The 72,089-nt window shown below is 41.7% G+C and overlaps 1 protein-coding gene across 2 annotated transcripts; it reads right to left on the reverse strand.

Moving 5' to 3' along the window:
- Window positions 1-9,104: 9,104 nt before the first annotated feature.
- GPBP1 (GC-rich promoter binding protein 1) lies at window positions 9,105-37,216 on the reverse strand. Of its 2 annotated transcripts, none has more exons than XM_075183289.1 (10): window positions 37,057-37,216; window positions 24,886-25,005; window positions 20,676-20,799; window positions 20,011-20,234; window positions 19,685-19,751; window positions 17,587-17,762; window positions 13,702-13,836; window positions 12,266-12,450; window positions 11,548-11,650; window positions 9,105-9,841 (listed from the first exon to the last, which is right to left on the reverse strand). In XM_075183289.1, exons 2-10 carry the CDS (start codon window positions 24,946-24,948, stop codon window positions 9,686-9,688), a joined length of 1,233 nt encoding a protein of 410 aa, XP_075039390.1. In that variant the 5' UTR covers window positions 24,949-25,005; window positions 37,057-37,216; the 3' UTR covers window positions 9,105-9,685. The 2 variants fall into 2 exon arrangements, with proteins under 2 accessions (XP_075039390.1, XP_075039381.1); XM_075183280.1 differs by lacking the exon at window positions 37,057-37,216 and adding an exon at window positions 36,686-36,876.
- Between the last annotated feature and the right edge of the window lie 34,873 nt (window positions 37,217-72,089).

The following is a 72,089-nucleotide window of genomic DNA, read 5'->3' on the forward strand; positions in this document are numbered from 1 at the left end:
TGCCCCATGCATGCCGATCAGCCTCCCCACATGCCCCATGCATGCCGATCAGCCTCCCCATGTGCCCCATGCATTCCTATCAGCCTCCCCACGTGCCCCATGCATGCCGATCAGCCTCCCCACATGCCGATCAGCCTCCCCACGTGCCCCATGCATGCCGATCAGCCTCCCCACGTGCCCCATGCATGCCGATCAGCCTCCCCATGTGCCCCATGCATTCCTATCAGCCTCCCCACGTGCCCCATGCATGCCGATCAGCCTCCCCACGTGCCCCATGCATGCCGATCAGCCTCCCCATGTGCCCCATGCGTGCCGATTAGCCTCCCCACGTGCCCCATGCATGCCGATCAGCCTCCCCACGTGCCCCATGCATGCCGATCAGCCTCCCCACGTGCCCCATGCATGCCGATCAGCCTCCCCACGTGCCCCATGCATGCCGATCAGCCTCCCCACGTGCCCCATGCATTCCGATCAGCCTCCCCACATGCCCCATGCATGTCGATCAGCCTCCCCACAGGCCATGAGATTTACCTGCATTCCTCATACATGCCACCAAACTTCCACACATGCCAATTAGATCTCCCCACATGCCCCATACATTCCATCAGCCTCTGACACGCTCCTTACTTACCTGTCACACCTCTCGCCTCTATGGCTGGGTAAAACTCTCAGCCAGCCAGGAGCCACAGTTTTAAACTCAAAGTATGCCAGTATTTTATTTTTTTTCAAGCAATAAAATGGGGCATCAATATTTTTTGCATTTTGTACATTGCAATCAATGTGTCGGTCATACCCGCTAACCCTCTATGAGCACGATGTACATTAAGACATAAGGCACAAATAGAGCGGTTACACACAGTATTTTTTTCTCTCCATTCCATTTAAGGCACTAAATAGCTCACATGGCTGTGGATATCTTTGATCAAATTCAGACTTTAACAAATAGATCTAAACCTTGAGCACCCTCTGCTGGTCAAACAAAAGAATAATCTAGAGAAGGTGTAGGCAACCTTTTTATTTATTTTTTATCAGTGTGTCGGCTAAAAACTAGTCAAGCCCAGGTGTGAAAGTTGTACATTTTATATAATGTATGACCTTTAATTATTTCTTATTTCATCATGCTAATAACAGGATAACATTAATAGTAATGAGACCCAGGGGTGCACGCAGGATTGTCAGGGGGGGGTTTCCGCCCCCCTGACAAAAAAAAAAACACGAGAGAGAGCAAGCGCATGCGCAGCAGCTCAGTTTCGGCAGCGCTATCCTATACAGCAGCCGCGGCACTGCCAAAGGAGCGTCGGCGGCGGTGCTGTATACAATACAGCACTGCCGCGGACGCTTCTTTGACAGCGCCGCGGCTGCTGTATAGGACAGTGCCGATATGGCGGGAACTGAGTTAGCGCAGGAAGGGGGGGTTTCTGGAGACTCAGAAACCCCCCCCTACATGCGCCACTGAGACCGCCAAATAAATATTCATATTATGCCATATAGTATTATTATTATTACCATTTATTTATATAGCGCCACTAGTTCCGCAGCGCTGTACAGAGAACTCACTCCCATCAGTCCGTGCCCCATTGGACTTACAGTCTAAATTCCCTAACACATACACACACAGACAGACAGACACAGACTATGGTCAATTTGTTAGCAGCCATTTAACCTACTAGTATGTTTTTGGAGTGTGGGAGGAAACCGGAGCACCCGGAGGAAACCCACGCAAACACAAGAAGCACATACAAACTCCTCACAAATAAGGCCATGGTCGGGAATTGAACTCATGACCCCAGTGCTGTGAGGCAGAAGTGCTAACCACTTAGCCACCGTGCTGCCCCCAATTTATATTGTGCCACATAGTTGTGCTCTCAGTTCAACTTCAAACGTATGTAGGCAGCTGTTACCTTATGTGCGACTCACCTCTGGAGTCACCACACACATCTTCAGTTCCGCTACGGAACCTGGAAGGATCAGCTCCATTTCTGCCATCTTCAGCTGCTTTAGTGAAGCAGCTCCAGCGAGCCAGATTACACTAATCCGTGTGCCAGGGGCTCCTGACCCCTGACCTAGAGAGTACCATGTAACGACACACAGCTTAAGTAGCACAAATTAATATGGCTGCTCATTAATACCTTACAAAACGAGAATTGTTATCTGCAAATTATCTTGCGTGCCATTCTCTGCATCATTAGCCAGGTAACTGGCATTGTTGGAGATTATTTTATAGTATAACGATGTTATGCTTATAAAAGTAAAGACAACATACCACATATTACACTATACTAGAACATGATCAGTGAAATATTACGTATTGTAAGAAAATACTCTAGGCCTCCTTTACAACACTAGATGCGTACCGCAAGTCACTTATATTTTGCATTGCTGCATCTATATGATCCACCAATCGTACTTCAAGGTGTATGAACACATACCTGTCTTTGGCCTAGATTTGCAGGGAGGTGTAAAACAGGAGTAGAAAAGTTTAAATACCCCGTCAAAGGCTGACATCCTACCGCTTTCACTCAGTGACACTGATCTGCGTTTCTCTTAAAATACTGCTCAGTTTAACCACATTTATGACCTAAATTGATCATCAGGGCTGTCTTTTAACTGGTGCGCTTCTTATTATTGTATCCCATTAAAAACTCAAGTCAAGACATGATTTCTGCAATCTCCGAGGTGGACAAACACGGGCAGCATGGTGGCTCAGTGGTGAGCGCTTCTGATTCACAGCACTGGGGTCATAAATTCGAGTTGCGAACATGGCCTTATGTGTGTGGAGTTTGTATGTTCTCCCCGTGTTACTCCAGTTTCCTCCCACAGTCCGTTATTGCCCAATTCCCTCCATCAGCCAGTGCAAACTTCTGCATCTTTGCAAATGTCATCTTGCCAGAAATCTGGGCACGTGATGACACCATAGAGGAGTTTTTAAATGAAACACAAATGTGAGCAACCAAACAGATGAAAACTAAAGGATTAGTCTATTTGTCCAAAGCAGACACCAGTCTAACCCAATTGAACGCATCATCAAACTGTAATTATATTTCAGATTCTACAAAAAAAAATAGAGAATATTGGTAAGAAAGAGAGAGAGGGGATTTAGGTTCAAAGGACAATTGTGAGGCTTGGCACTGCGGAATGGTATTATTCTATAATCAATACTGTGTAGACTCTATCCTCAGATTTAAACTTAATGCTAATGAGAATATAGATAGCTGTGTTATATAAAAAGAGCATTTTGTTATGTCTGTACCCTTTCTCCTTCAGTCTCAGTAGCTTGTCACTTCCCAGGTTATTGTGAAATACCCAACGGTATTGTCTATAGCAGAGGGTCTGCAGAAGACCCCCTTAACAAAGCCAACGATATCATCAGGGAAGGACCAACTTCAGACAGCTTCTCTTAAGTACAAGCTTCTCACAGCTTTATGCAGGCAACGTGCATCAAACACAGAAAAAATATAAATCTTTTACTGGTAATATTATACACTGATCAGCTACATCATCAAAATCACTGACAAGTGAAGTGAATAACATTGATTATCATGTTACAATGGCACCTGTCATGGTGGGATATATTAGGCAGCAAGCGAACAGTCAGTTCTTGAAGTTGATAGCAGAAAAATTGGGCAATGATCTGAGCGACTTTGACAAGGGCCAAATTGTGATATCTAGACAACTGGGTGGGAGAATCTCCAAAACGGCAGGTCTTCCCGGTCTGCAGTTGGTAATTGTACCAAAAGTGGTCCAAGGAAGGACAACCAGTGAACTGGCGACAGGGTCACCGGCGTCCATGGCTCATCGATGCACGTGGGAAGCAAAGGCCAGCCCATCTGCTCCAATCCCACAGAAGCGCTACTGTAGCTCAAATTGCTGAAAAAGTTAATTAAGGCCACGATAAAAAGGTGTCACAACACACAGTGCATTGCGGCTTGCTGCGCAGCCCGGTAAGTGTGCTCATACTGACTCTTGTCCACCACCAAAAGCACCAACAATGGTCACGTAAGCGCCAGGACTGGACCATGGAGCAATGAAAGAAGGGGTCTGGTCTGATGAATCCAGATATCTTTTACATCAATGGACGGCCAGGTGCATCGTTTACCCAGGGAAGAGATAGCACAGGATGCACTATGGAAGAAGGCAAATCGGCAGAGGGATGCTCTGGGCAATGTTCAGCTTGGAAACCTTAGGTCCTGACAGTCATGTGGGTGTTACTTTGAGACGTACCACCTACCTAAACATTTTTGCAGACCAAGTACACCCCTTCATGACAACTGTATTCCCCGATGGCAGTGGCCTCTATCAGCAGGATAATGTGCTCTGCCACACTACAAAACTTGTTCAGGAATGGTTTGAAGAACAAGACAGGGGAGTATATTTACTAAACTGCGGGTTTGAAAAAGTGGGGATGTTGCCTATAGCAGCCAGATTCTAGTTATCTACTTAGTACATTCTACAAAATGACAGCTGGAATCTGATTGGTTGCTATGGGCAACATCTCCACTTTTTCAAACCCGCAGAATTAGTAAATATACCTCAATAAAGTTCAAGGTATTGACGTCATATTTCCCAGATCTTAATCCGATCGAGCATCTGTGGGATGTGCTGGAAGAACAAGTCTGAACCATGGCCGCCCCACCTTGAAACTACAGGACTTAAAGGATCTGCTGCTAATGTTTTAGTGCCAGATACCACAGGACACCTTCAGAGGTCTTGTGGAGTCCATACTTCAATGGGTCAGAGCTGTTTTGGTGACACATGGGGGAACTACACAATATTAGGCAGGTGGTTTTAAGGTTTTGGCTGATCAATCAATAAAAATTATAATTAAAACCTGTTTGTCCCTTAGTGTTATTTGATTTATAGATTTTTAATATGAAAATTCTTAATGTTTCTCCTAAAATACAGCTTGATTAAACCTGATTTGTGTTAATCTTACTGTCTCAAGTTCATCAAAATCCAGATTAGGTTGAAAGATATTTCAAATGTCAAAACTATACATTGATTTTTTCCATCTAGATTGATTTATGAACACATTTGTGTTTGCCAGATTGCAAAAAATGAATTAACATTTAGAGGCCTCAATGATTCTATTTGCATGTGACTGCAGCCTACGGATTCCCTTGGGCCAGCGACATAGCCGAGGCGCTTCAGTGATTACTATACTTGAGTGATGTCACTGGTGTTGCAGTCTCATGAATACTAGTTGTAGAAGGAAGAAAACAAGACTATGAAAATTGTTAAAACCCTGAACTGAAGTGATGGCTCTTCATTCTAGTAGGTTTTGATTGGCCAATCTTAATTGTTAGCAGATATGCTTGAGCACTTTCTCGTACCCCTACATACCTTACGGAGACCCAGCAATCGCAGATCATCCATGCGACAAATACAGTGAACTTTCACTTCTATTATAGACAATTATGAAGCACTTATCAGGACTAACTGATTCCAATACATTTAGAATTGTGTATTGTGCATGAGGATTTAAATTTACAGGATGTTTCCATCATCCGCATACTGTCCTATTACAAACACATTTAATTAGAGCTTTTCTATAGATCATTTCATTAGCTCACCAATACCCTCAGCAATCAACACCGAAACCCACCCCACTACTGGGGTATTCTCAGTGCTCCAGCATACCTGCCCATTTTATACTTTGTCTGGGAACTGGATATGTCCTTACTAGCTGCTCTTAACCTGACAACCAGAGGACAACTATTCCTTGAGCGCAGATTATCTGCATCTAATCTCATTTGCTGGACGGACTATCTGTAAACCAAAGGCTTGTCATGACTGGGGCAAGAGAGCTGATGCTGATCTCCCAATTGTCCTGACCCTGGCAGGTCATCCAGATTCGGAGGCACAAAAAGGGGTGGGGCTTATTTTACCCCGATTTGGCAATTGTAAATGTTAGGAGGTATGCTTGTGTATGGTTATTGATTTGGTTTTCCTGTAGATGGTTAAAATTAAGTGTCTGAAATACATTTAAAAAGGCAGCAATTTAATATACAGAAGTAATCAGTTTTGTTATTACTGTCAGGTGTAGAATATGACGCAAATAAAGCATCCATTATGTCTTGATTAGCCAATGGTTTTCTTTTACCCATCCATTATGTTTAATAAAACATATACTCAAAGTAAGAATTGTTCAGAATGCATAGGTTGCCTACATACTGCTGAGGCAGTCATTTTTTAGGACTGAGCCAATCGATTCAATACGAACAGGTGGATGTGCTGCATTCTTATGAAATCTTGTTTTAAAATCACACAAATGGCTCCCTCCACGGTGTGTAGTCACTGAGTAAAACCTGCTCTTCACAATAACTTAAGTTTTAGTGCACAGATGCAGTATTAGGGCAAGGTGAAGCAACAACGGGTCATGTGACCAGCCTCGCTCTCCATTGAATACAATTTGTGATGTTTTTTTAAAAAAATTAAAAATATGGCTTTTGAGAAAATCAAAGATTTTGAAAATTATATATTTTCAATTTTTTGAAACATGAAGCTGTTATACATTATATGAAATTCTATAAAAAGGTTTAAAATGAGACCTCCCCAGGAAGAACAAGTCTGAGCCATGGAGGCCCTACCTTGCAACAACAAGACTTAAAAGATCTACTGCTAATGTCTTGGTGCCAGATACCACAGGACACCTTCAGATGTCTTGTGGAGTCCATACTTCAATGGGTCAGAGCTGTTTTGGTGACACAAAGGGGAACTACACAATATTAGGCAGGTAGTTTTAATGGTTTGGCTGATCAATCAATAAAAATTATAATTAAAACATGTTTGTCCCTTAGTGTTATTTGATTTATAGGTTTTAAATATTAAAATTCTTAATGTTTCTCCTATAATACTGCTTAATTAAACCTGACCTGTGTTAATCTTACCGTCTCAAGTTCATCAAAATCCACATTAGGTTGAAAGATATTTCAAATGTCAAAACTATGCATTGATTTTTTTTTCCATCTAGATTGGTTTATGAACACATTTGAAAAAGTGCAACATTAAAAGGTTTATAAATTCAAAACCAGTGCACATATCAATCTAAGATTTGGGGGGGGTTTTCTTTACACCCATGGCAGCATTTATTATACCAAGTTTAATTGAAATTAGAGAATGTAAGGTAGAATGTTTTCTAAAATTGTGTTTATTTGATGTGGAATGACCCTATCCAGGCATCTGCACCAACCCAGAATCTGTTTTTGAGGACTCTGTGACTGAATCACCTACAAGTAACCTATGGCATAAATTTATTTAACTGCAATAGCGCAGGACGCTTATTTATATAATTGCCAATGCACTTCTTTTTGATATTATGTATATTTTGATATATTAAATCTTTATTTCTGAGACCGGGGAAGAAAGTTTTTTTTTTTCTGTTTTAACTGTGCTAGAGGAAATGTATTATTTCTGATGTATATATATCGGATACAATAAGCCTTTGTTTAGAAAGACTTTTGTATATCTTGGTGTAAGGAAATGCCTTGTTTGGGGTTTGCAACTTTTCTTGGGGAACTCTTTTCTTTGGAGGAAATGTGTATTCTGCAACTGTTGGAACAAATCACCAATGCTAATCTCATGTTGATTAGACCTTTTGATGCAAGTGTCCAATACCCCTCAAGGGAAAGGAAGTAGTAATTAGACTTGCTGTCAGATGTCCACGGTGTCCAAAATAAGACGCAGGGAATCAAAGTTTTAGGATATCACAGATAAGCGTAAATATTGTTAGCTTTGCATTGCATGTAAATCCATGTTTGGGTAAACCAATTGCATCCTGATCCTAAAATAGCCTGTGAGACTGTATCTAAAACTGTATAAAAAGAGAGCTCTTGTAAATTGAAATGTATCATTCTGATGTTCCATCTGACCTGATCACTGATACCTTTAAATCAGTGGAACTGTCCTTGTCAGGACACTTGAGCAAAATAAACATCACTCTCTGCTTCAAGACACTGCTCCTCAATATTGCGGTAATTCTGTGATCTACAGATTAGACCCAAAATCTAATCCGTTTCCGACTGTCTGAGGTTTGGACCCAGCTCCCCAGTACCACCGCTCTGCCCGCTACCCAGCAGCTCTGGCCAGTGTGATAGACCAAGGGGAATCCATCCACAGCAAGCGGTCAGGGGTACCAGCCCAAGTGTACCAGCACGCAAGGACACTACCAGCGACAGTTACCCAGAAAGAACATGGTTCTGGATGCCATAAAGGAGTCCAGTGGTGGCAGCAGGCTCCTTCTACTGTGGCAGGAGGGTCAAATTCAGAATAACGAAAGGGAACGGTGGCAAAGTAAGCCCAGCCGGTTGCCAGCAACAACAGAAAGGGTGGCATAAACGGTCCATCCTGTCACAGACCTGCAACTGTTACACATCATAAATTTTATTAGGAGCATTCACCTAGTGGTTCTAAAACAGTACACTGACACTTTGGGTCCCAGCTTGAACAAGGTCAATCTGCAGTATCATAGGACAGCTGATATTCATCTTCTACCCTTGTCACCATTGCCACAGACCCAACTATTAGACTGGATCAAATTATAAATGAACCACTGCCAATTCGTAGTCTACAGTGGGATGGGTCATGAAGGGGGGGGTTGCAGCTTTTCAGACAAAAGGAGAGGAAAGATTTTGACACAGACAGTTAGTATAACAATACTCAACAGAAAACAAGTTGCCACAGCTGCCCAAAACTGCATATGGTTCCCAAGTGTCACGTGCTGCCTTCCCTTCCAGATTTTATTTTAATAGTGACTGATATCATACATTGGGAGGAATTCAGTTAGGAGCAATGAGCCGTAACTCATCCCCTCGACGATCTGATCTCATAATGGGATATCAGAGGCTTCTCTCAACTAATGTGGTGGCCCCTAGCAAGACAAAGGGCAACTTTATGGACCACTTAATATGATCCTGCCAATCAATGAACTCTCCATTGTAGAAGTGGCAGGTTCTATGAAGCAGATTCATGGTATGCCAGCGCACATGAAATATTTAAATCACATGATCTTTACAACAATAAACCCAGCTGACGATGTTGCTAATCTTTCCAATTATTTCCACTGTAAGGAATAATGTATTTGTTCAAGCATTGGTCAGGCTTCAGTGTTTATATCAAAATAAGTTTATTTTGAACAAAGTTTAGTCCATGTCACTTCACAAACGCTAGGTTCTTGCAGAAACCCAAATAAAACCTTGATAGTGAAACATTGAAAGGAAAAAATGATTTTAATCTGTGTAATTGCAAAAAAGTAGTTATGTTTCAAGGCCTCAAGAAACAGAATATTCTACCCAGTAAACATGCTACATCATTTGTATGAGACGGGAAAGAGGGGGAAAGGAATCATCATTAAAGTGCTTTTTTTGTTTTGAAGACAGTTTAACAGAAACCTTGGAGAAATATTACACAATTGTTTTATTAAAGAGAACCCTTTTTATACTGTCATATATGCCATTCAGCTACGAGGAAAGAATCTATGCCGAGCCAATCAAAATCAAAGTCTACAGTGTCCATTTACAAATAAGTAGAGTGAGAGAAACACAGCATAAGTTTTTCCATGTAGTGGCGCCCCCGACAGGATGAGCATTGAATTACAGTAAGTTTTCACAATTAACCTCCTTAAAAAAACAAAAAGAAAAAAGAACAAAAAAACCCAAAACAATGTCACGCAAACTTGTTAGTAAATTCCTCACAAATCGTCATCATCTGAAGTGTCACTGCTACTGGTTTCAGTGTCCTCAATGTCATCTGTGGATGTAAAAGTGCTGTATTTCCAAGGATCAAACTTTACATCAAAAAGACCATTTCTGAGAAACCCATTCTTCCTGAGACCATTCTTCTGCAGCTGTGAAAAGACAGAAGTTATAAATTAGTAATTAAATGTTCTAAGGCTGTGTATGAAGCTGTGCATTATATTTATATGCTGGTTTAACATTACTTGTGATGGGTCTCTAGATCTCTTCCTCCGTTCTAATCAAGAGTAGTTTGAATACAGTTCTAAACATAACACGCACACACTTGTATAATATTATATTGAAGGGTTTGCTGTGTAAGTTTCCCTAAACAAAGGGTCAGGTTTTTTAACCATTTTTTCCTCCATTTGATATTCATTTTTTTGGGTTACCCAAGAACCAGAGTGTGAATCAGCTTTGGGACCCATTGCTCAGTATAAATCTAACAATATATACTTCCTTTTATTGATTTCACTGCTGTCTACAAACGAGTTTCAGTCTATTGTATACGTCAATATTTAAAAGCAGCTGTATTAACTGAATTCCACAAGGTTTGGGACCCTCAGTATGCCTACCACAATACCCCCTCAGTATGCCTACCACCATACCCCCTCGGTATGCCTACCACCATACCCCCTCGGTATGCCTACCACCATACCCCACTTTCAGGGGCTCAGTAAATTTCTTACCTCACACCTTTTTACTCGATGCCGAATTGGGGCGGTGCAGATCTCGCCACTCTTCTGCCTGATTCTTACCTCTTCGCCCATCTCTCTCTTTTTACCCCCATTGCGTGGACCCCGCTTCCCCCTGTCTCTTTTTTCCTGAGAACTTTCCTTCCCCACCCCCCTTCTTTTCTCTTCCCATATAATGGAAAATACCAACAACTTGTATCTTTCTGAGGAATCCCTTAGGGAACCTATAGGGTACCTTGGTTCATTTACAATATCTACTAGCTGGAACGTGCAAGTTACAAATTTTGATTGCTATTTTTTTCGCTTCTACCTGTACTCTTATAGTTGTATACTTGATCAGTTGATACTCTGCACTTGGGGTTTACATACATACAGTAACAATGTATAATTAATCCCTTTGTTTTTTGTACCCTCATTTTTATTGTTATGGAAAATGTAAAAAAAAAAACAAAACAGCTGTGTTAGAAAACCACAGAAAGCAAGGAAACAGTGGCGGCGTGGGAAACACTTTACCTAGGAGAGGGCATCTTTATGTTTAAGCTGGATCCCACCGTGTTCTATAAACAAGGTTAACAAATCACCTGACAGAACCATTTGTCTACATGACTGTGCAGAACACTAGATAAACACACAGAAGGGAACTCAAGCAACGAATAAGTGGAATCTTTGTTTTTTTCTGCAACTGCTGGGATATATAGATATTCATTTAGCCATTTTGCAGAATGTATTAAGGTTTAAAAATAACTAATATTTAAAACAGATTTAGCTTACATGATCTTTAATACAGCGGTGAATTAAATCAGGTATCTAATGGTGATGCTCAAACTGTGGCCCCTAAGCGCCCACGGAAGCACTCATAATTCAACATCATCTCTGCATTATTTATTAATACACACACAGCACGCCTCCTATTCCAAGTAATGACAACGATCAGCAAGAACATCTCCCCAAGTTCACTGGAATATACAGCAAGAGCCTATTCACAAGATCACTGTATCTCGTCAAGGTCATTGTTTAAACAGTGAATGTCTATGTCCCTATTATAATCGACCATGGCTGTAGAGAACGGAGCCATTCTCGTATAAAACACACTAACTGCTGGGGATTTATACCATCTACATTACCTGCTCACTAATGGCTTGGAATTCCTTCATCTCAGCTTCTGTTAGTGGTGCATAGGTCTCGTCATTCTCACTGTCCTCTTGCCAACCCATTTCCTTTAGCAACCTGAAGTCACAAGATAGGTTTGTCAAATATCTCTTACATTATAGAGCACTGGTAAAAGTGCCCCTTCTGTTAGGAAAGTGTTACCATGTGGAAGATGTACAATTAAATGAAAAGCAACACACCTCTATATGGGTCTTATTTTATAAACTTATACTATACAACTAATCAAACATTTGCTTATATTTTCTTACCTGGACCATTTTTGTACTAAATCCAATTGGGGACCATTTATTTTTTAAATTAAGCCCCAAAGCATACAATTATTAGTCCCAAACTACAAAAAGTTTATACATTGGCACCGTTTACACCTATTTTGCATATAGGTCAGATGTCAGGAATCTTTAATAATTTACAATAAGATATTTCGTCAAACCACATTGTGTCACCATGAATATGTTCAGACCGTATAGGTCATGCCTATGCAATTGGAATCAGTGTTCAATACAGCTCTCTCCTTTTCGATTACCTGTGTAGTCATGTATCAGACACAAATGCACAAGGATGTCCTAGTTCTACATTTCAAACGCTCACATTTTGAGCCCCCAAGCCCTATTTTCTTACCAATATAACAGTAACCTGTATATGTAAAATCTATAGCCAACTCAGATCTCATACCTGTGCTCTGCTTCCAATGAGCTCGACAAAACATCCTCCTGAGGGAAGGTAGAAGACTCTGTGATATGTCTGGAAGTGAAAGAATTGCCATTCTCTTGTGGGATTTCACTCTGTTCAAAGTTCAAATTTATATCCCCTTCATGACAGGTGCTTATTATATTATGAAAACTGGAAGCATCGACCTCCTGCAATGACACAAATAATGATTTAGACCTTTATAGAACACCAAAACACATTTAAAAAACAGGGAAAACCACAAGAGACACCAAACCAAGGGGGTACATTGGCAAATTATAGTAGTGGTTTATAAAGCTTAGCCCACATCTGCAATAAGTGAGATCATGGACTCAGGGTCAACTATTTCAATAAAAGGAAACAAGTGATGAACAGTTTCTAAAATCAGAAATGTACACAGAAAGACTAGTTGAAAATGGAGACACAAATATATGTCTACCAGTGTTAATTGCACCATTATTTAATTGCTCAAGTACTGCATATCCTTTTATAAAGTCTATACTAGCAACTGCTTTTGTCGAAGATGATTAATAGATGCCAACCTGTCTGGGGTTTCCAGAGACCATCCCAAATATTAAGAATTTGTTCCTGGGACCACTTGTTCTTCAACATGTCCCTATCTACTATATAAATGCCTAGTGGCGTGTGTGGAAAAACAAAACCAAGCTGCAGCGCCACCTGCTGGGCAGAGTTATACACTGACCTATATATTTCTTGAAGGAGAAGTGACAGTTGGGAGTGGTTGGTGGTTGTCGGGGGTGTCAGTGAGGAGTTTTTAACACCTTAAGTAGCTTGATGAAGGATGTAGCGATGAAGATGAAGGATGAGGTGATGGAGAAAAATAACGAGGTGGTGACATGTGGACAAAACCACGTTAAAAAAAGGGCGCTTGCGTCTGGAAGTAACGCTCTTACCCTGAGGAGGCCTGGGCTAGGCCCAAATGCATGACAAGAACCTTTTTAACACCTTAAGTAGCTTGATTTGACTAGAATGCATGAGTATCATGCACAGGTTAACTTGTTTTCTATATTAAACAACTGCACAGTACAATTTCTTGCATTCTGTAGAACAGATGCAATTGTTAACACCTATTCTCAGTCGCTGGCCTTTAAAATGTAATCTTTATTGAAGAGGATTATTTGAAATACAAATGCGGTGTCCATGATGTGCTTAGTTATACCAGCTTAGCAATAATGGATCCCCGAGGATCTGTTTAACACATGGTCAACAACTATAGATCAGGTAACTTCTGCAGCATCAGCCATTGTATTTCATTTTTGTAATGTTTTATTATGTTTATGTATTACCTAATTATTCCTTACGGTTGAACAGCCAAGTGCTACTTACTTAAAATTGTGATGTCAGTCTATACATTGAGGTCATTTATTTATTTTACAAGATACACAAGAATTACACGCTACCTCTTCCACTGAAGTTTGAGATACATCTAGAAAATCAGAAGTTCCACAATTATTTGTCCCAAAGCCTTCATGAGAAGAATCCAGACAAAATGTTGTTCCCAGCGTGTTTACTTCCAATTGCAGATAACCGTGTTCCTGTGTGACAAAGGACAGTACACTGTGATTATGTCCTATGTTGATGTGGATCCATCACCTACACAGAGTTTGAGGCAGCCATTTTCATGCCTCAGTGATGTCAACGGTGCCTAAAGAACTAATATTCATTACAATGTAGCCTAAGGCCACAAAATGTCTTATGCACGTCGTGTAGTAAATACACAAGATGATTACTTTTCTAGGACCTATTTAGTTAACTTAACATTTGTAATGAAAAAAACAAAACAAAAACCTCTCAACTGTGAATATATCCTAACATGCAACAGAAGGCCCTAGTATTCTGGAGATACAGGTAAACCTTGTCACTGATGAGCAGTGTAAGACATTGTGTACGGGTGAAAGATGGAGAGAGATAGAAGAGGAGATAAAGATCTATCCCGCTATATTCCACAAAAATGAGAACATCGATTATCTAACCACGCCCATAAAACAGGAGTGATTATCCCTGTTTCCCCCCCCCCCCCCCAAATACAAAATGCACATTTAAAAGTTCTCTACACTGCAATAAAAAATACAAATAAAAAAAAAACCAGTATATAAACACCGATCAGCTACAACAGTAAAACCACTGACAAATGAATTGAAAAACATTGATAATCACGTTACAATGGCACCTGTCAAAGGATTGGATATATTAGGCACCATTCTGTGCTTGAAGGTGATGTGTTTGAAGCAGGAATAATGGCCAAGTGTAAGGATCTGAGTGACTGTGACAAGGGTCAAATTGTGATTGCTAGATGACTGGGTCAGAGCAATTCCAAAACAGGCAGGTCGTGTGGGGTGTTACTGATATGCAATGGTTAGTGCCTACCAAAAGTATTCCAAGGAAGGAAGGACAACTGGTGAACCGGCGACAGGGTCATAGGTGCCCAGGGCTCACTAATGCGCTTGAGAACCGAAGGTTTGCCCGTCTGGTCCAAATCCCCAAAAGAGGTACTGTAGCACAGACTGGCCAAATGTGCCCATCCACCACCAAAAAGAATCTACAATGGGCATGTGAGTCAGGACTGGACCATGGAGCAATGAAAGAAGGTGGCCTGGCCTGAGAAATCACATTTTCTTTTACTTCATGTGGACAGCTGGGTGTGTGCATCATTTACCTGGGGAAGAGATGCACTATGGGAAGACAAGTTAGCGAAGGCAGTGTGGTGCTCTGTACAAAGATCTGCTGGGAAACTGGCATTCATGTGGATGTTACACACCTTTATGGCAATGGTATTCCCTGATGGCAGTGGCCTCTTTCAGCAGGATAATGCACCTGCCACACTGCAAAAATGGTTCGGGAATGGTTTGAGGAACATGACAAGAAACTTCAAGGTGTTGACTTGGCCTCCAAATTCCCCAGATCTCAATCCAATCAAGTATTTGTGTGATGTGCTGTAAAAACACGTCAGAGTCATGGAGACCCCACCTTGCAAAAGACAGGACTTAACGGATCGTCTGCCAACGTCTTGGTGTCAAATACCACAGAACACCTTCAGAGGTGGTGTGGAGTCCATGCCTCAACGAGTCAGAGCTGTTTTGGCAGCACAAGGGGAACACACACACAATATTAGGCAGACCAGATGGGCTTACTTCACCACCCGGTGTGTAGGGATGGGGGTAGGAAAAACAGAGGGAAGACCGTTCTGTACAGTTTATCTTGGTTTTCATCTCACCATCAGCAATCGACTGTTACTGACCCCTCCTACTGACACTTGCCAACTGCGAATGCCAACTGTGTGCTAGTTGTAGGAGAATTCAGCTGCCACCACTAGACTCCTTTGCAAGCGCCCAAAACTGCTTCTAGGGTAGTGGGTATAGCTGCTATAATGCCTCTTTTACTGGGGACTGGCTGGTACATCCTGATCGCTTACTATGAATCAGGATTGCTGGGTAGAGGGTTAAAACAGAGACGCTGGGTTCAACACAGAACAGCCGGGGAATGGATTACAGTGTAAGCTTTTATCTTTTGGTCACAGGCAGACTCTTCAAGCAATGATGGTTTATTGCTCAGAGTCCGGACAAGGATTTTTACAGACCAGTTTGTGGTACTGGTGATCATCCAGAAGTCAGATGGAAAATGATACATTATATGGTCAAACAGTGGTCCTTTTAAGCCCATCCTGACACACGTTAGCAGGGGGTAAACACCATCCCCTGACCCTAGATGGCTCCGTAAAGTGAGATATTACATCAGATATTTTAATATCGGATGCAATATGTTTTCCGAACTTGGATTTAAATGCAATGTTAACAAAATTGACACCAATTGGATATATCCTAAACCTTGCTGGTTGCATTATTCAGACAGGTTCTGAGATACAGAAGGAAAAACTACACATGAAAGGAAGGTAACAACCTCCTACGATGCATTTAGGCTGAAGTGTTTGTCACTTCACATGAAAAAGATCTAATTAGCCTTAATGAGGATTTCCTCTTGAAGCTACACAACAAAATTTCCTTAAACAAATGCCTGGCATAATACATTAAAAAACAAATACATATCCTATAGCGAAATACAAATATGAAAAAATACCAGTACATTTGCAATGATAGAAATTGGCGCACTGCACTAATAATTTAAATATATTCTTACAATAACTTCTTTATAGGGGATCCAGTCACAAGGTGGTTATAATGTTGCAACTGATCTGTTTATATGCACATGAAAAAAACAACAACACTTCTTTGTATAGATTGCAAAAGAACAAGCCATTTGTATATCTACATGTTGTTAGACACCTCTGGCAGCCCTAATGAGATGACACAACAGATTTTATGTTGTACGTTTTCCAGTTCTGCATCATTCTCTAAATGTAGAAATGTTGTACATGGGTGGTGGTCCGGGAGAATGTGCAGGAGTCAGGTACCTGAACACCTATTACTATCATCTAACCAGAAAGCGTGGCATTTTGGACAGATACAAATATGTTTGAATACACAGTAGCCATCTGTCCACAGCCTCTCCAGCCAAGTTCAGAAGGATAGATGTATCTAGTCTCCCACCAAGCACCAACAATAGTAAATTGTATGCAATTTTGTGGCCCAATTAAATTGTTTGACATAATTAACCTAAAAATGCAATGTATGGGCCCAAAAAGATTCCACCAATCAACTGGAAAGTCATTGGACAATGATCTCACCCAACTGTGTATTCTTCCGTTATCCAGACGTGCCAACAGCGCCCTTCATTCAGCTGGCCGTGTACACAGGCCGTATGTACATGTATGGTCAAATTTGTCAGATCTGAGCCCCCACCCCCCACTCTGGGCATCTTAAGTTGTATTAAACAATTAAATTATGGTACACAGAGAAAGCACTCCAATTCCTCCTAATGGATGGCTGCCATATCAGTCTAAGCTTATTTAAACAATATAGAACTATGCATACCTTGTATGTCCCACTGTTTGGTTTATCATACAAATAGATTCAGGCACAAATGGAGCAGTCCTTGTTACAGCTCACCTTGCACAACAAAGTAAAGCAAATACACTGCTTATTGGAGGATGGAAATTAGCTGCAATACCGTAGTACCCCGTACTTGAGTCTACAACGTCTGTATAGGAAACATTCTAAATCGCTTAACAACTGATAAATGGTTTAAACAGAGCTTGATACATAATATATTCCTATGCACCTTCATATTCAAATAGTCTACACTACAGTTCTCAGAACAATAAATATGTAAATCATTAAAAAGAGAGACATCGTGGAAAAAATCTCTTACCAACTGATTCATGAAATTACCTTGGTAGGACTAGATTCTTTGGAGGTTAGACCCTTAGGGATCTCTGTCCCACTCTTCCCTGGAGAACAGCGGGTACTTGCTGCAATTGGATATCCACATAGCGAGAAATCATCTTTCATCCCTTTCCTAATGACCAGCATTCGAGAAGTTCTAGATTTAGTATTTAAAGGGTATTCTGTAGAATAAGAACAGACCAAAAAGGTTATATTAAAAGCAAACACTTAAGGGGGATATAAACTAAAATAAATTGTCTAAGCCTTTCTTAAAACGTTAGTTTCCATTATTCATACTGTGCAGTTTTCATTTCGAGACATTTAAACATCAGAATGATTGAATGCCTGCAAATGAATCCATCTTGTTCTAAAGGAGGACAGGCAAATGGGCAACAGAATGTATGCGATTACATTACAGCATTGCTTGCACATTCTTAGACTTGCTCCACATGCAGCAATCGTGCCACCTGCCCCGAGTAACAGGACCATACGAGATATGGCCTGTTGGCATCAAGTTGGGCCCCTTCTGGCATCACCGGGTCCCGTTAGGGCATTTGGAAGATAACTCGCATACACAGGCCAATAGCGGTCCCCCCTTCCAACCTCATTTACCAACATACCCAATAACAACCCTAGACGTTTCCATGATCTGCTGGATTTAGCCTGCAATTCCAAGCATTAGCCATCTCTATTTAAATAACTATTCACAACACATGTCAGCAGCACAAGATTGTGACCTTCAAGATTTTCCTTGTGTGGAAACCGAGAAAAGTCAGACTTGTGCTGTCCATTGTTTCCAAACCAGTTATTACTATACAGTAAAGAACAAGTCCGCACACACTGCAGAAACTTCACAGGCAAATCATTACAGAAGGTCGGGTTAAAGAGACACAGGACACTGCCATTGTAGCTTTCACAATGCAGTCATTTTAAAGTTAGTACAGCAGGTTCTAAGTGAACCACTGTATCGGCCTGGGCACGTAATATACAAAGAAATGTAATTATCACTGCTACTGCATAAAACAGTTGGGAAGGCACACAAGGCTGGAATCTAACGCACATATGTTTTAGATAGGGAGCATTTCGCACCCGGTACATTCATGCTAAAGAAATCCACAGAAATGGAACAAAACAGCCTCAAACACTGAAAACAGTCTTAGTCATGTGTCTATTTTGCATACAAATCTTTAGTAATGAGAATTATATCTACTACTATATTGAAAGCAGGCATTGTCTTCTCATTGAGGGTCCTCCTGCTTTTATTTGATACAAAAATATTCCATCTTTTTGTTCCACATAAAGGCTGAATGGACATAAATAGAGATACCAGTTCAGTCTTTTGCCGTTTAATGTTCCATTCTTATTAGCGAACTGCATGTTACTAGACTTGGTACAGGCAGCAAGCACCTGCTAGAATGTTACCCCAATATTCCATTATCAATTGAGAATGGGACCTTAGACCTCGCACGGGCATCTCTGCAATACCAGAAAATTTTAAATGTATTTTGGAGGCGAGAAGGACAGATGTTTTAGGACAATAACTTTCAAATATATTTAAGGCGGTACTAGAAGAGTTCAGGGAGATAGCCTGTGAAAAGAGGTTCATATACTTCTTTGTACGAAGTGCATAGTCTGTTCTATGGGATGCAATAGGTGCTCTTACACAAATGCACAAGCAAAAATTCAATAACATATTGCTAGAGTAGAGAACACATAAATGGGAAGGCTACAGAACTCTAGACCAGCAGTACAATGTAGTAAAATGTATAACATTACATAATCCATTAAAAAGGTTCATCTCCGGAGTTTAAAAAAAAAAAAACACACAGTAGGGGGGGTCAAAGCCAGGTGGTCCTTTTTTGTTACCTAATTTACAGTACATATTACAGGCACATTTTCTGTGGCTCTTCCACATTATAATTTAAAGGAACATAGCCATTCAAACAAAGCCAAACTGGCCAACTTGTAGATCCACTTTTAAGAATATACATTTCTCTTTGTATCAAATCCATGTGTGTATTATTTGTATATGGACCTAGAGTTCCCCTTTCCATCCAACATACACAGAGCTCATTGATCAGTCCATAAATAATCAAAGACTTACCCCATACTCCCGAAGGAGGAGACTTGTTTTGGTTCAATTCCTTTTCATGCTCAGGGTTTAAAGAGGGCTGCAAAATAGAATTTAACATGTCCATGAACTCCACAAACGACATTATACAATTACAAAAATGGCATGTCTGATACAAATGTAAGCAATAGACAAAGAATACAATCTAAAGGACTTCTTGTTCTACCAACATGTTTAATACATACTTGTGAGCATATGTACATGTAGCATGTTGTACTGGTCTTGTATGCTGCAACTAAATCAACAGGGAAGCTTGTGTAATAGTTGCCCACATACATGTATAGCAGCTGTATACTTACAAAGTCTTCAGCTTCAAACTGCTTGCGTCTATCACGGTCATCTCTCCGAGTCACATCATTCTCCGAGTAACTGCCCTCCCTATGACCGTGGCTTTTACCACCGTGGAACGTGCTACTGCGGGAACGGGAGCCTGTACCATTGAATGAACTGCTGACGTTTATATTCTCAGATCCGTTCCTGCCTTGTGAGCGCCAACCATTTTTCTCTTTTCTTCCAAAATTTCCTTTTCCGTAAAACAAGAAGATATTTGTCCATTAGATTGGCATCAGAGTGTAAAAATACTCCATCTTGTCTCTCTAGCAAAACTCGTCCTACTTGTTACCTGAAGAAAAGAGCCGACTGGCTTTGTGGCTCTCAGCATTTGAGGACTCAGTCCGTCCATAGAGCTCTCTGGATCGTATGCTCAAGCCAAATTCTGCACTCTCAACTTTAGCAAACACAGGGGTGGGGAGGGAGTCATGTCTGATTAATAGGGGGTCCACCAAGAGGGAAGTTACCATTTAAGTAACCTCAATGCCCCTAGATCAGCCAAAATTACTTTGAGATGAGCAATAACAATCCTACGTTGCAAATTGTACACGATTACTTCCACTCATTCAAATGGGCTTATATGAAGGACATTTTTTTGTTTTTTTTACTTAAAAAGGTAGACAAAGAAACGTACCACCACTGGAACGACCAAGAGCGGCATCAAATGCATCTGAAGAATTGTGACGTCTCCGGATCACGTGATAACGGCTGTCCGGACGCACCAAGCTTTCAGACTGCTTCTCAGGGTTCAAAGAGTTCTACAACGGGAAAACAGTCTTTTATATCATTTACATATAAACGTCTTTCAATTAGCATAAGGGAACTTCCAGCAATGCATCCCTCTTCCCCAAAATTTGACTTTTTGCAGTCATTGCCTAGCCAAGAGATTATTCTTTCAGAGTAGCGCATTTCAAGTTGAAGATTCAAACGGTGGGAGCCCTACCAGTATTCAAGAAGGATTTAAGTAAATATGTTTTAAAAAAATCAGGACAAAACAAAATCCAGTTACACCCTGCTGATCATCCAAATTAGTTCTGCTTTCAGTGAACACAAGAGTGCAGCAGTACAATGCTGTATAGGGTCAGAGACTCTGTTCCTGGACACAGAGAACTTGGATCACCTTCTAGAAGTAGGACAACCTTCTGGTCATCCAATCGTTCTCTGAGACAGTACATAGTGCTCCAATGTCACCACTATGGGGCTGCAGACATTGCCCCTTGGTGACGAGAGAGCACAGGGAGATCACACACACACTTCTTACATTTATGATTTATGGGCCATTATGAGACGTTATAGAATAAATGTAGGGGGTATAATTTAAGGATAATAGCATGGAATTATGCAAGTGAAATTATAGCCATTTTGTGTATTACACTGATTTTATGACTTTTTAAATGTAATATTAGTGAGTTTATTTTTTCTAAACAATGATTTTAGACCAACATTTGCAGGAGACTGCATGTGATAAAAAAAAGAATATATAGATACTTTTAAATTCTATAAGAAACTGCAATGACTGGAGTATGTAATACATATTTTATTGATGCATACACTAGACAAAAAAAAAAAGTGTGACTTTTTAAACAATGGGTGACTGAGCCAGCGTTCAGACTGGCATCAAAAGGGTTACAGGTGTTCCCAAGTAGAAGAATTCCCTGCCTCCCATAAATAATCTTTATCGCACTTCTCAGACCTGCGATTGCAGTGCTGGCTAAACCCTATACAGACACTGCATGGAAATAATCTGACAATTCTACAGATCCAAGCTTCCATGCACGTCTGGCTGGGATATGTAGAAGAGCATGTTTGGTGCTAGGTTCCATTACAATCTTCTAGGATTAGAATATTATTACAGCACTAAAGAGACAGAAGATCATTATAGGAAGGTGGGTCTGTAGACTAATAAAGTAGTTCCCACGCAGACAGCTGTGTGCAGCGTCTGACTTGAATTAGCAGGTTGGTAAGAACCATTCAAAGGGGGGGGGAGGAAAGTTTCAATCATTTTTTCCTATTTTTGAATAAAATAATGAAAATAAACAAATGGTCATTACTTAAAAAGTGCAACAAGCTCCACCTGTTGTAATCGTCTCTTACAGCGCATTGTACACAGGCTTATTACATCGCTGGTACTCCATAAGTTGCACTTTACTGGCAAAGGAGCTTATGGCTATATTAATAAGGTGCAGATTTTCCCTGCTCTGAGACTCTTAACATTTAGTGATTAACGTATAAAAAAGTAGAACTGAATAAATTCTCTATTGTATTTAGTATTATCCACTACTATGAAAGTAACATTTTACATTATACTAAAATTTGCTTTCATTCCTCATTATGTTGTCGCAAAGTCCACAATTCTCAAAAAATAAGTCTCCGTCTACAATAGGAAAAGGAGGACTCAGGAGAGGACTCAGGAGAGATACAGTAGTTACAGCTCACTCTCACCATGTGATGCATCTTGTGCGCACACCGTTATAGGACTAGGGTCAGACTGCACTGACCTCATTGCACAAACACCAAAATACAGCTCTATTCACTGTAGTGTCAATGAGACTGTTATCCACAGCTAGAGGAGGCTACTATTCTGTAGGGTGATCCAATATTAATGACAAAGCATCCTCTCAATTCAATAGGTTGGCCCTAGATGTCTCTAGTCCCATTAAATGCCTAGTGAGTATTACCATTTTACTTCCTAGATTAACAAAGTGGTTAAAAAGAAATAAAAATAAAAATAAATAAAATGGTTAAACTTGCTTTGATGAGTATGCATACAAGATAGCCAGTCATGGCCTCTGTATAGTATTTTGTCACTTCTAATTCTGCCTAGACCGTTGTGGTTTAATAAATGGAAAGAGCCCGACTATGAAAACAAAATGTCAAAAAAAATATAAAAAAGAAGACACATTACAATATTCGGCACCACTTTCTCCAATCCTTTAAAAAAAAAAAACACACAAAGCCACTACTTAACATTCTTAATTAATACTACCTCTGGCATATAGCAAGTGGACAGGGCCGTGTTCTCCACAGAACATTCTGCCAGCCGAGTGGGGGCAGTGTAATACTTTGCAATAATATTAAATGTTGGGGGGGTTTTGCCCACACCCGACAGGACTGGTCAGACTGGTGGTCAGTGGTCTAACACACACTGCTGGCTGTGGTGCTCACATAGTGCCTGTTCTAATAGGAGAAGCAATGGTTTATTCTATTATAATAGGACTCTGTTTAGCTCCAAGATTCAGGTGGCAAGTAAATACAGCCGGGTGGAGCACCCAGGAATTAGGTGCTGGGGAGAACACTGCAGGGTCATAGAGTTTACCTCAATCTGAGAGTCAGGTCTGATGATGGACAGTGTCCATCTAGAACGCTCCCGTAGTGTGCTATGGAATCGCTATAGACCGCTTGCACTGCCCATGTCGCTGCAGGGAAAACAAGTACAAGACGTGTGATCCAGCTCTCAGATTCTGGTAAACGGGGGTTCACTAGCAGGGACACCCATATTTGTAACAAATGGCAGGTAAGACCGATTAAGAAGTCCATGTCTACATTGAATATATATATCTAGTTCTATGTATTCTGAAGCTGAAATGAAATGAATGGAGTGTTTTTTATATCACTACTGTGCAGCAAGTTACCACTTTAGGGTGGAGCAGATCAAATGTACCAACTTGCATCTAGGTGCACAATTTGCATAGAACCACTGCCAACAATCAGCTTTTACTTTTTATCTATATAGCGCAAATAAGACGATGAAAACGTGTCCGGTTGATTGCTGTGGCTCCGTGCAAATGTTGCACCTAAATGAACCCGAGCTTGTTAGACAACCTGCGGGAGTAGGTTGGTTGATTTACACAGGGCCAGCAATGTCACAGCAGCTTAAGTGGGTCAGCTTGTAACCTAGACCAAATCCCATCCTTCAGATGTGGGAGGGGCAACAGTTTGTAATTGAACGGAAAGGAAGAACTTTCCCTTTAACAGAGCAGCTGCAGAATTTAAGGGAAATACTGACCATACTTTACCATCATGATTCATATCTGACGATGTCAATGATGGTGTTTAGTATCCTTTACCTGCTCATGCTCCATTATGGGCAGTTCATCTAAACAGGGCATCTAAAAGCTGCAGACTGCACTTGAGGCTTCAGTGTGTTAGTACCAGAATCAACTTAGCCTATTCACTTTTTTTTTTAACCAAAAGATTCTATACATTGCTGGATTATGATGTTTGCAACTCATTAATTAACTAGCCACTGAAACTGCTTGAAAATCTTGCTCTATTGCTTTGATGCCCTACCCAACAAGAGGAACAAAGCAAATTAAAAGATGCACACCAACTCCATTTGTAGCGATTTCTAGTAAGATCTAAGAAAGTTCTAAATAAAGTCTTTACAGAAATGCTTACTTTACATTGCTTCTTACAAACTGTTGGACAAGCCAACTAAACCACTACTATTGTCCTTGTTTTCCCACATACCTCCTATGTATGAGTGTTAAAATCCTGCCACCCTGGGCTGATCCCGGGTGCCTACCATGTGCAATCAATCTCACTAACAAAACGTCTTTATCCAAAGAGAAAATAAAAACAACAACAAATAAAACAGTCACAGTTTTTTCACATTTACTTTCCTGGTCACAATAAAAAAAGATAGATAGATGTAAAGATCTCTTATAGGACGACGTTACAATGACACTTTAATAATTTACTGCTACCCCTCCCTCCCCTGACGGATATGTAACTACCCTGAGGACACAACAATAAAGTATATATTCTCCCGCTTTATTCGTTTCCCATCCCACCAGAGATCGGTCTCTCAGACACCAGGTTATGAGCACAAGGCAGAGAGTTACCTTTGTGGATGATGGCGGTGTAGGGAAATTAAGCCAGGCTGGAGCAAAGTCATGCTGCGCCATTTAGGTCAAGTCACTTGGATAAAGTGAAACAAGGTTCTAACACCTCATTGCAAGTCCCTGTTAAAAGATTTAATGAAACAAAATTAGAAGGTATAGCAAAATGCAGGTGCAGATGGAACAAACAAACAGTACTGTGTCTCTAGATGAACAAACATGGATTTTATTTTCTTTCGTTGTTTACTGTAAGCAATATGAGCAAGGCATTTCTATAACAGTGGAATTATAATAGCACCTAAAAGTTGCCTAATTTATAAGCAGAATTTCTCAAGAGCAAAACTTTCTGCAGTGTTCACTTGTGGGCAACAGTTATACGGCACGCAGAGCGCAAATTTATTTTTTATTTATGTTTAATGCTTTAACAAAAGGACACACAAACAATGACTACCACATGGCTATCACCATACCCAGGAACCAGACACCATAATCATCAATTCTTTCCCTTCTCACACATTAGAGGAGGATTATATCCCTTGGCAAGAAACATGAGGATATATTTTCTAATGTTTCCCAGTCTTAAAATCAGATAGATAATGGCTCCAAATGTTCATCTATACAGTGCAAGGAGAAACGTTACATTGTGCGTTATAAAGTTGCCGATTCCATCCCCACCCCAACCTCCCAACCCAGTAACCAGCTTGTAGCCTTTAGCATCAGTCTAATAGTGTGTTGCACCATATTTGAAGAATGTTGGCCCATTCCTGCTTCAGTTCATTGATGTTTGAGGCTGTTGGTTTTTGCACAGCTCTCTCTTTAAAGGTGTACTACTATCTATGTAAAAAAAATAATTATCCTAGCCGTAGCTCCTAAGGCACTGGTGATAATGCAATACAGAAAAGGTAAATCGCTTTATTCTTCCATTTTTAAAATGCTGGAATAGAGTGGGGTGTGAACAGTTGGACCAACCGAAAGCCTTATGTCAGGTCCTGTGGAGGAGCCCCAGGTAAATTTCTTACTCCGAACTGCGCCTTATTAAAATCTTTAACTAGGTGGTAGTACGGCTTTATGATCTCCACTGTAGCATCTCAATGGGGTTGAGGGATGGACTTCTCTTTCTAACCATTCAATATGCTTAAGATTTTTGTAAGCTTGCACAATTCAATGTTGGCCGAGGTCTCACATTTTTACAAAAAGGAGTTCATGGTGGACTCAATGATTGCAAGGCACCCAGGTCTTGTGCCTGCCAAGCAACCCCAAACCACCACCCTTCCATCACCCCGCTCCATGACTGGTATGAGGGTTTATGTGGCGATTATTCTTACAAATGGTGACAGAATATCCGATGTGGGTGAGAACCTAGGATCCAGTGATCATCAAGCTGGATGGTTTAGTGTAAAGACAGAGACCGACTCATACCACACAAAAACTAAGGTGTTAGATTTTAGGAAGGCTGACTCTGTAGAGATGAAAAATTGTGTAAGTGACTCTTTAGCAGAGTGGAAGAAGTTGAAAGGAGAGCAGTAGAGGTGAGAAAAATTAAAAAGTGCAATACTTAAAGCAACAGACCTTTGTATCAAGAGGGTTAAGAAAAGAACAAGGAAAAGGAAGCCAGTGTGGTTTGCAAAAGAAGTAGCAAGTATTGTGAAAGAAAAAAAGATGGCCTTCAGGAAATATAAGCAGACTCAGAATATGAAGACAATGAGGTGCATCCTGCTAGACAGAAGAAGGCTAAGAAGGTAATCAGATGTGCAATGGCACAATCTAAAGAGAAAACGGCCCAGTCAGTAGGTAAAGGGGGCAAAACTTTTTGATTTTTAGGTATAGAAGTCAAAGGACAAAAATAAAAGGAGGAATAATAAGACTAAAAGACAGAGAGTGAGGGTCTTGTTGAGGGAGACAAAGTAATAGCAGATCATCTTAACTATTTTTGCTCAATGTTCACTACTGAAAGAGTGAGGAAGGGGCCACAGTTAAGTTGCAAGTATACTCATAAAAATGAGGTAGATACAAGTCCATTTACAGAGGAGAAGGTCCTAACAGAGCTCTCAAAACTGAAAGTGGATAAATTAATGGGGCCAGATTGGATACATCCATGTATACTAAAAGAGCTTAAGGGGGTGCTGGTAACACCATTAACAGAATTTTTCAATCAGTCACTAGCTACAGGAGAAATTCCAGAGGTCTGGAAAAGAGCGAATGTAGTCCTACTGCACAAAAGTAGGAACAAGGAAGAGGCGAGCAACTACAGACCAGTGAGTCTTACATCAGTAGTAGGGAAATTGATGGAAACACTCTTAAAAGAAAGAGTTGTAGAATATCTCAAATCCAGTAACTTACAGGATCCCAAACTGCATGGATTTACTGGAGGGAGGGGGGGGGGGGGCGTAGATGTAGAGTATGTAGATTTTAGTAAGATTTGACACTGTTTCACATCGCAGACTGTTAAATAAACTTGAGAGCTTAGATTCTAAGATGGTTGAATGGATCAGATCTCGGTTGCAGGATAGAAAACAGAGTTATAGTAAATGAAGTGCAATCACAGGAGGGAAAGGTTACCAGTGGAGTACCCCAAGGCTCTGTGCTTGGACCAATGCTTTTTAATATCTTTACTGAAGACATTGTAAATGGTATTGAAGGGAAAGTATGCCTTTTTGCAGATGACACAAGGATATGCAACAGGGTAGACACACCAGGAGGGGTAAAAATGATTTAGATAGACTAGAGGAATGGTCAAGGTAACCATAGTTTAATGCCAAAAAATTCAAGTCATGCACTTGGGTCTCAAAAACTCAAAGGCTAAATATAGTATTAATGGCATAATAATGGAAACTACTGAAGAGGAAAGGGATCTAGGAGTCATTATTTCAGGCAAATTAAAGGCCGGTAAGCAATGTAACAAAGCAATGAGGAAGGCAAGTCAGATGCTTGGTTGCATAGGGAGAGGAATCAGTAGTCGAAAGAAAGAAGTAATAATACCACTGTATAGGTCATTGGTACTGCCTCATCTAGAATACTGTGTTCAATTCTGGAGTCCATATCTCCAGAAGGATATAAATACATTAGATACTGTACAAAGAAGGGCAATTAAAATTGAGCATGGCCTACAGCACAAAACTTACCCGGAAAGACTAAAAGATTTTAATATGTATAGTTCAGAGCAGAGAAGGTAATGGGGGAACACAAATAGAAACTTTCAAATATATCAAGGGTTTGAACAAGGTACAGAAGGGAAGAATTCTTCAAAGGAATAGAAGTACTAGAACACGAGGGCATGCACTGAAACTGGAGGGAAGTAGCTTCAGACGAAATATGAAGAAAAATTACATCACAGAAAGGGTAGTGGATAAGTGGAATAAGCTCCCATCAGAGGTGGTAGAGGCCAATTCAGTAGAGCAATTTAAGCATGCTGGGGATAGACATAAGAATATCCTTATAAAGAATAAAGGATCAAATAGGGTTTTAGATACCATAGGTAAACAAAATGAGCAGAATACATGGGCCAATTGGTTCTTATCTGCCATCAAATTCTATGTTTCTATATTTAGTTTTTCACCCAACATGGCATCTTGAATACCAATTAATTTTGGTTTCATCTGCCAAGAAATCTTGTGTTTCATTTGGATGTAACTTTGCAAACCTTATATATATACCTCAATGTTTGAGTGTAAGGGGTCTCTCCTATCTATTCTCCCATAATAGCCATAGCGGTTCAATCTTTTTAGGATTATAATCATCGCATTTAACACTGACCATGCTGAGATGCTTGTAGCACCCAGGGTTTTGTTTTTGGGTTCTCTGGAACTTCTTTGAGCATTATAAAGTCTGTTCAGATCTTTGAGTGAATTTGCTGGGACGCCCACTCCTGGGAATACTGGCAACTGTTTTAAATATGGAAGTTCTAATGACCTCACACCAGCAGAGAGCAGGGGAATCCAACCAAAGTGTAATGTGACTGAGAAACCAGTGTTTGCTGGTAACCAGGCTTAGCAATCACGCCAAGCCCAGGGCAGCGTAACACAAGCAACTACAAAGGTATTAAGATCACTTTAAGAAACGGCAAGTCAGAAAAATCATGTTATTTGTCCCAATGATCACAAGTAAATAAAAAATATGTCCATCCAAACATTAAGACATTCAAAGCAAATATAAAAATTAGTTATGCCCCCATACGTTTGTTTAGACAATTTCATAACCAAGCTTACTCATGAAAGTAAATTTGATAAATATGTGGGGTTCTGTTTAGGTTCCACTTAGATATATTTGAAAAGATTTTTTTTTCACCCACAAAGCTCAATGATTCTTACTTTTAAGTATTTTCTCAGTTCTGTCCATCTCATGATTTCGCCGCAGCAATGGAAAAAGCATAATTATTTAAAGTTACCTGGATGCAGAGCTTTCTGAGTTTAATCTATATTTAGTCTATTAATTCCCTGCGGACTTTGGGCCTTATACAGGTTACCAGTTGTCAGTTAATTGATGGGCTCCCTATAATGTAAGCTGAAGACAAACGCTCCTTACCCCAAAGTGAATGCTATGTAGAGCTTCCAGTATCTCCCTGTGTGACTGGAAGCCCTGGTAGTTACAGATCTCCCCTGCCTGCACTGGCCCAGTATAGTTTATACTGAACAGTGGGTAACATGCTCCAAAGTTTAAATAAAAAGTTTGACCAATTTATAGATATATACACAAAACATTATTCAACATTCCATATGTCCATCATAACTTATATACACATTTTTAGTATTCCTATATTTAAGAGAAGCCGCATGTTTGGGATAACATTTGTGGTGCGGGTAATAGGGATTTGTTATTTTTTCAACATATCACACGAACTAGGTTTATTATATTATTTATATTTTACCCTATGGAAAACTTTACACACTAGTAACTAGCAATCATTGGGGTAACAAGTGTCCCATAATGATTGATACAGTGTTACTATCTTTAGATTGAGAAATAATGGAGACTCGTATCAGAAATCAATAAAAATTCATACTGCTAACTGTACAATTATACATGTTACTGGGAAGAGATTATACTCAGGAGCAGGCTGGGAAGTATCTGCCCCCCCCCCCCCCCCCCCCCCCAGGCCGATCCCATAGTGGGCTACCTTGGACTGGGTAACCGGCATATTTTTCCCTTTAATAGGCTGCTGAGTTGAGTCTTGCCTCAGTGTAAAATTTGCCAGCCCTCTCCTGATTATACTGTACTGATTAATTACGCTATAATTCAGATCAATTTTAGATTTCTAGATTGTAATCTTAGTTTTCAAAGACATCAATTGCTTGTGCCCTCACTTTCCATGGGCAAGAAGTGGCAGAACATGATTTACAATAACAGTGTTGATTGTATCAACTCTAAAAAGGTTTCTAAAACAAGCAAATACAAGCATTCAGAAGCCATATTAGGAATTATATATAGATTGGTGGATGAAATTGTATCTTTAAATCACCAGAGATGTCTTCTGCTTTTGTAAGATACATTAGGCACCATGTTTTATGGCTAGTAGGGGCTATAGTCCTATTCTTATGCATTACTACACGGCAATAAAATAGAAGGATACATGCTCTCAAGAGTACTGGGGAGTTGTAAGTTATAGCTAAACTCTATGAGAAATGCATTGATGGATTCTTCTAGATAATAACAGGGGTAATTAAAGGAAATGGTAAACCTGATATATATTAAATGTTTCTTATTTTATAAAAATAATAATGAGATAAGACATTTGGCAGTTACAAATTGAGTAATTTAAATGCCGACGATACTTTAAGAAGTTTTTCAGAAACTGAATAATCTGCCCAATTTAAATTCTTTGTGCTCTTAAAAACCAAGATGTTCTAGACAGAAGGGGCAGGTTCCAGATGTATACGGTATGCACGGAACTAGTAGCGTCATTAATAGGAATTGGTCACAAATTACCATAACTTGTTTCCTGGAAAAGATTTCACAATGCACAAATAGGCGAGTTGTGCATAGAATGTAGGGACACTAAGCTGCTCACTATGACTTGCGCGTCTTACCGTACATATCCCTCAAAACAAGAAAGTCTGCTTTGAAGACAGAATCAAAGTGACTATGATATTTCTACTGATCACTTTTCCAAAACAAAAAAAAAAACAAAAAAGGAAAAAACACAAAAATTATCCATTTAAATGGCTCTCCAATTCGATTAAAGTAATTATAGGAAAATGTTTGTAAAAGTGCAAACTTTTGCCAATGTTGGAAGAAAGAACTTTTCCTCCACCACAAAACATTTACTAGAGTTGTAATGGAATAAATTATGGTACAAATATATGTTGGATAAAACAATGTTGATGTGTGTAAAATCTGTATGGTCAAACGGTTTCTTTCTGAATTCTGTGCAATGGGTTAAATTATTTTTGTATGTTATACCCCACAATGGGCATCTACCCATAGTTAAAATTGTTACCAGTTGTAATGCTATATAGAGCGAAGAATGTAAGAGGTCACATATGCCTTTTGACCTGCTTAGACATAGAATTCTATGTACAATGATGAGGTTGTAAAGAATATATATAACCAACTTTGTCCTTATGAGGTATATTCTTTAAAGTATGTGATGTGATTAGTGACGTATGTAAGAGGGGTGGGGTTACTTCTATATAATCTGTGGTCTTACATGGAGAAGGCTGCTTGTTTCATTTTGAATACAAGCCATTGCATATGCAATGGAAAAGAATAAAGAGAACTTTTGCTATTTCAACATTTACAATTTTTTTTGAATCATTTATACTTCAACACAGTAGACAAAGCAGTTAAAATCAAAATATCAATTTAACCCCCAAACAACAACATTGTCAAATGTGGTCAGGTCACGATGATATTAAATCCCTGGAGTCACAAGGTAGCTGAGTTCTCCACCTTTGAACAGCCCTTTATCAAACCAGCACCCCTGCATATAAATAGGAAGCGTCCTTTCCTTGACTGTCACTCGTATCGGAAAGTTGGCGCATTAATTTAAATGGTCTTTTTCTACCGTACACTGTCCATATTGAAGCACTATGGACAGAGCTGTTTCTGGAGCTGGCTCTCCCATTCTGATAACAAGGTACTACCCTTGTTATATTTGGGTGACAGCATTGATTAAGAAGGGCTTGTCCAATTTTCACATCCTCATTAACTATTTTAAGAAGAAATAAACCTATGGTTTAGCTCATTTCATGGCCATCAGTAGGCGACATTTTTGCTTCCACCTATAGTGTACTACAGAGTTGTCAGTTGGGTTGAAGATAAAATACAGGCAATGGTCAGATTTGCTTACAAGCAGTCAGATGACCATTAATGACCAAGGAGGTGGTCAAAGCATCTGTCATGTAATTATAATGGGGTCCCACTTTAGAAAAACCTTCACATACTACGGGTAAAGTCCCCCAGATGTATGCCTGCATCAGTGAAGGTGGTAATCATATGGATGGATAGTGCATCAATCCTCCCGGAAGCTGCATTCATTGGGGCCCAATTCTATTTGGCCGCATTACACTAGGAATAACACGGCCTGCACACTATTATGTTAGTACTGTAATTTTAAAGCTGATTTTTGCTTGAAACTGGGTTAAAATTACCGTATTAACGATAACATTAGCACCACGTTTTGCCTAGACTAACGTGGCCACATTGAAGCGGCCCCATTGTATCTACACAACACAGGTTTGAATACCACCCATGGCTAGAGCCCTCAATCATTGAATCTACAGTCCTCAAGCATGCTTCATTCTTACCCACTGTCATTTAAATGCTGCACCCGACTTGTGTTTTTAACTGTGCAAAACATGCAACCGCAAGCAACAAGTAAAGCCATTCTATTCTTGTGTCTTACCAACTAGCAATCATACTTGAGTGTTGTTTTTATGCTGCTCACTCTATTTCAATGCATACAAAGCATGCCACTGTACTTCTAAAAATAAAAATGTCCATTTCTCTCTATGGGAGTGTATGGTGTACATAACCAGCAGGGGTTAACATGAGTGGTTACACCTGGATTGCACTTTTTTTTTTGCAGTGGAGTTGTGCAATACATCTTAACTCCATTGAAATAAATGGGCCACTGAAATTAATTTAGCTTCACTGCATTGGTAATGGTGTCCCCAACCACATCAATAGTGTGTCAATTAATTTCCATAGATAGGTAATCAAAGCAGGGAGACTTACAGTCAACCAATCACATCATGACTAGCAAGCGATAGAACTCATGATTGGCTGAGAGGCTAAGGGAAGTCTTCATCAATACAGTTCCTGCAACAGGGCTGACAGTAATCAGTTACTGAATTTGTTTGTTTAAATTTTCCCATAGGTTACAAGAAGATTCATTGGAATACAAATAAAGAGAATTTCCCATTTGAGTACAATTTAAGAATTCCCATCGGATTGCAAATTAAGGACATTTCTCTCAGAATACAAAAAAAAAAATTCCTTTTATTTATAAACTGATGAACAAGGTTGGGGAGTTTTTTTTAAACAACAAATAGTTCAACATATGTGTCAGCTTTATTTATTTCTTTACTATTTAAGTGTAATGGAACAGGGTCTTACGGACCTCTTATTGTTTATATAGTGTCACCATGTTACACAGCGCAAGAATATTTAATAATTTACATTTCACCATTATTCTGGGACCAGAGAGTTGACAATGCTGTGAGCTGAGGTATTCATCAATACCCTGGTTCCCACAGCCCAAGGGGCCTGGAAAGAGCCCGAGCAATTTTCTTTATGGGGCTGGTAGTTTTCGGTGGGGAAAGCAACTCTGGGGCACTACATATATTTAATGTACAGAGCTTACCCAATTTGTTTCAATTGGGCTTATACATGTAGGGTACACATAGGAAACACCACCAAAATGAATGAGCTATAGAAACGTGTGGGGAAAGCTACATGTGAACCGCATATCATTTACATGCTTTTTCACACACTGTTTGCACTTGCATTTTTTGAGGCGAATGCAAAGAGAATGGCCCTTAGGTAACATTGGTGGGCCCAAGAGAGGACACTTCTTAAAATACATTATTAGGGGAAAGGGAGAGGTCATCCGACAGTGAGCAAGCACAATAGAAGTGAGGAGGAATGTAAAAGTGATCATAAACCATCTCTGCATAAAACGTAAAAACACATAAATATCTAATCTTAGCTGCATCGGTCATTGCTGCCTTGGCGAAAGGCTCAGAGCAAAAATCTGCTGGCAGGATTAACTTTCCCGAGACTAGAACTGCCAGTTTGGTGCATTGTGTCTGCAAGGATAACACAAACCACAGCAGTCATACATCCACTGAGATGCATTTGTGCAGTTAGGGTGTGCCATGAATAAATGAAGACTTGCACACAATACTTATGTAAGTTCTCACCCTACCGAAGTGGTCAGACTGGACTTGACTCAGGATAAGTAGACTAAACACAGACAGCAGCAATGTGTGATTTGTCCAGTTAAAAATTATTTTACTTTATTTGACCCTAACCCTGTAATAGGTTACTCTTGGCCTCTGCTCTCTCTTATAGTAACACTGCACTCCTAATCAGTTGCTCACTCTACTGATGGAGTCCTCTAAGAGTATAACAGCAGCACTACGATTATAAAACTGCAGAACGCCATCATAAGAGACGTGCAGCTCGGCAGTAATACCCCATGTCTACAAACTGGAAGAGGTATGGGAAGGACATACTGTCAGCAGTGCAAGCTACTGCTCACCTGGCTGATGAGCCAATTGTGGATGCAGTGTTACAACGGGACACTAAGTGCAAGGTGAAGACCTGTACAATGGAGGGATTGGGCACATTTGTAGGGAAGTAGAGGGGGGGGTGGTAAATAAACACACGTTTACCTTTGGATAGTGATTGAAAAAATAATGTACATTGTAGGATGAAATCTAACAGGCAAAAAGGATGTTTTAAAGATCCAGAGAACTTGTGCATCTATGGACATGGACATGAATATAAATTGCTCCCAAAAGTTAGTGTTTTTGTTACTTTTTTTCCGCCTTGAGTAGTCCTTTAACAAAGAAAATAAATAAGTAGAGGCAGTTGATGTTGATTGCATAAGTAGTCATCTATGCTTAAATCTGTTTTAAATATTGTTTATTAATATATTTAACCACTGGTCAACTACCAGATGAAGGTCTATGTATTGTAGGACTTCACTGTGTTCTACATAGAATGTAAATAAACTGCTGGTGCTGACATCAGGCTTATTCCTGAACTGTACAAATAAAGTTATAAATTTACTGGTGAAACCAATGAGTCTTAAAAATGTGAAAGAAAGTGGAAAGGATTCAAAGAAAAAAAAACAAACCTACTCACAATAAGGGATTTTAAATAAACCGCCAATAAAATAACAGCAGAAAGCCATGGAATTTATCCTGTCCACATATTAAACAGCTCTACGGTGTAAGCAAAATATATCTAAATTAACTTACTGGGAAGAAATGTATTTTGTAACTATTAAGGAAAACAAGGGTAGTAGATCTGAAATAAAACACTTCTTAACATATATCAAGCTTCCAAATGTAATAAATATTTACTAATTTAACAAATAGTCTTGTATTGGGCTTTTATCCGACAGCCACTTTGAATACTAGCGATTTTCTAGCTAAAAAAAACACTAGTGTTTATAGCACTGACATCGCTCCCTGCACTAAAGTGATTGGAGAACACTCATCACATTTGAGGAGAAACACTCTAATGCTGCATTTTCAGATCTTAGTCGCACTCTTGTGGCAGGGGATGTGCGTGCACTATTCACTTCCACATGGAGCAATTTAAACACTAGTGCTTTTCTAGCTGACTCCACTCTTAGAAAGCACAGCGATTTATTTATTTTTAATTTATTTTTACACATTACAAAGTGAGTCTTATTGTGCTTGAGCCAACTACATTTTAACTTAAGTTAGTAACTTACAAAGGGGCTTCTGACGCAATGATCAAAGCATCAACTGTAGGAACAAGTGTATTGTCATATGTTATAAATATTTATCAGTATCACTCATACATGAAATCTCAATTTTAATTAAAAGGAAAAAACTAGTTTTGAAAAGGCACTGAAGGAGGGAGCAAAATACAATAATACTTTATTTTCACAATGGCCAAGATAGAAACTTTACATACATCTTAAATGGCCAGGGGGAAAAACCATGCAGTTTACTGCAATTCCCCGACTAACCACAGCAAACTATTGTTTACAAAATGACTATAAAAGCACAACTACAAACACCACCAAGCACTAACACATGCACGATTAGAGAGGGAGGGTGGTTTTTTTTCAAACATGTTATTAGTCACTGGAGAACTTATCCAAAATAAATATATATATATACACACACACACACATATACACACACATGACTGAAAATAGGGACAAACGTGGAAAGTTATAGATCCACAGAGGAATTAGAATCCCACAATAAAAAATACAACACAAAAGTAAAGTAAAAAGTAAATATTGCACTGACTGCAGGCCTCTTATACAGGATTACCCCGGTAAATCACTTTTCTTTACGATGGTAAGCCTGGTACTAGTTCATAGGGAGCTTGCACGTAATGATAGCCAATAATCAAAGAGAATACCTAATATATGACACCACCATACTGCTCAGTATAGTTGCTGGGAGCAGGCCAGTGCTCAGCTCATGGCAGAAGCTGCATGTGAGGTTCCCTTAACCGATATATGCAGAATACAGAGAACTTATAAGAGAGTCGGCAGAAGTTGGCGCAGACACCCCCGACCTACAGACCCTGCAGTAATCAGATCCCCCCGGCATAGGGAGGAGGCAGCATAATAAAGGTGAGTGTTACTCACACATTGCTCCAGGTAGGAGGTTATGGGACTAGCTAGAACGGGACGTATCACCAGGTGACTTCAGCCATTACAGCCTGGAGTCCCAGCACAGAGGGGGCGACACCCGTCCTGGGCGGAAAGTGTTTCATGCGACCCGAGGCATCACAAGACACATGCAAGTATTCTAGCAGGCGTCCGCCGGGGCCGCCTAAGTTTGGGGGCTTTGGCTGCGAAAAACACCCATACTTCCAAGTGACACCGACGGCAGAGGATCCAAGACTTAGCTGTCCATAAAGATGCCTGTCTGGTTTCCATTCTAGTAACATACACATTAATATCGACCTATAGAGTTAAGACATTGAGATGCATCACCACTCATCCCGCCTAGTCACCTGCTTTTGCGACGCCTGGCGGCCACCCGATCACGGGCTGTGAGCGGAGCCGTACAGCTTGGGGCAATCGGGCGGCGCCATCTGGAGGTGAAGAGGTTAAAATGCGTGCGGTTGCGGTCAGTGGGGGGGATCCCGGGCCTTCCTACGGGGTGACGTCATCTATCTCGACCAACCAGGCTGCAGGACGTGTGACGTCACGCAGTGGGGCGGGGATCCCGGGCCTTCCTACGGGATGACGTCATCTATCTCGACCAACCAGGCTGCAGGACGTGTGACGTAACGCAGTGGGGAGGGAGATCCAGGTGGGAGAAGGAGGAGCAGCCAGGAGGACAGGGACTCTATCCTGAGCACATACTTTACATACATAACTCAGGTCTGGCTCCAGCTGCTGTTCACACTGATCTACACATAAGATGTCATAAATAAGTGATGTTAATTAACCTTTCTGTTCCAAATATTATAATCCATAGCGAGACATTGGAATAAAAGCAAAGAAGTGATAAGTAAGGAAATAATGTGAACAAAGTTTTGTGAAAAGAGCTAATCATGTAACCTAAGGCAGGGCCATCTTAACAACATTATGGGCCCCCGGGCAAAGCAGGGCATCGGGGCCCCTAGATATACATATATAGATGTATACAGATACAGATACAAGTTAACCCGTGCATGATACTCATGCATTCTAATCAAATCAAGCTACTTAAGGTGTTAAAAAGGTTCTTGTCATGCATTTGGGCCATAGCCCAGGCCTCCTCAGGGGAAGAGCGTTACTTCCCGACGCAAGCGCCCTTTTTTAACGTGGTTTTGTCCACATGTCACCACCTCATCATTTTTCTCCATCACCTCATCCTTCATCTTCATCGCCACATCCTTCATCAAGCTACTTAAGGTGTTAAAAACTCCCCACTGTCACCCCCGGCAACCACCAACCACTCCCAACTGTCACTTCTCCTTCAAGAAATATATAGGTCAGTGTATAACTCTGCCCAGCAGGTGGCGCTGCAGCTTAGGGTTTTTTTTTTTGCACACACGCCACTAGGCATTTATATAGTAGATATATATAGAGATAGAGATAGATAGATGTACTTGCTCAGTGAGCCTTGAAGGTTTTTTTCTTTTGCAGGATTATTCTCATTAAGAGCCATGCCTATGGGACCCCTTTGCCTGTGGGGCCCCCAGGCAGCTGCCCATCGTGCCCAATGGAAAAGAGGGCCCTGACCTAAGGGGTCCCCAACGCCCGGCTGGGTACAAATTAGTAATATATCTGAAACAGAAGACTCCCTAATATTCTTCTTATCCTTTGTTTATATGATATATTACCTTAAATCTATAGTGGGTCAATAATTCCTAGTATCAAAAAAAGGAGTTCATTGCCACATTCATCAACATCACCATTTATTTATACAGCGCCAGCAGATTCCGTAGTGCTTTACAATTGGGAACAAACAGTAATAAAACAGTACTGGATAATGCCCCTCTGGGGCATATTCATTAAAGACATTTTCATTGTAATCCCCCGAAAACTGCTGTTTAGCCTCATATTAAAGTATCCCCTTTATTTATGCCTAGGGCTTTGCTGCTTTCCCTGTCACTTCGGTTTCTATGGGCACTGCTATTTTGCACCATTTAACAAGTTCCGAAAAGCAAAGATTCTCGGAACTTGTACCCGATAGCTATTGCCAGTTGAAGTTGGTGTTAGCCATTGAAGATTAATGGGACATCATTGCAGTAGAGGGATCTTCGGATCCCTCACTGCAACTTACCTGCTCTCCTCTCCGGTCACTATCGCAAAGGTGGCCACTTTGCGATAGTGACCATAGAGGACAGTTTTTCGTGACTGCTGTTCCTAGTGAAGAATTTTAATAGATAGTCACGATATTTCAATGCTTATCTTTGCAATAAGGATTGAAATGGATCGTGACGAAAAAGCGATGGTTAATAAATAGGCCCCTCTATCTGATACCAAGATAGTAACACTATCTTCTGTTATGTGTCATTATCATTCAAAATCCTACGATTCAGATTTAATAATGCGCACAATAACTATAACTCACTTATATCTGTAGATAAGATAACTAGTTATACTACTATATCATTTATCTTCCATACTTCTTTGTTTTCAATATTTGAAACTGGAATGTATAAATCATGTGGTCAGGGAAGGGTTGGCAAATTTTAGCCCGGGGGGCATGACCCCATTTAGCAGCCTATTTGGGGAAAAAATGCAGGTGACACAGCCAAAGTTAGCCCACTATGGGACCGGCCCATGAGCAGATGCCCAGCCTGCCCCTGCATGTGGCTACGGATCACTGCATTTAGCATCCAAAACAACAATCTCATCTGTAATTGTGTCCTGGTCACCTATTCACCATTTTAATGAAATATTTCTCTAATAATAAACATTTTCATTTTTATAAATAAAATGTAATATTTTCTCTATAAATCAGCGTGGACCTTAAGAGTACATACATATTAGAATCTTTTGGGAGAGCATTCCCTAAACAATTATGTGAATTTTACAAAGAGAATATATAGGTTAGGTCTATTTTTGTGCCTATGCAGATAATCTTTTCTACAAAAAATAAAAGTAGCTATAAGTCCCAGCATAACCCGTCACCCTTTGTATTCACAAAACCTCCACATGTTGACCAGGCTGGTTTTCAGGCCAGCCATGTATATCTAGACACCCCAAGTATGTCATTTGTTACTGTACATACTGCACACATAATTTAGCTTTTCCTCAGACTGTGACCTGCTGTTGCTTTAAATATGAGACTGCACTTGGTCACATGGTCTCTGCATGTGACCTTTTTACAGCGTATTTTAGTGGAGAATGTAGCAGAGGAGTAATACTGAATTTGTTGAGAACTTTTATCTATTGTTATGTTAAGCCTTATAGGTGCATTGCCAACAAGATAAAAAATTTACTATAGTTGCAGACTGCAAATCAATGCACATTTAAATTTAAAATGATGGTGATTGGAGGAGAGGTGAGTGGAAGCAACCATCACCAGTCTCAATTTATTGATTGCTGCTTGTGATGAGACATACTGCTCGCATACACTCTACACTTGGGCATGTAAAAGGAACTCGGGAGACCCAGGAGAATGTCTACATGTAACATCCCCCCGGGGCTTCGGCTAGGGGTAGGAGCACATTTGTAAAATATTTTCCATTGGTAGTAGTGTAACTTTAAGACAACAAATGGTGTAAGAAGTGGGATAACACATACAGATCTAAGTTTTCTGTCTAATCAATTTCCCCCGGAATACCATATGTTTCATAAATAGACTTGAGCATTGTAATGATATTGTGTGATGTTTTACCCAGTGGTTTTAGGACTTATGGATAGTTATTATTATTATTATTATTATTATTATCATTTATTTGTTAGGCGCCACAAGGTGTCCGCAGCGCCGTACATAGTACAAACAGTAAACCATACAGGGTTAAACAGTACAGAACAGTAAACACAAAGTACCAATGCTTCAGAAACTCCGGGACAGACAAATGGAGTAAGGACGGAGCAGAAGAACAGGTGTGGAGACACGAGGGAAGAAGTGCCCTGCTCAAACGAGCTTACATCCTAAGGGAGGGTGGATGAAACAGACACGAGAGGGAGCGGTAGGGGACAGAGGGAAGAGCGAGCAGAGTAGGTGAGGGGTTAGGTGGATGATTGGTAGGCTTTAAGAAACAGGTGAGTTTTTAAGTGCTCGTTTGAAGGGGCACAGATTGGGAGCGAGACGGATGGAGCGAGGGAGGTCATTCCAGTGTAGGGGGGCAGCTCGGGAGAAGTCTTGGATTCTGGAGTGGGAAGTGGTAATGAGAGTGGAAGAGAGGCGACGGTCAGTAGCAGAGAGCAGGGATTGGGCTGGAGTGTGAATGGTGAGGAGGTCGGAGATGTAGGGGGCAGTAGACTTGGAGAGAGATTTGTAAGTGGTGGTAAGGAGTTTGAAGAGGATTCTGTAGGGGATGGGGAGCCAGTGAAGGGCAAGGCAGAGAGGGGAAGCAGAGGAGGAGCGGTGTGAGAGAAAGATGAGTCGAGCAGCCACATTGAGTACAGAGCGGAGGGGGGCGAGATGAGAGAGGGGGAGGCCAGTGAGGAGAAGGTTGCAGTAGTCGAGGCGGGAGATGATGAGTGCATGGATGATGGTTTTAGTGGCGTCTTGTGAGAGGAAGGGTCGGATGCGGGCTATGTTGCGAAGTTGGAATCTACAGGCTTGGGCAAGGGATTGGACATGGGGTGCAAAAGAGAGAGAGGAGTCAAGGGTGACACGCAGGCAACGGTTCTGGGTAACAGAGGAGATGGTGGTGTTGTTAAGAACGATAGAGAGGTTGTGGTGGGAGGGGAGTCTCGGGGGAGAAAAGACAATGAATTCAGTTTTGGAGATGTTAATTTTGAGAAAGCGGGAGGACATCCAGGAGGAGATGGCAGAGAGGCAGTCAGATACACAAGAGATGAGGGAGGGAGAGAGATCAGGAGAAGAGATGTAGAGTTGAATGTCGTCAGCATACAGGTGATACTGAAGACCAAAGGAGGAGATGAGCGCACCGAGGGAGGAAGTGTATAGCGAAAAAAGTAAAGGGCCAAGGACAGAGCCCTGGGGGACACCTACTGGAAGTAGGGAGGGGGTGGAGGAAGAGCCTGACGTGGAGACAGAGAAGGTGCGGTTAGCGAGGTAGGAGCAGAACCAGGCGTGGACGGAACCGGAGAGGCAGAGAGAGAGAAGAGTTTGCAGAAGGAGGGGGTGGTCCACAGTGTCAAAGGCCGCAGAGAGATCAAGGAGGATGAGTAAGGAGAAGAGACCCTTAGATTAGATAGAGAATTTATTTACTATTAACAAAAGATGCATTTAGCATTTTAGAAAACTTTTTGGACTCTGTCACAAAATATAAGTAGGTCTTCATCTACTCGGCCTTAATGATGCACTGGCCAACATTCCTGTAAGTTGGGAGGACCTATCTTTTCAACTAGGCAAACTTCTTACATTTATCCTAAGTGGTAACATAACTTCATCCTGAGTTTCGTCTTTTAAAGTTTGCAGTAACCCAGGACTTAACAAAGGAATCTACTAAAGTTCTTCAATTTGAGGAAATAGAGCTGGAAATGGCTATTTTTTTAGCGGTTTATAAGTCAATTTGGTTGTCATCAAATCTATTAAAGACAAAGCATCCATTAAACCAAACCACTCACCACCTCCACCTCCTCAGAAAAAACTTACTACATTCACCAAGGTATCCAGTAGTAAGTATATAACGTGGAAAGGATCAATTTAGTAACTCACTGTGGAAGTCACTAAAAATGTTTTCACTGGTTTAATACAATTGCTTGCTTTATAGTGAGACAAGTGAGTTTGGGGGGAGGGTGACGTTTATGCATATATGGATACATTCCTTTAAATGGCCCATTCATTGCAGTGGTGTTTCTGCATATAATGCACATGCTGTAAATTCCATGAATGTGCAACTGAAATGACAGAGAAAGCTCAGCTAACAAATGAATACATAAAAATAGTGCACCACCCCAAAATCCTCAATCAGCCCCTAACAGAAGACATCTAAAGCAGAAAAACTTACAAGCATGTGGTCCCTCTATCATCATGAAAAAGAGCCCCAAGCTAGTTAATACAGGGCTGGTGCCCCTTGTGGAAAGGGGGGGGGGGGGGCACGATTGCAAAAATCAGCATCTCCAACCCCTAGACACTACCAGCCCTGTGCTGAAATGCTCCGGGACTCTTTAACACCTACCTGGGTAATTTTATAGGGAAGGTAAATTGCTGAAAGAGAAAATCTCACAATTGATAAAGTCTGTCCAAATTTTATTTACTAATAAAAGTAAGAACTATACTTACAGAGCCATAGACGATATAGGCATACAGGGGTAAACCTTGGTGTTCTACTGCCATGCTTTTCGGATAGCACTCCATCAACAGGCATATCAGAGGACACTGTCTATAACAACTTATCTCCCCATCGAAAATTTCACGCTCTGCTTCCCTGCAGCTAGCTCTCACTTCAGAATCAGAATAACGCCACCCTGTTGTTCATTTTAGATTATAGCTGGGTTGATTTCAGTGGGAACAATAGACAGCTAAACAAGCAAATATGGAAAAATAACTACAGAATTTCTATAAGCATAGAAAATAGAAACATATCCTTAAAATTATATAGAGTCTACCGAGGTCAAAATGCTCAGAGTAATTAAATATCAGTTGTACCAACAGAAAATTAATGAAACCAACATTCTGCTAGACTGATCATTTAATTGGTTGTACTAGCCAACTAGTCAGATACATGCAAATGGTTTGAAAATGTTCCCTCATTCCGGATTTATCCAACTTTTTGTGGAACTTTGGTCGGTGTTCTTCACTTTCTGTCTAGGTGCTTAAGAATTTTGTGACATGGTCCAGGTATTCAATTGTGTAAAAAAAGTATATTGGTCTACACTTATATTTTTTTTCTTGTATTTTCTGTATTATGGTAAATGTGTGTTAGCTCAGTATGTTACTTTCTGTACAATATATGTTACGTATAATGCATAATCCCCCACTGCAAAATGCTGCAGAATATTGTGGCGTCACATAGATAAATAATGCTAATATAGATCAGATTTAATGGCATGCATTAGCCACAAGGTGGCATGCAATTTCTTTTAATGCTCTTTGCATAGCAAAGACTCATTCATACAGCTGCTTCTCTCACTTGTGAAGCTGGTTCTGTTGTACTGTATGAGCACCAGGCCAAACTTGAGCAAACATGCAGATAAAGTAGGGATCAATATGCCATACATGAAACGTTGGTTTGTCTATATATCATTATGTTACTGAACGGTCTCTGTGAACACAGAAAAATACTTCTGATTGTGATCATTGATTTCTGTTTCCTTTGTTGAGTTTGACAGAACTGTAAATTTGTTTTAACAGTGTATTTGCTGTGAACTAAATAGATTTGTGTGAGACGTTGAACCCAATTAACATATTAAAATTATGATGTGTAAAGCATGGTATGGTGAAAAATATATACCATAAGTACGATGAGTGAAGCTAAAATGTCAAATTAGCACATTATAGCAAAAATGTTCTCTCTCTCTCCCTCTCTATCTTATCTCTCTCTACCAACTTGAAATGGTATCATCTCCCTCGCCAAACAACCAGCTCAATTCCTTCCCAGCACCCTCTGACACTCTCTCTTTAATTGAGCCCACAAATGAAGATGAAGTATCTACACTCTTCTTATCTTCCTACTCTACCACCTTTCCTCTTGATCCTATCCCCTCACAAATCAGTAGATCACTGTCTCCTGTGCTTATCCCACACATAACTAAAATCTGACCCAAACTCTCTCTCAAATTACAGTCCCATCTCTCAGCACAGTTGCCCCTCCAAACTCCTACCCTTCTCTATCTATAACACTTCTCTTGGAAAACTAATAAACTCCTTTGGATTTCAGTATCATCTCTGTGATGATACACTAATTTATATATATTTTGATCTCTCACCATCTTGGGCAAGACAGTGGCGTAGTGGTTAGCACTTCTGCCTCACAGCACTGGGGTCATGAGTTCAATTCCCAACCATGGCCTTATCTGTGTTGAGTTTGTATGTTCTCCCTGTGTTTGCGTGGGTTTCCTCCGGGTGCTCTGGTTTCCTCCCACACTCCAAATACATACTGCGGAATTAGTGGCACTATATAAATAGCTGCTGATTATCTATGTTGGACCATGTTACTGACTCTCTTCTGCCATTTCATCTTGGATGTCCTCTCGCCAACTCAAACTCAGTCTTTCCAAAACCAAGTTAATAATATTTCCACCCAACAATTGAAGTTACCTACCTGATATTTCTGTTGACAATATGACAATAAATTTCACCCCACAAGATCGACTTGTTCTTTGTTTCCCGTATTCACTCTAAATATCTACATCATGTTACAACCATCTAAAAACATTTCCAGCTTACGCACATATCTCACACATGACACTGCAAATGCTTTAATTCATGCACTCATCCTACTGCAATTCCCTCCTTACAGGTCTTCCCCAGATCAGACTTTTACCCCTAAAATCTATTTTGCATGCAGCAGCTAGATTGTTTTTCCTTGCGAACTCTGTTTCTACATTGGATGCCTGTTTTTCACCAAATTCAATATAAAATTCTTCAACTAACATACAAGGCCATCAACAAAACTACACCAACAAACATCTTCTCACTTGTCTCAAAATATCTCCCAACTCGACGACTCCGTTCTGCACAAGATCTGAGTCTCTCCACTCTCATTACATGCTCCCATTCCCGGTTACAGGTCTTTATCCGGCTCTACTCACTTTGTGAAATTTACCCCCTTGCACAATAAATGTTACGGTCACCAGAAGCCTAACATATCCCCCGGTCTTCACCAAGAACCGCCGCAAGGGGGGATGGATTTTGCTGCCAGAGGCTCGCAGGTCGTGGCCCCTAGGTTGGTCCTCTGACGTGGTAGAGGAGTGATGGATGGTAGAGGCAACAGAACTGAAGCAGACCCAGGAATGGTGGTCCGGAGGTATGCTGGTCTGAAACACTTGAAATAATGAGGTACACAGGAGATTCCGTAACCGTAGTCTGTAAGGGAGAGCTGGGACTGGTACACAGAAGTGGTCACGGTACACGGAGATCCAAAGCCGTAGTATAAAAGGAGGCCCGGGACTGGTACACAGAAGAAGCGCAGCACAGAAGGGAAATCCAGAAAACTTAGAAGGATATGCCGGATCTGGTACACAGAGGACTAGTAGCACAAGGAATACCCAGAACCAGAGTCAGACAAAGCCAAGGTCATACACAGGGAGACAGAATGTATGCAGTAGCAGAAGACAGTGTGAGCCATAAGCTGAGGATGTGAACCTGTTGCTCTGACACAGGCAGTGTGTCAGAGTGCTACTGATATAGGAGAGGGGAATTCAAATTCTCTGCTCCATTGTCACATGGCCACAGCAGCGAGCCGCCCGCCCGGATGCTTACAGGACGGGCGGCTGATATTGGGAGCTGGAACAAGAATCAGGTAAGTCTCTTACAATAAGACTTTCCTCTGGTCTTCAAGCATTCTCTGAAAACCCACCTCTCAGGCAAACATAAAATTCCTCGACTACCGTCTTAACCTCTCTAGGTTACCCTGTTAGCATACTTTACACAATTAACACCAACATACATCTCCTCACTACTCTCAAAATATCTCCCAACTCAACAACTTTGGAAGAGAAGAAGACAGGTGATGCGTATGAGGTTTGCTGGACCATTAAGACAAACTAAAAAGTCAGACGACCTGCAATTCCTCACTACATACTGTTTTTGAGCATACTCAGGAGGGATATGTATCCATCTATTGGGAAACAAAATATGTCTTGCCATAATTTAACCCCTGAAGAGAGACAAGCTATCAAATTATTTAAATCTGATTAATCGCCCTGCTAACAAATGGGACGGAATAATTCTTCAGAAATTTAGTGATTATACCAAGGAGATATACAGACAGTTGGCGGATACTTATATATGATCCTACATCAACTTATAAGAAAGAGATAGATGCTGTTATTGTCCATGGGGTTACCAACAGTTATATTAATCATGAGATAGCTTTATTTCTTATACAGGACCACCCTACATTACCTATTCTGTATACCCTCCCGGAGATAAATAAGTGTCTGATTGATCCTTCAGGTAGGCCAATAACCACAGTCTCTATCACAGTACGGTGACTTTTATCTGCAGGCAATTAAACTATCTGAAACAAAATATTTAGGAAACAAATATTTTATTATTAAATAATAATGTCGGCTATACAGATAGTTTAACTAGTTTAAATTCCACTGATTTTGTTAATCGGATTCCACAACTTGTATTGCAATCTGATTGGCTACTGGTGACACCAGTCTTTATAGTAATATTGCTCATCAGTTGGGGATGGAGGCGAGTAGAAAGGCTATTAATAATATTCCTGATTATCTGGGACCAGATTTCTGTGTGCTTTTCATTGATGTGATACTCCATAAAAATTATTATCTGTTTGAGAATGGATTTTATTTGCAGAAACAAGGTTCGGCAATGGGGTCCAATTGTCACTCACCGGACCGTGAGTGCCTCTGTGCTGGTGCGTGGTTCTCTATCCTTCCTGCCGGCGCCTGTCCTGAGCCGCGGCCGTCCGCCATCTTGATGGACTGCGCATGCGCAGCATCCATGAACTCTTATGACCTTGCTTTTAACCTAATTGGTGGATCAATCACCTCTCCCTATTTAAGGCACCTGTGGCCATTGTATCGTTGCCTGATCTTGAGTCTCATTCCCTGTGAATCTCTGAAGGTGTCTCCTGTGTCCTGCTCGTATCTTCAGTTTCCTGCTGGGTTACCTGCTCTGCTCATTGGCGGTTCCCATACCCGCTACTGACTCCTGTGTCCTGCTCGTGTTCTTCAGCTGTCTGCTGGATTACCTGCTCTGCTCATCGACGGTTCCCATACCCGCTATTGACTCCTGTGTCCTGCTCGTGTCTTCAGCTGTCTGCTGGATTACCTGCTCTGCTCACCTGCGGTTCCCATACCCGCTACAGTCTCTCAGCTCTCCTGCTGTGCCTGCATATCCTCGTTGGACAAGCTTCTCTACTCAGCAGCGGTATGCATACTTGTTATTGACTATCAGCTGTTATCCTGCATATCCGCTTTGGACAAGCCTCTCTACTCAGCAGCGGTATACATACCTGCTATAGACTATTAGCTGTGACGCTGCATATCTGTTTGGGACTAGCTCCTCTGCTCTCCAATTGTATTTATACAGTTATAGACTCTTATCACTCCTTCACTTATCCACACCTGGACAAGTCTTCCCTTCACAGCAGTGGTACAACTTGCTATACGCAGACCACTGACTCTCCCGCTACCCACCTGCACCTGGACAAGTCTTCTCATCACAGCAGTGGTACAACTTGCTATACGCAGACCACTGACTCTCCCGCTACCTACCTGCACCTGGACACGTCTTCCCTTCACAGCAGTGGTACAACTTGCTATAAGCAGACCACTGACTCTCCCGCTACCTACCTGCACCTGGACAAGTCTTCTCATCACAGCAGTGGTACAACTTGCTATACGCAGACCACTGACTCTCCCGCTACCTACCTGCACCTGGACAAGTCTTCTCATCACAGCAGTGGTACAACTTGCTATCCGCAGACCACTGACTCTCCCGTTACCTTCCTTCACCTGTTAACGTCCACTCTACTCTCCTACCAGTACAGCTGCAAGTCGCTGACTCTCCTACAAGTATAGTTGCAAGTCACTGACTCTCATCTATTCCATTGGCATTCTCTCTCCGTCTGCTGTTATATACGTTCCTACTATTCACCCTACTGCCCAGAGGTCCGCTGTGTAAACCCCGCCCCTCTGGTAAGCATTGTCAACTGGTGAATCCTGGGCAGAACTCCTAGTGCCCGTGACAGTAAGATCAGGCCATGACAGACCCAGGATCGGAACCAACAGCTAAAGAGATGCTGCAGTACCTGGTTACTCGGATTGAACAACAAGATGTTCGACAGCAACAGTTATTACAATGTTGTCAGGCTCTAGCCTCCCGAGGAATCCCTGCGCAAAATGTAGCAGCTACTGTTGATCCTCCAGTACCTTCTTCTTCTTCTCCAGTGCCATCCCAGGTGCCTACCGTTTCCACGCTACACCTGCCTACTCCCTCTAAGTATGATGGAGACCCGAAAACCTGTAGGGGTTTTCTTAACCAATGTTCCATTCATTTCGAACTTCAACCTTACAACTTTTCTACTCATCGTTCTAAAGTGGCATATCTCATCTCTTTGTTTTCCGGACAGGCTCTCGCATGGGCCTCCCCTCTGTGGGAAAGAAATGACCCTTTATTGGAAGATAGTGCCATGTTTATTTCTACGTTTCGAAGAATTTTTGACGAACCTGGTCGTATTATCTCTGCGGCTTCCAGTATTCTCCGACTACGCCAAGGATCCCGGTCAATAGCCCAGTACGTCATCCAATTTCGGATTCTTGCCTCCGAGCTCCAATGGAACACTGAGGCACTGATAGCTGCCTTCTGGCAGGGTCTTGCCTACAAGATCAAAGACGCACTGACCTCACAAGAGTTACCCTCTGTCACGGGCACTAGGAGTTGCTTACCCGAGTTTCACCAGATGGAACTCTGCTAGAGAGGCGGGGTTATGGCACGCACCTGAAAGCAGGCAGGTGAATGATTGGAGCGACACAACATCAGGAGAGTAGAGATAGTCTGAGGAAGTCAGCGACTTGCAGCTATGGTTAGAGGAAAGTCAGCGACTTGGAGCAGTAAACTGGAAGCTGAAGATAATGTAGACACGAGGAGTGGACGTGGATAGGTGATGGTAGGTAGAGGAGGAGTCAGTGGTCTGCGTACAGCAAGTTGTACCACTGTAGTGATGGGAAGAATAGTACTGGTGCAGGTAGGAAGCAGGGTAGTCGGTGGTCTGCGTTCAGCAAGTTGTACCACCGCTATGGTGAGGAGTCTGGTCCAGGTGTAGGTAGGTAATAGGAGAGTCAGTGGTCTGCGTATAGCAAGTTGTACCACCCCTGTGATAGGAGGACTTCTCCAGGTGTGGGTAGGTAGCAGGGAAGTCAGTGGTCTGCGTGCAGCAAGTTGTACCACTGCTGTGAGAAGGAATGAGGACTTGTCCAGGTGCAGGAGAGTGAAGTTGAAAGGCAAACTGTGGCTGTATGGAAACAGCGCGAGTAGAGCAATGTCTTGTGAGGCAGATATGGAAGGCACAATGAATAGTCTGTAGGGAGTAGATGCTTAGCAGTGAGGAGAAGCTGGTCACAGCAGATATGCACAATAACGCTAAGTAGTAGCGTGAGGAGATATCGTAGCTTGAGTGAAAGCTTGTCCTAAATGAAGCAATGCAGTAACACAGTCTATATGGGTACTTGTACCCTGTGCAGCAAACAACAATGGATACAACTGGTATGCGAGCAATAGGCAATAGTCAGTAGAGCATACCCAGTTGTGTAGATCCAGAATCAGCTGAGAAGTGAAGCGTTGTAGCGGTATGGGAACCGCCGCTGAGTTGAGCAGGGAGCAGCGTGGAAGCTGAAGCACGAGTAGAGCTGGAAGCAGTTTGGAAACTGCACACAGGAGTAGAGCTGGAAGCAGCTTGGAAACTGCACACACGAGTAGAGCTGGAAGCAGCTTGGAAACTGCACACACGAGTAGAGCTGGAAGCAGTTTGGAAACTGCACACAGGAGTAGAGCTGGAAGCAGCTTGGAAACTGCACACAGGAGTAGAGCTGGAAGCAGTTTGGAAACTGCACATAGGAGTAGAGCTGGAAGCAGTTTGGAAACTGCACACAGAAGTAGAGCTGGAAGCAGCTTGGAAACTGTACACAGGAGTAGAGCTGGAAGCAGTTTGGAAACTGCACACACCTATAGTAGGGAGGGGTGATTGATCCATCAATCACATTAGTGGTCAGGTGTAGTTGTTAAAGGGACCTGCGCATGCCCAGTGCGACAGGATGGCGGACGGCCGCGGTTCCACACAGGTGTGAGCCGGAAAGATGGAGAACCACGTACCAGAGTGGAGGCACTCAAACTCCGGTGAGTGACACCCTCCTCCTTGGACGACTTGATTTCTCTATGCCACCGTGTAGATATGAGGTTTTGTGAGAGAGATTCCGAAAGAGGAACTTCTTCCAAAGCGCCTGTTCGCTCAGCATCTCAAGTTCGTCATCTTCCACCTCCAGTAGAACCCATGGAAGTAGGACGTTCTAAACTAGCATCTGAAGAGAGGGAGCGACGAGTGAAAAATAGACTCTGCATTTATTGCGCTGACTCTACTCACATGCTGAACTCATGCCCTAGAAGGTCGGGAAATGCCAGGCCCTAACCAGTTCTGGAGAGGTAAGGTTAGGGTCCCTGGAGTCCTCTCCATGTCCTATGGATTCTAAAATCTGTGCTTTTGATGTTACCGTTTCCTTTGCTACCAAGTCATTTATGTCTCAAGTGCTTCTAGACTCTGGAGCTGCTGGAAACTTTATCTCTAGTTCTCTAGTGAATCAATGGTCCCTACCAGTGATTCCTTTAACTGCAGCTATCGCTGTCACCGCTATCGATGGTTCTCGCATAATTAATGGACTCATCACTCAATGTACGACTCCATTGTCCCTTCAAATCAGAGCTTTACACCAGGAGAAAATTTCTTTGCTGGTCCTTCCTGTTACCACCAGTCCCATTGTACTTGGCCTTCCATGGCTTCAACTTTATTCTCCTCAGATTGACTGGAACACTCCTCAAGTCACTTCCTGGGGTCCGGATTGTCGTCATAGATGTCTGTCTCAAGTTGTTCCACTCAAAATAAATTAAGCTTCTATTACACCCTGTCCGCTGGGTCTTCCTCCACAGTATGCTTCCTTCGCGGATGTGTTTGATAAAATCCAGTCTGAACGCCTTCCGCCCCATCGGGCGTGGGATTGTCCGAATTGATTTACAACCTGGCAAGAACCCTCCTAGGGGTCGTGTGTATCCTCTCTCGCTACCAGAGACCCAAGCAACATCTGATTATATCAAGGAGAATCTCCATCGTGGTTTTATTCGACCTTCCACTTCTCCCGCTGGAGCGGGGTTCTTTTTTGTTAAGAAGAAAGATGGGTCATTACGACCCTGTATAGATTATCGTGGACTTAATGCCATTACCATTAAAAATTGGTACCCTATTCCGCTAATTACCGAGCTCTTTGACCGCATTAAGGGAGCCCGGATATTCACCAAACTTGATCTCCGAGGCGCTTATAACTTAATCCGCATAAAGTCCGGAGACAAATGGAAGACAGCTTTTAACACCAGGAATGGACACTATGAATATCTAGTTATGCCCTTCGGGTTGTGTAACGCCCCAGCTGTCTTCCAGGGATTCGTGAATGAGATCTTCCGGGACTTGTATGTTTGTGTCGTCGTCTACCTGGACGACATATTAATTTTCTCTCAGGATCTGCCCACTCATCATCAACATGTGGCAGAGGTCCTTTCCAAACTCCGGAGAAACTCATTATTCTGCAAGTTAGAGAAATGTTCCGTTGAGTTATCCCAGATTCCATTCTTGGGATATATTGTGTCCGGAGTAGGTCTAAAGATGGATCCGGAGAAGGTGAACGCTGTACTACGTTGGCCCCAGCCAACTACCCTCAGAGCAATCCAACGCTTTTTAGGGTTTGCAAACTACTACAGACGCTTCATTCAAGGTTTTTCCTCTATTGCTTCTCCAATAGTGGCTCTGACCCGTAAGGGCGCTAATACTAAGCAATGGTCCTCCGAGGCCCTTCAAGCCTTACACTTCCTCAAGAAGGCGTTCTCTACCGCTCCTGTTCTTCGACAGCCTGACGTGACCCTTCCTTTCTTTCTGGAAGTAGACGCCTCTAATGTTGGTCTAGGGGCCATTCTATCTCAAAGATCGGAGCAACAAAAATTCCATCCTTGTGCCTTCTACTCTCGAGGTCTGCTACCTGCGGAGAGAAACTATACCATCGGGGACAAGGAGTTGTTGGCCATAAAAGCAGCATTAGAGGAGTGGAGATATATTCTGGAGGGGGCTCGTCATCCTGTAACTATTTTTACTGACCACAAAAACCTGTTATATCTGCAGTTAGCTCAGTGTTTGAATCCTCGTCAAGCAAGATGGTCACTTTTCTTTTCTCATTTTGAACTTATCATAACCTTCAAACCAGCTTCCAAGAATAGAAAAGCAGACGCCTTATCTCGGGCATTTGTGGCGTCCTCTGACACTGAGGATAGTCCTAATCATCCCATATTGGATCCCAAATGTGTGACTCTGGCCACTTCTTCCACCAAGGTGCTACCATTTGGGAGAAACCTCGTGCCTCCATCTCTACATAAAAAAATATTATCGTGGTATCATTCTTCCCGTTTTTCTAGACATTCGGGAGAACGTAAGACATTAGAAATCCTTTCTCGAAGCTACTGGTGGCCCTCTATGAGGAGAGATGTCAAAGAATTTGTGGCCGCGTGTGAGGTTTGTTCCCAGTTTAAAACCCCCCGCAGAACACCGGCGGGATTACTTCAACCACTACCCATTCCTTCCAAACCATGGACCCATATTAGTATGGACTTTGTCACCGATCTTCCTTCTAGCAAAAGTTGCAATACCATCTGGGTAGTGGTGGATAGATTTTCGAAAATGGCACATTTTGTTCCTTTGACCGGATTACTTTCCTCATCTACTCTGGCTGACCATTTTATCAAGGAGATCTTTCGGATTCATGGATGTCCCTCTGAGATTGTTTCGGATAGAGGAGTGCAGTTCGTCTCCAGATTCTGGCGAGCCCTTTGCAAGACCTTGGGTATCCGATTGTCACTATCATCCTCCTACCATCCTCAATCAAATGGACAGACCGAGAGAGTCAACCAAGATCTTGAGACTTTCATAAGGATGTTCTCCTCAGCCAACCAAGTGAATTGGGTAGATTTGCTTCCATGGGCTGAATTCGCCCATAACAATATGTATCACGAGTCATCTTCAAAAACTCCATTCTTTGTGGTATACGGTCACCATCCGTCTCTCCCAGAATTTCCTGCCCTCCCTCCCACCCAAGTTCCTGCAGTGGAGAGTGTATGTCAGAGTTTCAAAACTATCTGGTCTCAGGTCAAATCCTCCCTGAAGAAGACATCTGCCAGATACAAGTGTTTTGCTGATAAAAAGAGGCGAGCTATTCCACCCCTTAAAGTTGGAGACCGCGTATGGCTTTTTGCCAAAAATATTCGCCTGAAGGTTCCGTCCATGAAGTTCGCTCCCCGTTTCATTGGTCCATATAAAATCACTCAGGTGATAAATCCGGTGTGCTTCAAACTACTATTACCTAAGAACCTTCGTATCTCCAACGCCTTCCATGTGTCATTACTCAAGCCTCTTATCATCAACTGTTTCTCTCTTTCTCCTTCAGCACCTCGGCCAGTACAAGTTCATCAAGAGGAGGAGTTTGAAATTACTCATATTCTGGATGCCAAAATTTCGCGAGGAGTTCTTCGCTTCCTAGTGCATTGGAAGGGCTTTGGTCCAGAGGAGCGTTCTTGGATCCGCGCAGATGATCTCAACGCTCCAGCTCTTCTAAAAAAAAATTACTCCAAGTTTCCGGGTAAACCCGGCTCCAAGTGTTCTGTGCCCACCTTTAAAAGGGGGGGTACTGTCACTCACCGGACCGTGAGTGCCTCTGCACTGGTGCGTGGTTCTCTATCCTTCCTGCCGGCGCCTGTCCTGAGCCGCGGCTGTCCGCCATCTTGATGGACTGCGCATGCGCAGCATCCATGAACTCTTATGACCTTGCTTTTAACCTAATTGGTGGATCAATCACCTCTCCCTATTTAAGGCACCTGTGGCCATTGTATCGTTGCCTGATCTTGAGTCTCATTCCCTGTGAGTCTGTGAAGGTGTCTCCTGTGTCCTGCTCGTATCTTCAGTTTCCTGCTGGGTTACCTGCTCTGCTCATCGGCGGTTCCCATACCCGCTACTGACTCCTGTGTCCTGCTCAAGTCTTCAGCTGTCTGCTGGATTACCTGCTTTGCTCATCGGCGGTTCCCATACCCGCTATTGACTCCTGTGTCCTGCTCGTGTCTTCAGCTGTCTGCTGGATTACATGCTCTGCTCACATGCGGTTCGCATACCCGCTACAGTCTCTCAGCTCTCCTGCTGTGCCTGCATATCCTCGTTGGACAAGCTTCTCTACTCAGCAGCGGTATGCATACTTGTTATTGACTATCAGCTGTTATCCTGCATATCCGCTTTGGACAAGCCTCTCTACTCAGCAGCGGTATCCATACCCGCTATAGACTATTAGCCGTTACGCTGCATATCTGTTTGAACAAGCTTCTCTACTCAGCAGCGATATGCATACTTGTTATTGACTATCAGTTGTTATCCTGCATATCCGCTTTGGACAAGCCTCTCTACTCAGCAGCGGTATATATACCTGCTATAGACTATTAGCTGTGACGCTGCATATCTGTTTGGGACTAGCTCCTCTGCTCTCCAATTGTATTTATACAGTTATAGACTCTTATCACTCCTCCACTTATCCGCACCTGGACAAGTCCTCACCTCATCACAGCAGTGGTACAACTTGCTATACGCAGACCACTGACTCTCCCGCTACCTACCTATACCTGGACAAGTCTTCCCTTCACAGCAGTGGTACAACTTGCTATACGCAGACCACTGACTCTCCCACTACCTACCTGCACCTGGACAAGTCTTCTCATCACAGCAGTGGTACAACTTGCTATACGCAGACCACTGACTCTCCCGCTACCTACCTGCACCTGGACAAGTCTACCCTTCACAGCAGTGGTACAACTTGCTATACGCAGACCACTGACTCTCCCGCTATCTACCTGCACCTGGACAAGTCTTCTCATCACAGCAGTGGTACAACTTGCTATACGCAGACCACTGACTCTCCCGCTACCTACCTGCACCTGGACAAGTCTTCTCATCACAGCAGTGGTACAACTTGCTATACGCAGAACACTGACTCTCCCGCTACCTACCTGCACCTGGACAAGTCTTCTCATCACAGCAGTGGTACAACTTGCTATCCGCAGAGCACTGACTCTCCCGTTACCTTCCTTCACCTGTTCACGTCCACTCTACTCTCCTACCAGTACAGCTGCAAGTCGCTGACTCTCCTACCAGTATAGCTGCAAGTCACTGACTCTCATCTATTCCATTGGCATTCTCTCTCCATCTGCTGTTATATATGTTCCTACTATTCACCCTACTGCCCAGAGGACCGCTGTGTAAACCCCGCCCCTCTGGTAAGCATTGTCAACTGGTGAATCCTGGGCAGAACTCCTAGTGCCCGTGACACCAATAAGGCCCTGTTGTACGCAAACCTTTACATAACTGAGTATGAGAATACACATATTCTATCTGACAATGACTATTCACCTGAAATTCAACTATATCTACGGTACATAGATTATATGAAAGGGTGATAAAACTCAGCTCTGTCAATTTATTGACAAACTAAACCATTTTCTAGGCACTAGTCTGTCCTTAAGTTTATAAACAATTACCTTGATGTGAGAGTGGATGTTTGTTCGGACAGATTAGAGACCTCTATTTTTACTGAAACAATGGATAAAAACCCATGCCTAGAACTTCCACCCCTACCCCTTGAAAATGGTAGGTGTGATAGATGACTGAACGTTTGACTGCTGGAATGGTCAGTAGCCCCATACAGTAAAGGCAGGCAGCGCGTTCGTGACAAAACGCCTTTCTTTGTAAATTTGTGAGCAGGGTCCTCTTACCTCTTTATCTGTTTGCTAATACCCATTAATGTTTTATTACTGTTATACTCATTAGCGTCGTGTTGCTTGTACACTGTACAAGCATAGTTCACAGCGTGTGTCTACTGGGTTTATTTTTTTAACAAGCATGTTCCGGTTTGGATATACAAAATAGGGGTCCCCCTGATGCGAAGAAAGAAGACTTCAATCAACATGGATTTACAAATATGGGGTCTATGTGACCCGAAGATTGTTTACAAGCATGGACAATCTGGATTTACAAATATGATGGTCTATGTGACCCGAAGAACCGAAGAATTTATTCAAGCATGGACATTTGGAGATACAAATATTTTTGGGACATCTTCATGGACCTTATTTTGGAATATGAATATTTATGGACATGGTTTCCAAGCATTTTAGGATTAAAAGCTGCTGACAAAAGAAGAAGACATCATACTGGTGAGTATATGGGGTTTTATTATTTTTAATAAACTGATGTGGTATTAAAGAGGGCATGTTATATATTTATTGGGGTTTTATTATTTTCATTTAAATGTTTTGGTGTAAAACAGGGTGTTGTGTTTTTTTTAACATTTTATTTGTGGAAGTACAGGTCTCAGCCAGCTATGGGTGTCAGGCCATGTTGGCACTTGTGGTTCTCCAAGTGCCAGCATCCTGGCTGCCATGGGTATGCTGGTGCTTGTAGTTGTACAAGCATCAGCGTGGCCAGACTCTTTAAGGCACAAAACAAAATGGACGTCCGTTTGTTTTTTTTAACATTTTCATCGCCATTATTACACTGCACATTATTTTTTTTTATCTTCCCTGCAGGCTCTAGACACTTTGGCCAGCTGCTGGATGGACGTCTCCCATGCCTGATCCGCCCACTGGACTGCACAGAGTAGCGAGTGGGTAAGGAGGGGCTTGGGGTAGTGTCTGGCTACTAACAGCTGAGCTTGTGGGCACTGGGAGTCAACACTGCAACTAAATTAGAAGACAGTTCCCGCTCTGCCCCTGTCTGATTATTTATTGCAGTGTGTATGTGCACCAATAAACTGTCTACACGGTCCATTTTGCTACACAAGCGGCTTTGTTGATCCTGCTGCATATGCTGTAAAACTCTAAGGCGTTTGTCAGCTGCCTTTGTATTTCCCCGCAATGAGCCTTGATGAAATTCCACCAAATTTGCCTGGACTTTGCTGAACTGGTGGATAGACTACCAATATGAGGCAGTGTGCGGTTGGGGTTGGCTCTGTGGGGGATCATGTGGAGTGGCTTTCGGTGCCGATTCAGGCTGCAGCTGGACTTCGGGGGACATGGGGCACACTTTCTAGTAATATGTATTCCTCACTACAGTCTGCAGCATCTGCGTTTTCTGTGTCTCCAATACTGACACTTGTATCTTGTGCTTGTGATGTTCCTTTGCCCAAAAAATAAAAATTAATATCCATTCTCTGTCCACTAGCGGATATAGGTGATTAACAGGCAAATGATTAATAGCATGTTTTTTCCCCAAAAACAACATAAGTGGATTTACCTGCTGTTGTGCAGAGGCTGTGTGAAATGTTGCATAAATTTGCTCCTTTGTGTACAAATAACAATCACCCTTGATAATAAAAAAAATTGAAAACTCTTCTGACTTCTGTGGGAAATGTAAATAAAAATCTCACTATATAACAGGCTGCAGGATAAGTACACAATTTTCCTGAAAACTGAAACGGACATTGCGACCAGACTTTGTTTTGCCCGCAGAAGTGCTTGTCTCTTCCTCCTGCACCTCCTGACCTTCTAGCTCCTCTCTCTCCTCCTCCCCACTCTCCCTAGCCTTCTCACCTCTCCTTCCTCTCACCATGCTGACACACAGGGGGAACAAAAAAATAAAACAGCTAAACTGATAAGTGAAACACAAGGGAAAGACAACACAACAAACAAATACACACACTAATAAAACACAGGGGAAATACAGAAAACAATGAAAATAAAACTCTGCAAAAAAACAGACCAAAATACAAACACAGACAATAAGTCAAACAATGGCAGACAATGAACCAAAAAAACCCAACAACACTTACTTTAACCAACCTTCTCGTACCAAATACAGTCTCCCTGCCTTACCAATTCTCTTTCTAACTCCGTAAACCCCTTTCAACTCAAATAAGGAAGTAGCTGGCTTTTTATAATGCTATTGAGGTCACAATCCCGCAGGTTTTGCTTTATAAACTTGCAACCAATCAGAAAGCAGTCTTGTTTTTCAAATGGCAATTTTCAGCTAAACACGGGAGAATTTGCTAAACAAGATAGAGTTTGAAACCGCAGCAATCCGCGAGAAATGAGCAGCGATTTTGAAGTTCAGAGTAAAAAAACGCAGCTTATTACATCTGGAGAGCACAAGGACTGGATATAGACTGATATAGGAGTCATAGAAGTTGAAGATTGCAGTGGTGACGTGAAAAATCCAATGACTATCAAAGTAACAAGGAGGAAATATAGACTTACTATATAATAGACATACCACATTCTCCACACCCTTTATGGCCGCCACATGTAAATTGCGACTGTGTAAAATATCTGCAGTCACAATGACATCACTTCCAATGGACAAAGTGAGATTGCCGGTTTTAAGCCGGCAATGGTTGGACCTGCCGCCTGGATTACATTATACAGGCGGTGGGTCCAACTATTGGTGCCTTAAACCCGGCAATCTCACTTTATCCATTGCAAGTGATGTCATTGTGACTGCAGAGATTTTACACAGTTGCAATTTACATGTGATGGCCATAAAGCGTGTAGAGAATATACAATGTCTATTATATAGTAAGTCTATATTTTTTTCTTGTCACTTTGATAGTCATCGAAATTTTCACACCGCTGTAACTTGTGTCGGCATTATTGTTGCTGAAAATACGTACCCCACCCGAGGATTGCATACTGAAGCACAATAGTAATACTTGTATATACATTGAGCAAGAAACAAGACTGGAGTAACTGATGCAAGTAACCAGGCTGAGCAATAGCAGGACTGGAGACACACTGTAGTCACATGAGTTTTAGGAGTGCATACACGAACACACTGGTACTTTCAAAAATACTGAGAAGGAAACAAGGCTGGACCTGCACACAAAAGCATAGTCCATATCAGCCAAATCAGGGATAATGGAAGTCCATCACAGCAGAGGTTTAGCCAAAGTTCAGGTATCCGGATTATCAGTCAGAGGGTGCAGCGTCAGAGGGTAGTAACAATGACCTTGGAAAGCTGCAATGCAAAAGGCCACTGTTTAAAAGTTAGTAATAAAGACTCATTAGGGTTAGCTGGAGAGTGATGAAAACCAGGAATACCTACTGAGCGTGCTCATGGAAGCTATTTCTTCTATACGTACTGAACAAACTCAGGGACATAAATTTTCTCAATTTGCACAGAAAAATGAGTTTACGTGGGTCTGATCTTCCTTACTCTTCCACAATAATGACACTCTCTCGGGAATTGTTTCCTGAACTTCGTGAAAGTAGGCTACCCAGTTATGGTGGCTACACATGAACCAATCTTGGCACTCATCCCAAACACCAAAGTGACGTGGCTAGAGTCAAATTTGGCCACACACAAAAGGTGTATTGATTGAGATCCAGCCTATATGTGCTTGGCACAAGCAACTCTTCTGGCATCATTGTGGCCTATTGTAGATTGTAGATTTTAACTGTCAACAGAGGCCAATGACATTCAGCTTCCAACTGCAGTTACCAACATGTCCAATAATGGTCTGATTGATTTTAATTATTATCAGGCTCCAGACACATTTTGGGACCATACACATGGCCAAAATCACAGGCTAACTTTAGAATGCCAACAATTCAGTCAGCAGCGGAGCCAAGTGTAATCTCTGCAGTTCAGTTTCTTTGTCTAAATCCTCTGCACAAATAGGTATCAATTATGTTTTAAAAAGTCTGGACACACAGAGGGCCATTTATGCATTTATGACAATTGAAGTAAACTGGTTGTTATGTGTTAAAGGATCTTTTTATGTTACGTTTCTGTAGACAGAATACTTTGGCTATCGCACAATAGATGTGCACAAAACATTCTGGGTAATTGGCAATTTTATACACATTGCCACATTTCTGCTGTATGAAAAAACACGTGCGACGGTGAGATGAGCAAATGAGTAGTGTAAATGACCACCAGCGTGTCTGAACAGAGAGATTACAATGGAGTCATACTGGTTCTTTTAGTTAAAGATCATTGCACCCCATAGGTTTAATAGAACAACATTCCCAGATGGCCGCCTAGGTATGAGTCTTCATGGAAATGTTCAAGCGCATCAAGTTGCTTTACCTACCAAGCACAAAAATACCTGCTTGAAAGTGCTTGTGCAGTGTCTTCATTTCCTGGATATTGGTCCCAATACATCACTCTGGCAGCCTTGGTTCCTAAATATTGTCAGTGTACAATTAATAATTTAATATGCTTTATTCCTCTATATCTTTTATAGTTTTTTTCTCTCTACCCATCGCCGTCTTCTTGATAAGTCTTATCACAGATACAAAAGTTTATGTGCTAGATTTACTAAGCTGCGGGTTTGAAAAAGTGGGGATGTTGCCTATAGCATCCAATCAGATTCTGGTTTTAATATATTTAGTACCTTCTACAAAATGATAGCTAGAATCTGATTGGTTGCTATAGGCAACATCCCCACTTTTTCAAACCCGCAGCTTATTAAATCTAGCCCCATGTCTTTTTCTTATTATTGCCTTATATGGCAGTCCATTCTTCTTGTTACTAGTTTCAGGCAAGGTAGCGATTGTTGCTTGGATATACAATAGGTACTTAATAGTAGTGTATCCTATACTATGGACATAAACCTGTAACTCTGTCTCATTAGCTAGGCTTATTGTTAATATATGTTATAGTTAATTTTGAGGGCTTTAAATATCCTTCATCATATCCTGATTTGACCTTTTATTTAGGTATTAGTAGAAAGGAGTTAGAAGTACTTAGGCAAATAGATGACATAAACCTTATTCGGGATTGGTGTAAGCCTCACATTAAACTGGAAATACCGGTTCCTTCCTGTCCACCGCAGCCCAGAAAACCATTTACAGAACCATAGAAGATTGCTAGGCAAACAAAATTTATTTGGCAGTTATTAAATGTTACTCAGGTGACAGCAGCATACGTGGTATGTTAATTACATTCATATACCTATGTGCTGCGGCTCCAGTGTCACTAGGCAATTGCAACACCTGGTCAGACAACAAGCATAACGGTAGTGCTTCCTATTGGCTGTTTAAGCTCCGTCACAGAATGTACTGAAAGTCTGTTGTGTAAATGTTTATATAAATATATTTCTCTATAAGAACTGCCTGTGTAAATTGATCACTAATTTAAATATAAGTGGCATTAATCCATCCTATGTACAAATATAATACAGAAAAGAGGGTCTCTAAATTAAAAACAGTCATTTAATTTGCATAAGACACATATTTTAAAATAGGATGTATAAAAAATGTGTGCAAACAAGCAAAGGGAAGGTTCCAGGCAAAGTTCCAGCAATATATTCAATTCAGTCCAACACTGTTTTGATGGAACCTAGTCTAAATGCAATCTCCTGAAGAATCCTGGTAGCACTAATATTAGGGAGAAAATATATCCCCATTCAATGATGTCATGTGCTCCAACACGGATCCCGCTATTCAAGTGTAATGGAGAAACCAAGGTCCTTAATATAAAAATAATCCTGATTAATTATTGCCACGTAATCCTTCTGTTCCAGTATCAAATATAATAGCAGCCCCAATTTAAGACAAATAACTATCTTACCAGAGTACTCACTTATATATAATAACTAATAATCACTAATATACTAAGATCATCCAACCCACATTTGGGATAAATCATAACCATATAATATAATATATAATACCACCTAAATATAAACAATAAATAAATAAATTAATTAATATTTCAATTAGTCATAGGGTGAAAAATATTGAATATTCATATCACACAAAAAGATAAAAACCTGTATACCTAAAAATACATAAATTTTGAGCCATAAAACCCCAATCAAACCTATCACTTCAGACAATTATGATCTAGGGCCCCACTGAGTCCCATGGGACACAGAGTGCTAGTTTCAAAATCCAAGAGGACTCACTGTTGCACAGTTTGGTGAACCTATCACCCCTCCTAACCGTAATACCTATAGATTCTACTCCCACTACTGTAAGGCCTTCTGGATTACCCCCATGTACCGTAGAAAAATGCCTAGATACACTATGTACCAATACATTATTCAATATGTTCCTCCTGTGTTCTCGAAACCAGGCTTTGAGGGACCTTGAGGTCCTACCTACATATTGAAGTTTGCAGCTACATTCTAAAACATAGACACCAAAAACGTTATCACAATTGATAAAGCCCTTAATCTGAAATCCCATCCCCTGTGAACTTGATTTAATTTCTTTATATTTATTATTTATATTTATATTTTTAATATGTTTGGAAGTAATACAGACTGTTTTGTTACAAAGAAAAAATTAATTAGGTCTTGTCGGAATCCAAAAATCCCCAGGGACTGTCTTTTCCATTTTTAGCATACTTGGAGCTAGGATCCTTTTAAGGTTTAAGTACTTTTTGAAAATAACAGTAGGTCTATCTTCCAAGACCTTAGCTAATATATTATCCTGTTTCAAAATATCCAAATTTCTGTTGATGATACCTCTAATTTGGTGGGATTTGGTATTATAGGAGATATAAATAAGGGTCTATCATTCCTTTAACTTTTGATGTCCTTTTGGATCCATTCAGAAGAAGATTACGATCTGGGGTTAGGGCAAAGGCTTCAGCCTCTGTTAACAAGGATTGTGGATAACCCCCATCTCTAAAACTGTTGTCCTTGTTTGTTGCAAAAAATCTGTATCATTTGAGCAGTTATGTCTCAGTCTTCCTATTTGAATTTTAGGGATATTATTAATCCATGGAGTATGATGACCGCTTCTGTAATGTAGAAAATTACACGTATCAACCGGTTTATTATAATTGGAAGTAATAATCTGATTATTACAAATAGAGAGGGTGATATCCAGAAAATTAACCGGGTGAAAATCAAAAGAGTGTGTAAATTTAAGATTATAAGTATTAGCAAAATTCAGTGCCAATTCCAAATCCCCATTCCAAATGATAAAAAGGTCATCAATGAAACGGCTGTAGAGGATTAGGTTTGCATCGAAGGGACCATCCCAGATGTATTGATTTTCAAATTGGCCCATGTATAAATTAGCAAAGCTTGGTGTGAACCTAGTTCCCATTGCCGTTCCAAGGACCTGCAAATAAAATTTATTCGCAAATAAAAATAATTGTGAGTCAAAATAAACAACATCACTTTGAGAATAAAGTCACGCCGAGATATTCACATCTGCTTCTAAGAAGGTTTGAGCAGCATTCAGTCCCCCTTCTTGAGGAATATTTGTGTATAATGCCTACAGATCTAAAGCTTAAAAACTATACCCCTGATTCTATTTAACTTCTTCAAGAAGTTTCAATATATTTAATGTATCTTTAATATGGGATCTGAGACGAGAGACATGACCTTGTAAGTAGTAATCCACAAAAAAAGAAAGATTTGAAGTAAAAGAACCCACTCACGAAATAATAGGACTGGTGGTGCAACTAAAGGTTTGTGTATTTTTGGAAGGGGATAAAAACCAGGATAATAGGGTGCTCTGTGTATAAAAAACAAAATTCTTCCTTAGATAACACCCCTCTAATAATTGTCACTCAAGAAGTCCTTTAAGTTCCAGTTGAAATTTCAAAGTAGGATCACTATCCAGTGGACAATAAAAGGAACAGTCGTCCAATTAGGTCAAAGCTTCATTAATGTAGGCCTTTTTTCCCTTTGCTTCTTTGCACATGTTTTTTTTTTTAAACTCTTTATTTATGCAGAGAAAAAAAAAACAGGAGTTCCATATAACAGATAATAACAGGGAAGAAAAAAAAACATTTGAACATAAGGGCCAGAACATGACAATAGAGAGACGGGAGGGAAGTCAGGCAAATGACATATTGTTAAACAAATTCCTAAACATAAAAGGAAGCAGTAAGTTAACCTATAATGAGGAAGTAGTAGGCTGGCCCAATCAATGATTATGGAAGACTCAGCTGCCTTGGAACTCTAAATCGGTGCTGCTTTTATTTTTTATTTTTTAGAGAGAGAAATGGGGGAGAAAAAGAGAGGAAAGGGGGGGAGGGGTGGGGGGGGAAGGACCTGGTAAGAGCTTCTGAAGAAACAGCCTTTTAAGTAGCGGGCATATTTGCTTGATGAAAAGAATACCAGAAATTCCATACCTTTTTGAAATTTATAATTTTGTCGTGGAGAAGGCTGGTGATGTATTCCATAGAGGCCATGTACCACACACAAGAGACTACACTTTGGAGGCTGGGTGGATGGAGGGACTTCCATTCCTTCGCTATCTGTAGGCGAGTAGCGGCACAAATGTGTTGAACAAGTCTATCTGCCTGTTTAGTTAGGCCTTCGACCCGAGAGCATAACAGCATAACCATTGGGTCAGGTGAAACCTCAACCTCTAGGATTCTTGTCATTAGGTCGGCCACCTGGGACCACAAGTTGGAAACTCTAGGGCATGTCCACCAGATGTGGTAGAATGAGCCCACCTCCCCACATCCTCTCCAGCATGAGTCAGAAGTGCCTGGATATATTATGTGGAGCTTTGAGGGCACTAGATACCATCATGTATATATTTTAAATGTGTTTTCTCGTATTGAGGTATTAATGGAGATTTTGGAGATTCTCACCCGTAGCCGGGACCATCCCTTCTGATCCAGAGCTCTACCAGTATCCCGAAGCCATGCCACCTCAAACGATTCCGCAGTGTCAGTTTTTGGTACCAGGAAATTATGGTATATCAGAGATATTAGACCCGAATCTCCTGGTCTATACACACAGCTCCTCTCAAAAGGAGTGAGGCTACGAAGCTTGGAGGATCTACAGAGAGATTGAATAAAGCTTCGGATTTGAGTGTAAGCAAACTGTAAGGACGAAGGAAGGCCCTTTTTTTCTCTTAGATCCGGAAAAGTGCGGGGAGCAAAATCTCCCATAATGTGAGTAAACTGAGTGATACCAGCCTTTTGCCAGGGGCGCGAGAATGACCGCATATTTCCTGCTGGAAAGTCCGGGTGATGCCACAGTGGAGTAAGAGGAGAAGGAAATGAGGTGAGCTCCCACTTTCTATGGAGCTTGTCCCATAGGTTGAGTGTGAACTGTATGGAGGGGTGCGAGTACACTGAGGCCGGCCTTTGAGCTCTAGGGAGCCAGGGGAGCGAATTCAGATTGTGATCTGGTGTATGTGCGTTCTCTAGATCGACCCATCTCTTGATCCCCGGAGCAGACTGCCAGGAAATGATATGACTGAGGTTAACTGCATGATAGTAGCGCTCAAAGAGCGGAAGACCATATCCCCCTGACTGGGTGGGCTTAGCTAGGCAGGACCTTTTGAGTCTCGATTTTTTCCCTTGCCAGATAAATGTACCGCATGAAGATTGCAGATTCATTAGAAAGGTACCTGGGATTGGGATTGGTAAGGTCTGGAAAAGATATAAGACTCTAGGCAGAACGTTCATTTTTATCACGCTAATCCTACCAAACCAGGAGACAAAAAGCGGGTCCCATCTGGCCAGGTCTCTTTTTATTGAGTCAAATAAGGGGGTGTAGTTGGCCTGGAATAGCTGTTTGTATTCTTTCGTGATCTGAACCCCTAAATATCGTAGCGCCTTTGGGCGCCATTGAAAATCGTACGAAGATTCGAGAATATTTTTGGTGACGATAGGGACTTGGAGTGAGAGGGCTTCCGATTTAGAATTATTTATTTTATAGTTTGATAAGGATCCATATTCTTTAAGTTCTTTAAGAAGATTTGGGAGTGAAATGAAGGGGTTTGCGAGTGTTAATAGTACGTCATCAGCGAATAGGGAGATTTTGAAATGACGAGGACCAATTTGAATCCCTGATATGTCCGGGTTTCTTCTAATGGCGGCAGCTAAAGGTTCTATGCATAAAGCGTATAAGAGGGGGGACAAGGGACACCCCTGTCTGGTGCCATTACCTAGTGAAAAAGCCTGGGATAGGAGCCCATTGGTCAATACCGATGAGGTGGGGTGGTGATATAGGGCTTGGATGGCCGAAAGAAAGGCCCCGTTTAAACCGAAGTGACTTAACGTGCTGAACATGAAAGGCCACGAGAGTCTGTCAAAGGCCTTTTCGGCGTCTAATGCCAAAACCACTGACGGGATCTTATTCTGGTTAATATGGGCGATGATGTCTATAGTACGCCTAGTGTTGTCTAGAGCCTGCCTGGTGGGGACAAAACCTACTTGGTCTGGGAAGACCAGTGTTGGTAAAAAGGCATTTATACGATTTGCCAGAATTTTGGCAAAAAGTTTAACGTCAGAGTTGATTAGTGAAATGGGGCGGTAGCTGGGACAACAGGTCGGGTCCTTGTTAGGTTTAGGAATCACCACTATAGTGGAGCGCGTGGATTCTGTATGGAATTTACCCCCCGTCATAATGGAATTAAACAAATGCGTCAGATGAGGGACTAGTTCTTTGGAGAATGTTTTATAATAAAGCATCATAAAGCCGTCAGGGCCGGGGGCTTTGGAATTCTTCTGTGACTTTAGTGCAAGGATTACTTCTTCGTTGGAGATAGCCTCGGTTTGCACATATTTTTTATATGTCCTATTACAAAATATGTGTTTCATATGTCTTATGCAGGGCCGGATTAAGGGAATGGAGGCCCCTGGGCTAAGGGGCCCTCCATTCCCCGCGAGGCCCCCAATGTGAGCCGTCCGCCGCCCCCCCCCACCCCCCGCGAGGACCCCCCCAAGCACTTACCTGTCAGTGCAGTCCTCCGTCCCGGCGCGCTGTAAGCTCCTTACTGAGGAGATCTCGCGAGAGTTCATGAACTCTCGCGAGATCTCCTCAGTAAGCAGACTACAGCGCGCCGGGACGGAGGACTGCACTGACAGTACTCAGCAGCATCGATCGGGCCGGGGGCGCCCCCGCCCCCGACCGATCAATAATGCTGCTGAGGAGTTTGAAGGGCCCCCTGGATGCCCGAGGCCCCTGGGCTATAGCCCAGTTAGACCTCGGGTTAATCCGGCCCTGGTCTTATGTGAATTAAATTACTGTTTTTACTTTAGAGACCCTCTTTTATGTATTATATTTGTAAGTAGGATGGATTAATGCCACTTATATTTGAATTAGTAATCAATCTACACAGCACAGTTCTTTTTCTTTCTCTTTCTGTGTTCAGGTTTTGTCTGGGGTAAAGCTGGGTAGACACTACAGAATTTTCCACCAACTTTTTATGCCGATCGCTTTTACATGCGATCGATGGTCCGATCGCTCGGTCCATGGACTGCATACACACTAGCCTTGTTTTAGACGATAAAGGGAAGAGCGGTCGCGCCTTTAGTGACTTTTTACAGCCATGTTGTTGTGAGCAATGATTGCAATTTCGTACACACTGAAGCACATTTGCGGGGCATGTTATGATATACCAAAGACATTAGCATAAAGGGGCAGAGCTTTCGCTATAGTTAACACCCAAAGTGTAATACTATTTTTTTTCACGTGTTATATTGTACTATACAAATTTTTTTTACTTTTTTTTACCTGCAATAAAACTGTTGCATCAACACTATGATTTATTCTGGGCATTTTATAAATATTACTTAATAAAGGTTAATATGACTTTATAAGTTGAATAGTTTATAAAGGTTAAAGTTTATAAAGGGTAAATATGAATAGATTCACAACATAGATGTAAAGGGTAATAACACACGTGCTTTATACTAGTGTAATGGTCTGCAGCCAGACAGGTGCAATACACATCTATCCAAAACACAAGCCTGTAATGTGTGAATACCGCACCACGTGGGACTGGTACAGGCATCACAAATTTACATACACATGCCCCCTATGTCGAGGAGGTATCGGAGGATTGTCATGGATCGGTTGGAAGTTTATACACACTACACAACGGACGAGATTGGAACGAATATATTTAATCCCTACATGGCCAGAAAGTTCTATGAAAAGGTATAAGATGCACATTGCGGATCTTTTCTGAAGACTGTTGAACCTGATGAACAAATTCTTCTTATACAGAAAGACAAAAGCAAGAAAATGAGTTAATTTTATAACACAATTTAATAGTTCAGTTGACACTTTTTTTTAAAAAAAAAGGCACTAGCATATTCTGCTTAAAAGATGAAAATTTAAAAGATATCCCTCTATGACAACCCAGGATAATTAATAAAAAGTCCCCTAACTTAAACAGCAATTATTGTCTAGCTTTATTCCTTGGAGAAACAAGAATGAGAAGGATCCATAACTGGATGCAAAGAACAACTGTTCCTTCTAACAACTGATATGGGTGTAAAACCAGCAAAATCACAGGACTAAAGCTGAGTGCACATTACAGGTTTTTCACCCAACTACTGCTCCAATCACACGATAAATGACCATTAGGTCCGATATCGCATTAGTGTATACGCTCCACAATCAGGTTTTTTTCGTACCAAAGCACATTGTATCATTGGATCTGATTTTGGAAACTACCTAAAAATCACTATCAACGATGGAACAGTGTTGGGCAAATTCTGAAGTGTGTACGCAGTCACGACCAGCAGTGTAGGCAGATCTCTACAGAGTGTGCAGAGTCATGATTATTTCAGCAGATGGTTATGTCAGATTAGGAGCACAGATCTGAAGGTAAATTGTGTAGCACTTGTATCGGCACATCACATGACTTCAATCTAGAGGTGGGCAATTCAAATGTGTTGCACTTTTGTCAGGCTCTTGAACAAGCAGGAACCACTAATTGGTATTTTCGCTACTGAACAAGAAGGTGCGGAGTCTAAACTACCCCTGGTACTACCCGCAAGGAGGTTTGGATTTGGCTGCAAGTGGTACACAGGTCACTGTCCTCCAAGACAGTTACCAGTGTAGTGATGGATAGGAGAAGTCAGGACAGTCCAGGTCTAGCCAAATCAGGAGGAGGCGGTACCGAGGGATGATCCAAAGAGTGGTCAGACAAGCCAAGGTCACAACAGGTAGATGAGTGTAACGCAATTCAGGAGAATGATCAGGAAGCCGAAATCACAACAGAAGGCAGAAACTGGCACAATCCAGAAGAGTAGTCAAGAGAAGCCTGTTAAAATCAAGGAAGGAGCAAACAAGAATGCTGGAAACAGGAGACCTGATATTCTGATGCCAGAGTACATACTAATGATGCCAGAGCACAGTTTAAATAGAGGAAGTGTGGACCTGATTGGAGGAAAGAAGTGGGCGGTCAAACACGCTGACTGCCGAAAACAATGATAGCGTTCTGTTGCCTAGCTATGGGACGCGCTATTACGCATGCGCCCGACGGTGAAAGGACGGCCGGGGATGCTGCGTGCCTTTTGCTTAGCAACAGGACACCCCCAGCTGGAACTAACAGGTGGCCATCCCCGCTCAACGGGAGCACTGTGGGGACAGTGCCTGACAACTATTTAAACTCGATCTGACACTTCAGTGCCAGAGCAACAAGTATTCCAGCTTATCTGACTTCCTGTTCCTGTGCATTCTGCCTTGATTCTGCTTCCCTATGTTAAATCTTCAAACTGACATTCTTTGTACCAGTTCCAGGTTCCGTTTCACACTCTGCTCCTGTCTGCCTACTGATTTGTTACTCTGCTGACTACTAATGTACCAGTTTCCAGCTTGCCTGACCTTTTTTCTTTCTTCTGTGTTATACAACACAGACCTCCTGTGCACAAGTTCGGTTCATTATCTTGTCTAGTTTTCACCTACCTCCTCACTCTCCCACTTCCGCAGGGTTACATCTAGTGGCAGGCCAGAGGATCAAGACCTGTGAGTTCTCGGCAGCTAGGCTTAGTTAGACTCCTCACCCCAGGTTGGGCCAGCTCAATCTAGATTAGCACTTGGTGTCCGAACTCCTGTGGTCTGTAACAGGTGTGTACACATGAATCGGCATGCTCATCGGGATACTTTCAATCATTAGTAAAATCGTTACAGATATCTCGGTAGAAATTTTCTGAAGTGTGTACCCAGTTTAAAATGAACTGTGATTGTATCTCCCACTCCAATCAACGTAAATTTAATATAAACTAAATGATCTGTTGCAGGACACAGGGATTACATGGACTGTCACCACAGGACCAGTTTTTAATTTGTACCCGGCGGACAGGGGGAGAACTTATCGTGGACACATGGGGGAGTAAGATGGAAGGGACAGGAAGTGAGGGACAGCTGGAAGCCCTGACACATAGCAAATGCGTGGAAGAAGTTAATTTCAGAAAGTACTGTGTGTTATCCAAGATCCAGAGGTGGGGAAAGATAAGTATTACCCACTGTCTTCTACAGGACTGGCCCAACCACTGTGGAAGTCCAGCTCATCTCCACTCCAACACCCACCAATGTTTAAGAAGGAGAGACCTCAGGGTTTGCCGAAGAGAGGAAAACACTGTGGGAATTTGACCATGGATATAAGGATCTACTCCAGGGGGAAGAGTGGTTATTCATTCTGAGGATTGATTCCTGGAAGGTGTGGGGCTGACTGGTGTTGAGTTTCTGTTCTCTACCAGCAGACCCGGTGATCATCGCTGTCCTGTGTCTTGGGAAGGAGGCTGTTGCTCCATCTTGGGACCTGTCATCACCTCACACCATCAGGAGATACTCTCCACTAAATCTATACATCAATGTCAGTAACAAGGGACTAGGGGCATACTGACCTAAAAACAAGATAAGCATAAAATTGCCTTTGTGAATTGAGGCCTCCAAAGAACAGAAAAGAACTGCTGGAGATACAGCTCCTTCAAACTTGAATTTCTTGATTTAGTCTGAATTGTAACCTACACAACCTCATATAAAGGCAGCTACACTGGGCTCTTAAGAACAGTGATGAGCATGCTGACTGAATAATTATGACTGTTAGACTGAATAAGGCTTGAAGCTATGGTTCCAGCTGACTGTGAACTTTGCAGTTGTAAAACCGTCCTCCATCGAGAAGTGTAGCTGTATCTTGGATTTCTGCTATTCCAGCAATGCAGCAGTTAATTAATTGTGCTGCATTCCCCATCAGTTAAGGAGCTTGGCCTTTAAAACTCTGGCTCTCCCTGCAATAATGGGGAGATCATTTGTGAACTTATGCTGTCACACAGTTAGGGTTCCTGTGATTCAGTCATGATTCTGATCCAGACTTTCTGCTATCCTGAGTTACTGGTATATTGATTCTGTAGTCCTGGATTCCTGGCACCCCGTTCCCAATGTTCAAATCTGAGATTCTAGCACATTGTTCACAGTGTGCAAACCTGAGTCCCTGACATTGTGTTCCCAGTATGCATTCCTGAGTACAGTACTTAGCACCCTGTTCCCAGCATGCTATCCTGAGACCCAGGTATCCTGTTACCAGTGTGCCAACTTTTTACCTATGTGCAGTCCTTTGTTCCTTTAACTCTGTTCCTAGTCCCTATTTCTGAGTTCCTGGCACTCTGCTTCCAGAGCGCAATCCTGATTTTCTGAAATTCTGTTCCTGGCACCCTGCCACTAGTGCACAATCTTGTGTTCCTGACATCCTGTTATCATTGTGCAATTTTGATTTCCTGATAGAATGTTGCCAGTGTACAATCCTGAGTTCCTGATAATCTGCTACATG

This window comes from Mixophyes fleayi, chromosome 1, assembly GCF_038048845.1.
Source record: "Mixophyes fleayi isolate aMixFle1 chromosome 1, aMixFle1.hap1, whole genome shotgun sequence".
NCBI classification, from domain to species: domain Eukaryota; kingdom Metazoa; phylum Chordata; class Amphibia; order Anura; family Limnodynastidae; genus Mixophyes; species Mixophyes fleayi.

Bases quoted from the DNA above. Each gene is read 5' to 3' on its own strand.
- GPBP1 (XM_075183289.1), bottom strand. From the start codon at position 24,948: ATGGCGCAGCATGACTTTGCTCCAGCCTGGCTTAATTTCCCTACACCG. The intron at 20,800-24,885 runs GTAACTCTCTGC...TTCCCGTTGTAG, and splicing joins CACCGCCATCATCCACAAAG to AACTCTTTGAACCCTGAGAA. The intron at 11,651-12,265 runs GTATGAGATCTG...TTGTGACTTCAG, and splicing joins TCATTGGAAGCAGAGCACAG to GTTGCTAAAGGAAATGGGTT.